This window comes from Acomys russatus, chromosome 14, assembly GCF_903995435.1.
Source record: "Acomys russatus chromosome 14, mAcoRus1.1, whole genome shotgun sequence".
In the NCBI taxonomy this organism is placed as follows: Eukaryota; Metazoa; Chordata; class Mammalia; order Rodentia; family Muridae; genus Acomys; species Acomys russatus.
This window is the reverse complement of record NC_067150.1, coordinates 45,962,433-46,032,920: the sequence shown is the minus strand read 5'-3', so window position 1 is coordinate 46,032,920 and position 70,488 is coordinate 45,962,433. Positions and strand designations below refer to the sequence as shown.

The following is a 70,488-nucleotide window of genomic DNA, read 5'->3' as shown; positions in this document are numbered from 1 at the left end:
TCCCTATCCCCTGCCCTCACCCCACCCCCTACCGCTGTTCTGGCCCTTGCCTTCAGGCAGACCCAATTCATGCTGAAAGAATGGGGGTCAGAGTTCAGTCCTAGGGGCTCTGGAGAGGGCCCAGGAGGAATCTTCAAGTCAGCTCTCCATAGTGGGGGCTGGGGCCACTGTGCTCTGCCCAGGACAGTTTGGAAGACAGCAGAAAAAAGACAAAGAGCCAAAGTCTAAGGGAAAGAGGCATACGGGCTGCACACCCTGCTTGGGTTAGTGGAGTGGAAGGGGCACTGGGCTAGGAATTTCCAGTCGACAGCATCAGGATGAAAGCGTCTGGGGACCACGGCATTTGCGTGTAGAATAGTATCCACAGCAGCACTTGACTGAGCTTTTACTTTGTTCCAGGCACCACAGCAAATGTTTAACATGTACTCACTCGTTTGTCCACGACAGGCCCAACACCCCTCAGCTAAGAGGCAGAGCTAAGAGGGAGAATGGAAAGTGACAGGGAGCTGGCCACAGATTCATGCTGGGTCACTGCGCAGAAGGGGTCCTGACGCCCAGGCGACCGTTCTCAGGTCACACAGCGGAGCAGGGGGCAGCCCTCACCCCTTCCCTGCCACCCATGATCTTGGGAATCATGGGAGATTTCTGGCCAGCTGAATGCTAAGGAGAACAACTCTACTTGGGATGAGAAGAGAGTATGGTATTTCTTTCTCTGGCTGGACCTTGCAAAGAAATTCACAACCGCTGGGAGCCCCTATTCCTTTGTCTAAAAGAGTAGTACCCAGTGGTACCCAGCCATCCATCCTGCCTGCTTCTGAAGGTGACTGGAACGGACAAACGTGTAAGCAGGTGGTTAACATCAGGCACTGTGACCCACACTGCTCTCAGTCCTACCATGTCCACCAGCGGGGAGGGGAGCCGCGGATCCTTCTTTGAGTTGTGTCACTGGCTCATCAAACATTTTTCTCCTGGAGGCTCTCTGATCCAAACCTGCCATCTTCAGCATTTAATATCCCTGTTTTATACGTTAAGAAACTGAGGGTTGGGCTGGAGAGATGATAGCTCAGAGGCTAAGAGTACTGACTGCTCTTCCACAGATCCTGAGTTCAATTCCCAGCAACCACATCCATGTCTCACAACCATCTATGATGAGATCCGGTGCCCTCTTCTGGCCTGCAGGTGTACATGCAGGCAGAACATTGTATACATAATAAATAAATAAATCTTTTTTAAAAAGAGAGAGAAATAAGAAACTGAGGGTTGAGAGGAATTGACTTACTCAAGAGCACAGAGGAATACTAGACAGAGCCAGGGCTTGAATCTCTAGTAGTCTCAAAGTAGAGTTCATAGGTCAGGCTGGGTCTAGTATCCACCATGACACAATCAGAGAGGAGGAAGGAAGGCAGAGCAGTCAGTGACAGAGAGGACACAAATGAGTGGGTGCAGTATGGGAGGAGGAGAGCTAGGAGACAACCTGTGGGGCAGCAAGGAGGAACCTGAGGGTGCACCACCCCTGCTGGAGGGTGCTGCCTTTCATTGTAAGGCATGACCACCTCTCGGGGGTGGAGGGAGTGGGGTGGGAGTGGCGGTGAGGATGTGTGTGCCAAACCACCCAGGTACAGACATGACATTGCATGATGCCTACACAGAGTTGCCCTAAAACAGCATACATTGATGATGTCACGATGTTAGATTTCAGGGCCTGTGGGCATAGCTCACATGTAGAGTGCCTGTCTTTCATACACAAGGTCTCGTCTCCTAGCTAATAAACTCTGATAGGTTGGATTCTGCCCTTGGATGCAGATGTTGCTGTCCTGAGGCCCTGGTTCTAGAGTGTGAGCTTAACTTAGAGAGACAGGCTCCTCCTTACAGGGAGGGGATCACAATCAGATGAGGTCTTCAGCATGGGTCCTGATGGAATACACTGTTGGTGTCCTTATGACATGGGAAAACTGGAGTCTAGGGAGATGGCTCAGTTGACAAAGTTTTCTCCATGCAAGTGTGAGGCCTGAGTTCAGACCTGTAGCACCTACATTAAAACAACAACAAAAACTGTACATGGTGCCACATGCTTGTAATCACAGTGCTTGGGAGTTGAAGACAGATGGGTCCTTGGAGCTTATTTGCTGACCATCCTAGCTGAATTGGTGAGATCCAAGTTCACTGACAGATCCTGTCTAAAAAAAAAAAAAAAAAAAAAAACCTAACACATGTGTGCCACGCATGTGCATGCAAACACACACACACACACACACACATGCATACACTTATGCATATACTGAGAGGAAGGAGGGAGGAAGAGAGAGAGAAGGAAGGAAAATGGGGGAAATCTGAACATAGAAACAGAAGAGAACGATGATACAAATAGAAACAGGGAGGAAACGGCCATCCGTAAAAGCCAGGTAGAGAGCCCGGCAACAGGTCCATCTCAGCAGGAGCCAGTCCTGCTGCTACCTTATCTCAGACTTCAGCCTCCAGAACCAAGTGTAAGCCGCTCAGGTCATGATATTTCTTTTTACAGCCCTAGCCAATCAATACACAGCCCTTAGCAAGCCATGTCTAGATGCCAGTCAAGGCAGCTCTCTAGACTTCCTCCTCACCCCTCCAGCTCTCCTTGTCCCTCCCCTAGCTGCTGCCCTTGTCAAGCTGTGGCACTGGAGACTGCCTTTTCACCCAGTGTAACTGGCCCACAGTGAAACAGGAACTCTGAAGCTATGCTTACTTAGAAAAACCTGGTTCACTGGAGCCACAGAAGGGATAGTAAGAATCCAAGTCACCTTGGTTGATGGCCTGGCCACAGGTCCGCCATGTTGGTGAGGTTTGGATTGTCTGCCATGCAAGGGGAGAGCAACTGCTCTTCAGTCTGAGCAGGGAAGGATTCCTGATGGCCTGTGCCCTCTGGTCTATAGCCAGATGGTGTGAGCATTACCTGAGGACCTGTTGGAAGCACAGAACCCCAGCGCTCAGCCTGAGCTGCTGTATGAGAGTTCACGTATACCCGCCTCCCCGGGGATACTTGGATCATGTTCAAAGGATCACATGGCTACACTGTAGAGTTGCAATGGGTTTACAATACCTAGGTGCCTCCCCCAGAAACTCTGCTGAAGTTATTCTAGGGTTTGACTTAGACACTAGATTTTGAAATGCTTTTCAATAGTTGTGAAGCCCAGCCACCTTGGAGAGTTTGCTCTGCTGTAGCCGTTTACAGCAGCTCTCTCTTCTCCCCTTGTTCCAAAGGGAGAATGGTCGTCCCAAGCAAACTCTCCTGCCCCTTGACACAGGCTGTCTGGGAGAGACCTCTGCATATAAGACCTGACTAGCAAAAGGTATGGACAGAACCCCTTCTGGCTGGGTTGAGAAAGTTCTAGTGCCTGACCCATATAGCACACAAGTCCTGGGATGAGGTACCCTGAAGTGAGTCAAAGCCCAAAGGCACTGATTTACCCAAGATCCCATACTCTTCTTGCCAGAGATGGGGCACATAGGTGGGTGCTTGGTTGCCCTATTACTGCTCAAAGTTTATTCTGTCTCCTGGGGTCTAGAAAATGCTTCATAGAAAGAGGAAGGGGTTTCTGACTTGAAAGCATCGAGCTGATTTGCATCCCTCTTGTGAAATCCAAGCTGTGCCAAGGAAGCTGGGAAAAGGCAAAGAGGCTGCAGCTGGTTCTGATGAGGCTGAAGGGAAACCATTCCTTCCCGGAAATCAGCAAGAGACCCAAGGATGATGCAGTGGGAGGACCCTGCTCCCAAGTTCGGGTCTTCCTCCTATGCTATGGTCATTGTGGGTCTTAGCTGTGACTTTCAGGACTCAGATGTTGCTGTCTACATATTTCTACCCACGCTTTTCACAGTAGCAGGGAAGGTGGGGCAAAGTAATTGTAAGGGAAAGGACATAAACCCTGGAGTTCTGGGAGTCCATGCTTGGGGCTCAGCTCCTCAGTAACTGGCTATGTGAACTTTGGGCTAGGTATAAAACTTCTCTGAGTCTGGGCTCCACATCTGTGAATTGGGGGTGCACTCATTCCCACAGATGCATAGGTCTGAGCTAGGCACATGAAAGAGTGTTTGCACAAGTACACCCCAGGGACATTGCCCATGTGGGGAGATGCTCCTGCTCTGTATACTGGTAAGGGTGGTGCCTGTGTGATACACACATCACTCACACACATGTAACCATACATCATTGGCCCATGAATGCATGTATGTACACATGTTGTCCATGGTTCCCCCGCTCAAGTCTCCCAGGGCCAGGTGTGTCTCAGAAATCTAAATGTTGCAGATTCTCCTAGCCAGCACGATACACTTTAATATTACAACAGAAAACCATGTGAATAGTCTCATGAGATTGGATGCAGAATAAATGACTCCATGTCAGTTCTGGTCTGATTTTTTGTTTTCATTTCACTTGGGACTTCAGAGTTTTAGAAAAGGGACAATATGCATGCTTATGATCACAATACTTGGGGAAGCTGAGGCAGGAGGATCACTGTTTAAGGCCAATCTGGTTTACATTACAAAACTCTGTCTCAAAATTTTTTTTTTTTAAAAATTAAATTAAAATTAAAAAGGGCTGGCATGCTGGCTCATCAGATAATGGTGCTTCCCGTCAACCTGATGATTTGACTTCAAGCCCCAGAACCTACCCGGTAGAAGAATTGCCTCTGCCCTCCACGTGAGCACTATGACATGACATGCATGTGCATGCACACATGCGTGCACACTCACACACAATTACGTAAACAGCTGTTAAGATAATAATAAGGAACTGGGCATGGTGGCGCACGCCTGTAATCCCAGCACTCGGGAGGCAAAGGCAGGCGAATCGCTGTGAGTTCGAGGCCAGCCTGGTCTACAAAGTGACTCTAGGAGAGCCAAGGCTAACACAGAGAGAACTTGTCTTGAAAAACAAAAAACAAACAAACAAAAGATAATAATAAGGGGTTGGGGAGATGGCTCAGCTGGTTCTGTGCTTGCCATGCCAGCATGAGGACCTGTGTCCCGCCCTTAGCATTCACCCTAAGCCTCATTCCTGGCCCACATGCCACTTTATATGTGTTTTGGAACTGGGTTAGAGTGCCCAGCTAGGAGTGAGAGTGGTCAGTTTGCCTGAGACTGGGGGAAATTCTGAGATATGGGATTTCAACCATAACATAGTAAGTCTTAGGTAAACGGGGGTAAAGGAATTGTCCTGTTTGTATCGTCAGTGTGACCATCTGGATGTGTTCCTTGAATCTCTTTGTGTGTATATACCTCCTCTGTGTACCCTGGTGTACACATCTGTGGGTATGTGCTGTTTACTGAGTGAGTCTGTATGTCAGTCTTGTGCCTGCCACATGCCTCTCCTTGTGTGTCATTATGGGGATCTGGTCTATCTATGTGTCCCAGGTTCCCTGCCTTAATTGTATGCCTCAGGCTATGCTTATTTATGCCTGTGTGTGTGTGTGTGTGTGTGTGTGTATGTGTGTGTGAGCTCACATGTGTACATGCACACGTGTATGTATGTGTGTGAGCGCATGTATGTGAGCGTGCACGCGTGCGCCTGTGTGTGTGTGTGAGCCCACATGTATGCATGCACACATGTGTGTGTATGTGTGTGTGTGTGTGTGTGTGTGTGTGTGTAGTGTTGAGGATACATCTTCTACTTCTGCCTGTGAGCCTGTATCTGGGTGGCAGAAGTTATCCGGAGCAGACCCAGGGCCTCTCTGATTAGATCTGTGCGGTTCAGTGTGTCCTTGTCTCCCAAGTCCACCTCTTTGTGAACCCAGGCCCTGCTCATCCCCAGGCCAGATCCTCTTCAGAGTACCTCTCGCTTCAGAACTCCACTACACCCTCCATTTACCTCAGACCTTTGCATAAGTGGACACCTCAGGTTCCTCCTCACTTCACACCTTTCCCTCTCAGCACCCTCCACAAGTGCTTGCCGGATCTGTCGTTCCAGTGTCCTTATCTTTTCCGGGGGTCACCTCAATCTCATGTACTATGCCAAACTCCACTCCCCGCCTCCCCACCCCACTGACTCCCACCCTGAGAATCAAGCATTCCCATCTCTGGCCTCCTGAAACCCCAGGGGGCTTCTTCCCACAGGTGGGCAGAGGCAGGAAAGAGAGGGGAGGCTCTGTTTGTTGAACCTCTGAGATACCAGGCACTACACTGTACTGTCATACCGTAGGTATTCTCATGGCTGCTTTTCAGATGAGAGAATGAAAGCTCAGAGAGGCCGAGAGACCAGCCCAAGGTCTTACAGCTAAGAGGTAATAGGACATCCTGTCATTTCCTCTGGTGGTGTCAGCCTGCCCCCTTGGACCTGTGGACATTTTGCAGTCTGAGACCACCTTCCTAGTGCTCGGTGCGGGCTTGGTACCTAGCAGGCACGCCATAAAGGGTTCCTGAGTGAATATGTGCTCTTGGAAACAACCTTAACTTTCATTACTGTGATTTACACAAGTGCTGGGATTCTCGAGGCTGCAACGCTGGAGATTGGGGTGGCTGTAATTTATCAGAAAACACGGCAGCGGCTGCAGCTCTCCTTTCAGGGCGAGAGAAGGTAAATTGATGGCCAGCAATCTGGCAAGAGCAAGCCTGTGACAGTGGGCGCCCACCCCAGCTAACAGCATTAAGCTCCAACAGGGAGACCTTCCAACCGCATCCCCCCCGCCCCCCGTGTGGCTCCGACCATGCAGCCCCTTCCACCTGCTGCCTAAGGGTGGCCACAGCGGGGTCAGCTGCCGCTCATCGATCCCACAGCTCAGGTCGACAAATGGTGCCTTTGAAAGTCCATAAAAAGAGAGAGAGAGACACTCAGTCGTCCCTGATCAATCACCTCTCGCTGTCCCCTGTGCGGCACGTGCGGCTATAGCACAATGCAAGCTTGTCACGGATTAATGGCTTTTCAGATGTGACTGCTGTCCACCTCCTTCCCCTCATCCTGAGCCAGGCATCTCCGGACAATACTAAGGGACTGAAGAAGCCCCAAGCTCCCCCGAGGCCCTCCTTAATCAAGATTGACGGATATGGGACAGATACCCGGGCTCCTAGAGAAGTCTGAGTCTACTCCTCCAGGGGCGGGCAGGCAGGGCAGCTGCCTCAGCCTTCCCAGATGTCCAGGGGAATTCATTCTCAGCTGGCAGAGGCCTAAGAGGCCTACCTGACCGGCCTTAGGCGGCATCAGACCAGGCTGTCAGATCAAAGGACTCGGCTCAGCAGGGCTTTTGAGCATGCGCCTGAGGACGCGGGGCTTGCCTTGTGTCTCTCTCTCCCTCTGGAGATAAGCTTGCCTTCTCCCTTCCCTGGCTGCCTCTGCCTGGGCTGTGAGCGATGAAGGAGGTTTTCTGGGCTATGACGATGATTGCATTAGCGCTGATAACTCCAAAATTAATCATCATAATAAGACCCTCCGGGCTGCTGATGGAGACTGATGGCTGCTTCACATTCTTGTGGCACAGTGCTTCCCACCGAGCCGCGGGATCATGTCCTCATCTTCACGACTCCCTGGGGCCCTGCAGGATGTGAATATTTAATTAGCATCCCTCTCTTACTCGCAGGAGCGTTTGTAAACATGATTCATGGGCTGGACCGTTACCTCAGCAGAACACCCCACAAACCCTTCTACCAGCCAGCAGCTCCAGGGCCTGGCAGCTAACCACCCTCTCTGTGACCCACCAGTGACCATCTGGGCTTCAGCTCATTCAGAGACACTGGGTGTGGGCACAGACCATGTTCCCTTCCGCAAAACCCAAAGTAGACCTCTGGGGCTATGCTGCTTTTACACCATAGGGCGGGAAGGCAGGGAAGGGTCATGGGGGGAGCGGGGGATGGGGGGCGGGGAACCGGCCCTAAGACAGATGCTGACTCAGCAGGTCTATAGTTCGCGGGGAGTAGGGGATGACACCAGGGGACATTCTCCTGAGTCCTCATCTAGAAAAAAAATGCACACAGCAAGGGGGCACCTTGCCCCCAGTGTGAACACGGCACATGCAAGGCTCTGAGGGAAAGGCATTAGAGTTGCGGGGCGGGGGTGGGGGGTGGGGTGGGGGGGTTTCAGAGCCAAGTTATTGTCCTTGCTGTGCTGTGTTACCATATTTGGGAAGGTGAGCTGGCGGTAGCTCTAACATCTACTTTGTGGAGATGACAAGGCCTCTTCTATCAAGTCCACAGGGGAATTAATGGAGAAACGCTGAGAGTCCGTTATGCTCTCTGAAGAATGCGCTAGCCTGAACCTGGGTCCAGTTGGAGGCCTGAGCTGAACTCTCACTGTACAGGTGAGGAGGCTGAGGCCCCAAATGAAAAGAAACCTTAGAAGCAATCTAGCAGTTGTCTTATCAAGAGATTTTTCTTCAACAGAAGTTGAAAATGAACTATTATAGGCTGGCAAGATGACTCAGTAGGTAAAAGCATTTGCCATCAAGCCTGACTTGATAAGTTCGAGTCCCATGACCCATAGTAGAAAGAGAGAACTGATTCCTGAAAGTTGTCTGTTGATTCCTGAAAGTTGTCTGTAGGCACATATGTGCGCTCTCTCTCTCTCTCTCTCTCTCTCTCTCTCTCTCTCTCTCTCTCTCTCAATTAACTAATTAATGTAATAAAATAATTTATAGAAAGTGACTTATTGGGGGGTGGTGGTGGTGCATGCCTTTAATCCCAGCACTTGGGAGACAGAGGTAGGCAGATCTCTATGAGTTTGAGGCCAGCCTGGTCTACAGGGTGAGTCTAGAACAGCCAGGGGTTTTGGGGTTTTTTTGAAAGACCAAAAAAAGAATATTAATATTTTTCTATTGCTCAGTGGTTATCATCACAGGGAACCAGGAGAAGGCTCTCCTCCCTCAGACAGAGTTAGAGTGGTTTCTGCCAGGGGCCTAGAGCTATGGTGTTGTCACTTGGTAGTCAAGCCCCTGGGCCATCTGAGCATCGTCTTCAACCCCTGGGAGACCATGTCCAGCTACCCTGCATCTCCCACAGAGCCCAGGCAAGGCTGGTCTTAGGAAGTATCCATCTAAAATCCACCACAGGCTCTGGGAGACCTCAGAGGGCTGCCCCCCACCCCACCCCCACCTCCGAAGTTCGACATCAGCCTGCATAAGGCTCCTCAAAGGCTTGACTGTGCCCCACCCTTCCCCACCAAGTGCTTGTGCAGAACCCCAGCATCAGGGTCACATCCTCTCTCCAGTTTCAAAGGTTGGGGTGTCTGTTGCACCCTGTCTTGTCCCATTTCCCATTCAGCTCCCTCCTTGTTTTGCTTGACACTGCTCTCCCCTGGGTGCCTGGAAAAGCTCCCACCCTATGGTCCAAAACCCCAACTCTGGAAGCTTCTCTTGTCTTCTTGTTGCCCTACCCCACAACACTCATTCTAGGTGTGTGTACATCCGCCACAAGTGCAGGGCTAGGTTACGATTCAAGTCTTGTGTATCTCTGTGTCCGGGGGTGGCACAGGCCGGGCACTGGTGAGGCCAGCAGCTAGGTGGCGAGTGGCGAGTAGATTTTCCAGACAGGCTTGCCAGCTGGCCTCACACAGCAGCTGCTCAAGGAGGAAGGCTACCCTCTTTCCTCCCGCCCCACCCCCCCGGGCCTTTGTCTGCACTGTTCCCAGGGACCAGGAGCCAGGGGTCCCTGGCAGATGGAGTAGATGGAGTAGTGGAAAGGAGAAGGGAGAGGTGGAGGCTGAAGGCAACATACATCTGTAGCCTATCTAATAAATGGAGTTCCTCAGGAGTCCAAAGGGGAGGGGGGAGGCCCTATGATCTGAACCAGCTTAGCAGGCCCTTTATCTCCTCCTCCCCTGGGGGTAGGGAAGGGGCTTTTGTCTGAAGTCTTTGATCAGACTGTGTGTCCTTCCCCCACCATGATCGGAAGCAAAAATAAGGTCCCATGAGGAAGCAGCTGGCTTTGGGGGTTGTGGGGGGGGGGGCGGCGTGAGGTAGATACTGAAGTGTGCCTGCTCTCACTGGAAGGTTCTTCTGGGCCTAGCTAAGTCCGTACCTGGCTGAGGCGACCTCTCCCTGTCCCCCTGTTCTTTACCTGTTTTGCAGTTTCACCGTTACTGACGGTGCCTTGACCTCACTGGAGAGGTTCTGAGGCCCTTCCTACCTGACATAGGCTCCTCACTATGGAAAGAATCAATTTTCCAAGGGAGTGGGGATTTCCCCACCATGCTCACCTGAGGGGCACAGATGAAGGGTAGCCATAGATGGGCTGCCAGTCTTCAGGGAGGCCAGACTCAGTGGTCATTAGAGCCATCCACCCCAGCCCACGAGGAAGGCTCAGGCTCTCTAACTCATTAACAAAGGTTCATTTGTCTTGATCTCTCTGCTGACACATCCATTGCCCCAGCATCTGACACGTCACCCTCTGTGGAGGGGTTGGGGGCTGGGGATTAGAAAGAGAAAAATCTGGAAATGTTCCTAATTGTTTCAACCACTTTGAAATCCCAGAATGCTGTGTATGAGCTGGGTTTGATGTGAACTGCGTCACCCCCCTGCTATTGGACTTTGGGCAAACCACTTCTCTCACAGGACGTCAGTTTCTGCCTGTGTACAATAGAGACACCAATCTTATGCCCCGATTGGGTGTTTCTGAGGCTAGGTAAGACAACAGCAGGGAACTGCCCACCTTCAAAGACACCAGGATTATTACTTGTATGTGTATATGGCATACGTGTGTCCATGTTTCTGTGTGTGTATATGTGGATCTAGATGTTTATGCACATATGTACACATCTGCAGAGGGCAGAGGTCTACGCTGGCTATCTTCCTCAGTTGCTGTTGGCTCTTCAGTACTGGGATTATAGGCTCACACAGCCACACTTGGCTTTTTATATGGCGGATAATAATATGACTCCAGGTCAGGCTGATCTGGAATTCCCGCCGTAGCCGTTCTGGCTTCAAACTCTCAGCAGTTCTGTCCCCCAACCTCCTGAGTACTGGGATGGTAGGTCTGAGCCATCATGCCCAGCATAAGCACATATTATTACTTTTTAAGTAAAAACATGTTGTAGATATGTTTGCTTGTTTGTATTTCCTTCTGGCTTCCTCTTCCACGTCTGTTCCAGACGGTCTCATGGCAACGCAGTTATGAACATTTCCCCGTAGTTCAAAAGCAGAAGCAGCTTCCGTGTTGCTGTATAATTGTTCACTTCGCTTTTTAAACAAAATTTCGAAACTCATACACCGGGGGTGGGTGTGGCACTATGAGGTCCCACTCCCAGCTGCTCTCCAACCGAAGAGGAAAAACCACGCGTCAGCCCAAGAGTCTGAAACAGCTTGGGCAACAATGGTGAGATTTCATTTGAATAATAATAACAACACATCAGGATAATTAAGAAAACTCACTATTGTGAAATTTCACATTCTCCTTCCTAAAACACTCTATTAATTCAATTCAAAACCAATCGAAATGCTAATAAGATTTTTCTATTTGGCAGATTGGCACTAAAATTTTTATGGGCAAATAAATGCCTAAGGAAAGCCAAGGCAATTATGAAAAGGAAGAAGAGAAGAAAATTGCCTCAAGATGTGGGAAACTTAATGCTTTAGTAGTTTGTTTGTTTGTTTGTTGAGTCAGGGTCTCTTTATAATGTAGTGCTGCTGTCTTGGAACTTAATATGTAGGCCAGGCTAGCCCTGAACTCAAACAGATACATCTCCTCTGCCTTTTAAGTGCTGTCATCAAAGGTCTGTGCCATCATGCCCAGCCATCATGCCTAGCCGCCTTAGTAGTTCAAAGTTGTAAGAATTGGCACAGGAGAAAATGGGCCAAAAGAATAAAGGGTTCGGAGACGTATTGTACAAGGACATGCAAAAATGAATTGTATAAAAAGATGCTTTTCAAAAATAAAGCATTTAGAGGCTAGAGAGATGGCTCGATGGATAAAATCATTGTTATGCAGACAACAAGGACCAGGGTTTGGATGTCCAGCACCCACATACAGGGTAGGCATATGGTCCACCTGTAATCCCAAGTGGAAATAGGATCCCTGGAGTAAGGTGGCTAGCTAGAGTAGCCAAGTCAGGACCTGACATCATGCGGGTGTCTTTGGTCTCCACATGTACATGCATGCTCATGTACCTTGTACTTATATGCAAACACGCATGTATGTATTCAACACCACACACACACACACACACACACACACACACACACACACACACACATATACAAAAATGAATAATGCATTTACATAATGGCCAAACATTCTAGACCTGCACTAGCCTCTCTCTCTCCCTTGCCAGTTTTGGTATGGACCATGACATCACATGCATTCAGAGGTCAGAGGCTAGCTTTGTAGAGCCAGTCAGTCGTCTCCTTCCCCTTTTCCATGTGTTCTGGGATCAAACTCCTCAGGTTTCAAGGCAAGTGCTTTGATCTGCTGAGCCATCTCACCAGCCCAATTTGCCTTAAAAACAAAATAACAACAACAACAACAACAACAAACCTATTAAAGGCCTTGCAAAGAGCTCCCCGATCCCTACCTATTTTTAGATTGTTTCCTTAAGAGTAGGATTGCTGGGCCAGAGGGTAGGGCAGTGAAAGGTTCTTAGCGAATAAAACCTGAATTGCTTTCCCCAGAGCAGTGCTGGTAGTTCCTCCTTCCATCTTCCCTTCTCCCCTCTTTTCCTCCTTGTACTGAGCTGCATCTCGGGACTGGGAATCTAAGTCAGTAATAGAATGTTAAAATTCATCAGAAGAGACTGAAATGACAGCAGGGTCTGGCCTGGTCCTTACCGTCAGAGTATGATGGGAACAGTTTGAATGCTGAGGAAGGCACCCTAGGGCCAGTGACATTTCAACTAGACCACCTTGCAGAGATGGGCAAATCCCAGAGGATCAGTCTTGGATGCCAGGCTGAGGAACTAGAGCTGTGCCCTGTGGCTCTCCATAGCCACAGGAGATTGAGTGAATTCTCAGCACATCACAGGATGCCAACTTGGGGCCCCTGCGAGCAGCTTCTCTTATTTGGGACCTGGCTGGCATGCGTGTGCGCTACTGTACCTGCCTGACGCTCTGAAACAAGGCACCCTCCTGCACCTAGAGGCCAGCTTAGCTCCAGGCTCAGCTCTCTAAGTCTAGAAAAGGACAAGAGCCCCATTTGGCCCTTTGTCATCTGCCTCCCAACAAAGGAACCAGCACCTTGTCTCAGAGCCCTTGCTGTGTTCAGTTGGATCTGTGCCAACAAAGCAGGGCCTCTAACGGTGGTTCCTCACATCAGCTCTCCCCCTGGCCCTGCCTCTAAGTCTAGAACTGACCCTGGGCACATTTCCAGCTTTCTTGGTTTCCTTACCATAGACAGAGTTTGAATGAACTCTTCTGAACACCATTAGCCTGCATTTATTTGCACAACGCAGATAGGCCTCCACCCTAAATCCAGCATCAACTTTAGCAGGCCAGGCTGAGGCTCACCTGACTTACATGACTTTCTGGGACTGTTCATCCCCAATGCTTCGCCTCAGCTGCTCTAGTTAAGCCTGTTTATTCTGGATCTATCTGCACAGGTGGGTACAGGCTCCTTTCTTCCCAACACCCGGCCCCAAGGTCTGTTCTGGGGCCCACATGTCCCCCCAGGCAGCAGGGGCCTAACAACAGGCCTCATTCATCTTTCCCACTCACCCCATAGACAAAAGGCCTGATGTGTGTGCAGATGGGCCTGCCCCTCCATCACCCCTCACAACTAGTAGCCGATAATGTGCCTTCAATGAGTCCCACGTGGCCACAGGCTGACCAAGGGTTGGCCAGGCAACGAGGCATGCAAATCCAGGGACCTGATGACAAAGCAAATCTCCAGGGGTGGGGAGGTAGAAGGGCAGCGTGATCACAGCCCCATGGCAAATCCCATAACTCATTTCTGACTTGGATACATTAGGCCTCTCAAACACCACTTGCCCCTGGACACTTAGCTGCCAAATTAATTGACAAGGGACCCTTGGAGGCAGCTCCTACAGAGTAGAAACCCCCATCCCCCAAGGCCTGGCTCAAGGAGCCATCATTTCCTGGGAAGACAAAATTGTGACTTGCTGGGCCAAAAGCCCAGTGCCCTCCTACACTGATTGAGACCATAATCACTGTGGGGGTGGGGGTGGGGGGCAAATGCACTGCATGATCAACAGAACTGGATCCTAGAGACTACAATACACTTCAAGCACATGGAACACAATGCACCTGAAGGCTTGCTCACCCACCCCCTGGTGGCCAAGTTGGCCACGCCTCTCCAGCCTCTAAGGATGCACCAGCATCTCCAGCCCATTTCTTCCCAAAACCCAGCAAGAGCCTGGTCTTAGTGCAGACATGGGGAGGCCTCTTAAAATGCGGATACAGGGAGGCTGGGTGTGCAAAACAACGGATGTGTGACCAGAGTTGTTAGGCTCAAAGCCTGGGCCCCAGTAACCTGTGGCTGGGCTGCCTGTCCTCAACAGTCCAATTAAAGAGATGCTGGCCAGTGGTGATGCACACCTTTAATCCCAGCACTCAGGAGAGGCAGAGGCAGGCTGATCTCAGTGAGGTTGAGGCCAGCCTGGTCTACTGAGTGAGTTCCAGGACAGCCAGGGCTATACAGAGGAATCAAAACAATTAAAGAGGTCTAGAGATTATTTTCACAGCCGATCTATCTTTGGAGTGCTGACGTGAGGGTTAGATTTAAATGGAGGGCAAGAGGTGTGCACAGCTAAACAGTCCTGGTCACGGTGTGGTCCCAAGCATGTTGACCCATCCCATCATCGGTGTCTGTGTTCCAGTCTTTGCTGCAGAGTGGTCAGAGCTGCATGACACCTCTCCCTGGGGGACAAGCACTTCCTCTGGCTGGCACTAAAGCTCTAGTTTCTTCCTTCTCTAGCATAAGATTCCTTGTGGGGGGTTGGGGATGAGGGGAGTGGCGAGGGATTCCAAGTCCTTGGAGTCCATTGTCTCAAAATCAGGAGCTGCAAAACAAAACCCCAGAGATGCAGGTATCTCTCTCTGGAGCATCTTCAATCCTGCCAGCAAGGTTATGGAGGGAGTGCAAACAACCAGGAAATCTTAGAGTGCAGGTCACTGAAACGGGGCGGGGGGGGGCCCTAGGCTGCAGAATGGAAGAAGGAAGGAGAGGTGACAAGCCACACTCCTGCTCGGTGGCTGGCAGGATCTCCTGTCAGCCACACCTTCTCATTAGAACTGGCTTTGCCTTTAGCAAAATGAAAGATTCAAAACAGGACCCAAAGACACCATCACTAAACATCTGTTCATGGAGCGCTTTGTGTGACACCACTGCAGATTCTGGGGGAACTGAGTCTTTCTAGCACCCGAGGAAAAATGCAATCTCCATTTTACGGTGGGGGAAACAGACTCAAAGAGGCAAAGTCACTTGTATGAGGCCAGGTTAGAAGGCAGCCTTTCTCCTGGCTCAAGGACAAAGCTAATAAGGGACAAGAAAAGAGAGGCCCAGGTCCAGTGGGAGAAGGAAGAGCCGTGCTGTGTTCCAGAGTCAGGGTGGTGCTATTTGGTCACCAGGCTGGAGAGAAATACAGTGCTGAGAGAAAGTTCGTAGCCTCACCAGTTCTGAACTGCCACGCCCACTGTCTGCTGGGTTAAGCTTACCCAGATAACCTCAACCTGGTTGCTGTAGAAAATTTAACAGAGCAAGACCCAGAGACCAGCCTTTTCTGGTCCAGCTTCACTTTCCCCATGAGGCCCTTTCTAGCTACATACCCTGGGTCCCTGTCATGAGGCTAGGTTGTCTGCCTTGGACCTTCTGCCCCCAGAGCATCACATGCAAGGTTGAGGGCTGGATCTTCCAGGGATTCCTGGCACTGCCTGACGGGAGAACGACCCAGATTTGGAGGCTCAGAAGGAGGATTGTGCATGGGGGGTGGGGTGGGGTGGGGTGGACTTTGAAGTTATGGGAACCCTGCCTGATCCAGAGAGAAGAGCCTCATTCCAGACTCTGAAATATTGTCCACTGAGCAAACATTATCACCTTCATAAGACCAGCTAGCACTACTTGCAAGACATCCTCAAGATCAGTTGGGCCTGTCGCCCTCTCCTCATAGAAGGCGGGGTCTGGGGAGGACCCAGCCCCTCTTTCCCATGCCTCTTACCAGGCTGTATGTAATTCTGGCCCAGCTACAAGTCTTGTGATCTCAGGAGGTACTGGAGTATATGAAATGTGGGAAGGTAACTGAGAGGAAACTCCATCTATGCAGCTATGGGAAAGTCCTCACCCATGCTAGAGTGTGACTTCCTGATGATCAGATGTTTTGGGGTCACCCACACTCCTGTGTGTAACCCCCTCTTCCATGCTGTCTTACGTAAGCCAAATAAACTCACCAAGCTTGACTGGGGTGAAATTGTTATTTTGGTGTGTCGTTGTTAGTGTCTTATTTGTGGGGGAAGAGGAGAGACATGAGTCTATGTTTCCCCCCCCCCAAAAGGAAGTGAATGTAATGGGTTTCAAGTACTGTGGATATCCTGCCTGATTTTTAACAGCTGTGCACATCAGGACCCCCCCCCCCCGACTCCTGCCAAGGTCTGGTTCCTGAGAGGGAAGGTTACAGGGGAGAGCCTGGTGTGTCTTGGGCAGTTGTTGGAAGATGGAGTCCAGTGCTCAGAGCCTGTCTGGTTCTGGGGCTTCTGCTGTCCCTCCTTTGCAGCCCTCTTGACAATAGCTCAGCAACAGGAATGATCTAGAAGTCACGGCAGGAGGCGGTGAGGGGTGGCTGGAAGGCCACTTGTGTTACTGTCCACCCTGCTGATCCTCTGCTTAGCTGTTCAGATGCAGTGTATACATTCCCCAGGACAAAAGTACCATCGAGGCAGCCCCAACCCTGGGGCTATATTCCTGTAAGCCAACAACCTTCTGTGGCTGGTCCCTTGGTTGTGCCCTGCTTTGAGGTCAGAGACCATATGCACTGCACCCCTCCAACTGCCATTGCTACCACTCTGTTGAGGAGGCTCAGTACCCACTCAGCTTTCCAGGTTCCTACAGGCAACGATACTATAGGGTTTTTGTTCTTTCAGGCATTTTTGGGGGCACAACTGTCTCACCTTAGTACCACCGCCTTTCTTCTGGGGCCTACATAGAACAGGTCCTTATCTCCCTCACTTAGTAGTCTGAGTAAATGCCTATAGGGTGGGTGTTGGCATACTTTTAATCTACTTTATTTGGGTTCTTATACCTCTACCTCCCTTCCAACCCCACAATACTAGGTAAAAGAAAACGAAGGTTAGAGGGGAAAAGGGATGCAGACCTCTTCAGACTTGGTTTCTTGCAGCTAATCTTAGCCAGGCTATCTAGCAGTCCAGCAAACCAGCAAACAGCAAAGGCAGCAGCAGGATGAACCTGGAGCAGTGGGGGGAGGCAGCAGGGAGAGCAGTGGCCACTTTCTTCCTTCAAGAGCCCCCTCTTCTCTCTCTGGGCGCTGATATTTATACCGTTCCTGATTCCTCAGAATTAATCTTTCTGCAGCTGGCAAAGATCACGCCTCTCTCAGCGCACGAGACAATCATAGTTAACAGCTGTGGACAAACTAAAGCAGCCACATATCCCACACCTGGGATTAAAACAAAACAAAACAAAGAAAAAAAAAAAAAAACCCAAAACAACAACAAAAACAAAACAAAAAACCCCCCATGTTTATATTTACGCAACATAACACTTTTTAAAGAAACCAAAATTTCCACTACAGGAGGGAGCCTCTTTCTCTTATTCCCTGGTCCCCCCAAACTCTACAGAGTTCTAGAACAAGGTCAGTGGAGGACCCAGGTCAGTCCTTTCATATCCAGCTCTATTCAAGACAACGTGTTCTTCAGGCCACAAGTGAAACCAGGGAAAACTAAGGCTAGCCTTCCCCACTTAACCTGCTGGCCTCGTACACAGAGATCCTCCTGCCTCTGCCTCTGCCTCTTGTGTGCTGGGATTGAAAGTGTGCACCACCACTGCCCAGCTCAGCTACTTTTCTTATATAAATAGCTAGTGGGCTGGGCACCTCCCTCACCCACATCCATCATCAATTAAGATAATTTCTCATAGATGTGGCCACAGGCTAATCTGATCTGAACAATTCTTCAACTGAGGTTCCCTCTTCGAAGATGGCTCTAGGCTAGGTAAAGTTGACAAAAAATAAATTAAAGCCAGATGGTGGTGGTGGTGGTGGTGGCGGCGGTGGCAGCGGCAGTGGCGGTGGCAGCGGTGGTGGCGGTGGCGCCGCAGCACACACCTTTAATCCAAGCACTCAGGAGGCAGAGGCAGGTGGATCTTTGTGAGTTTGAGGCCAGCCTGGTCTACAGAGCAAGCTCCAGGATGTCTAAGGCTACACAGAGAAACCCTGTCTCAAAAACAAAAACAAAACAAAAAAACCCACCCAATTAATAAAGATAGATAAATGAAATACTTAAAAAACTAACCAGAATAGTAATACCAATGGAAAGTACATTCCCCATGTACAGCTCAGAGAAATCAGGTGAAAATGAAAAAGAGCTCAGAGCCAAGGGCCTCTTGCTAGACAAAGAACTGAAGAAACAGGCCCAGAGAGGGCCCAGGCAGAAGCAGTCTGCATCTTTTCAAAGCCAAGGAGGGCCCATAGTTAGCAATCAGAAGTGATAACAGCTCTTACAGCAGACTGGCTGCTAGTCACTGAATAGCAAGGTCGCACAGGATTGACTCCCTTCAGGCCTGCAGCAGCCCAGCAGCAGGGGGGAGGGGCGTTTTCAGCTAGTGGCACCAGCTCACTCACCTGCTGCCAGCCTCCTGTGAGTTAGGGTGGGGTCGGGGGAAGTTTGCAGGGCAGCTCTTTAAATCCCCTTTGCCTTTCAGGAGTGCATTTGATATGGCACCGTGGAACTTTCCCAGGCTTATCGGCTTGGGGCTGGCCAGCCCTTCCTGGCAGCAGCCTCTTGTTTAAGTAGCATCAGGAAGGACTGCTCAAGGAGCTGGATTCTCAGAGCTTGCTTTGCCCATGGCTGCTTGTTCCAGATCCCTGCTACTCCACCACCCTTGCTGGCTGTGCACAGGCAGTTACTGCCACCCTCTGGCCAATGGTGACAAAGCCTCAGGCTGTGCTCCCCAGACTAGGTCCTGCAGTCCAGGGATCCGCTGCAGAGAAGGAAGCCAGTCCTAGGAAGCTCCCTTGAGAAGGAATCGATGTGTAGTTATGGGTTTGGATATGTACCCAGACCCCCTTCCCTCAGCCCATAACAGACCGGTGCTCATCGGTGTTCCATTCTTCCTATTTGTCACCTTCCTTGTCTCCAACACTGCAACAAGAAATGAGACAAGCTCGAAGACAAGAGATGGTGAATCCTCTTCTTATGACCCCAGGTAGATCAGCTGGAGGGCCCTCACACATCTGTAATCCCAGTGGTCCCGGCAGTGAGTTATAGAGAAGGCAAGCACAGAGGAGAGAGCGCGAGCCTCCCCTCCACTGCACACATCTCTCCTCTCTTATCAACAAGGAGTGAATATCCCTCCCCCCTTCCCCCATCATGTCACCTTATCCCATTAGTGACAAAAATAATACCAGTGCATCTCCAGGAACCATTTGCCCACTGACCTACACCTTGTGTTGAAAAATCCTCTTGGGCCAGCAGGAAGGTTAAGCAGGCAAAGGTGCCTGCCATATCTGAACTTGACACCCAGGACCCACAGAGTGGGAGGCTGTCCTGTATATCTCCTCTTGACTAGTAAGAGTGACAAGATTTCAGGTCACCTCAAGAACCTGATAAAATGCTAGTTCTTCTCTATCCCCTCCCCCCCCCCGCCACCCCAGCACAGAGCCAGAATCTCCTCCAATCAGTGATACCTCCTTTCTTTACCTGCTGTATCTTCCAAATTAAAACTTTTGTCTGAGAGTTTATGCTTTGTGTTCAGTGTTTTTTTTTTTTTTTCCTCCAGTCATGGAGACAAAATTCTCTTCCATGTGCTATCATCAGCTGTACGAGAAATAACGGCTCAGATTTTGGATGTTCTTTGTGCCCGACACTAGTCTAAGCCTTTCGTGTACACATTAGCTCTTTTTAGTTTTGTTGGCGAGGGTTGGCCTTTGTTTTTGAGAACAAGCTCTCATGTAACCTAGGTTGTCCTAGAATTTGCTATGTAGACAAGGATGACTTTGACCTCCTAATGCTCCTGCCTCTACCCCTGAGGTGCTAGGGTGATGGTCATGCACTGCCATCATAATCGGAAAATTTAAAAAAGTCTTCTATCAGCCCTAGTGAGAAAAGTCTATTACAATCCCTATTTTAAAGATGTCACCACAAGGAAACAAAAGTTACCTATCCAAAAATAAGCCTAGGCATTTTGGCTCTAGGGCCCAAGTCATTTAATGTGTCCCATCTGGAAAGAGAAGAGGCCCATCCCTAGGGCTGTGGAGAAGCAAAGGAAGGGCTACCTATCTAGAGGAATGGCATCCACAGAAGGCAAAAGACATCATGGGAAATGCTGCAGCCCACAGGAAATGGTGTGTGTGTGTGTGTGTGTGTGTGTGTGTGTGTGTAGGAGAAGGGCAGAGAAAAGCACCTGGAACAAACATCAGAAAGGTGGGCTGGAATCCCAGACATGAGGCTTTACAACAAAGGGTTCTGAGAGCACCACAGACAGTTCACACTCCAGGACCTTGAGCTCCTTCTACAGGACACATGTGACCCATGGAGTTTCCCTCTCTTCAGTTCCTGAGTAGAAAGCAGGACCTTCCCCTGTATCCTTGGACTGGTGACTTAGGTCTTCTCTAGGACGTCACTTACACATGTCCAACTTTTTGGCTGAGCAGAGGCAGCCCTTTTTCCTCAGGACATGGTCATCCCCCTGTCCTTGGAAGTGTGTAAGCCGAGGCTGTGACTCCATGGTGAGGGTGTGAGAGGGAGTCAGGTGTGGCCTAAGCCTGAAATACTTCGACATGTGATTCTGGGGTGCATGACACCAGTGATGGGACACCGCGGTCCTGTGTCACATATTTTCTCTGCCTAGGCTTGTTGGGAAGAAGGGAAGTCATTCTTTAGAAAAAAGCATAGCCATGGGGTCCATGACCTTCCAAAGGAAGGCTAGGCATGGTTTCAGAGCCTTTCAGACCAGGCCACACAGATCTGTCACACCAGTTTCTTCAGCCTTGCCCAATTTTTATTGTGAAATCATTTCATTGTCTCCTGAGCTGCACGATCACAACTCTTCCTATAGGTGTCACAGTGACACACTGTTACTATCTCCCAGATTTGCTGTACAGCACACTCATAGGGGATCTAGGAACTTTGATAGAAAGATAATTATGCTTTTTATTTCTCTTAGCTCCTGGCAGAAATGCAATGTTTTTCTTGATCGCGTGTGTGCACAATAAATCAGGCAGGATGCATTAGCAGTAACTGTGACTTGGTCACTAATACAAAACACGTTTTTTTTTTTTTTTCCCTATCCCATGACAGTCACTGAAGATCATTTAAAACACTGTGTATGCTGATTGCTGCTTTGAAGTCACAGAAGGTTATTAGCTCTGCTGAGTTCATGAAGGTGTGTGCACTATTGTTTCATAGCTTCCTATGCATAGTGTGATGGAATGCTTTTCCTTTAACCCTATGTGAGTTTTGAGTCATTTACAACTACTACTCTGAGGCAGGACTCATACTCTCATTGACATGTCAAAGACATTCATTGTACATAAAAGGCCAGTTATTCTTGCCTCACAGTCCCCATGCTAGAACATGGAACGACCTCATGTGCTTGGTGCTCTTGACAGTGCAGATCTGGAGTTCTTATCATAATTGTTTGGGGCCTTGCCTCTCAGGCAGTCACTGAAGAACACATGAGTAATTGAATGGCCAAACTCCACTGGAATTCTCTGAGTTCTTTCTTTGGCATCCTGAAACAGTGCTCTGAGGTGTTTGTTTTTGTTTTGTTTTTTTTTTTGAAGCAGTGTTTCTCTGTGTAGCCTTGGCTGTCCTGGACTCACTTTGTAGACCAGGCTGGACTCAAACTGACAAGAGATCGCCCTGCCTCTGCCCCCCTGAGTGCTGAGGTTACAGGCATGCATCACCCACCCAGCTGCTCTGATAGCTTTATGTTTGAATAACAGAGCTATAGCCAGGCCTGGCAGTGCAGGTCTGCCACTTTAGTTGCTTGGGGACTGAGGCAACAGAAGCAGGGATTCAGGGACTGCCTATGCCGCAGAGTTAAGTTAAAGGCCAGCCAGCCTAGGCAGCTCAACGAGAGCTTGTTTCTAAATACATAAACAGATGGCTGGGATGTAGCATGCTCTCCTAGCATATGCAAGGCCCTGGATTTTAATTTCTACATCATAAAAAAAATTATAGGGAATGGCTCAGCAGATAATAGTGGCTGCCTTCAAGCTTGATGGCCTGGGTTCCATTCCTGGGTCCCACATGATAGAAAGAAAGAACTAAGGCCCACCCCCCTCGTGAGTTATCTTCCCACACCATGGTTTGTGCGTACACTTCTATATATGCACATGCTTTTAAAAAATTAAAACATAGTATTTAAAAATATAGAGAGCTAGAAAATTTTTAGAAAACCTTTATTGTAATGATTTTCAAACTTTTGGCCACGACTCATAGCAGGAAACAGATTTTTTTTTCTTTTGTGGCCAATATCTACATAGGTTAAACACAATTTTCACAAAATGTGCTATAATTTACCATGCACAATGCATACTTACCTATTTTTTTTTTATGCCTTTCTGAATTCAGTCTATTCCTTTTTTATTTTTAGATGGTGAAATTAGTTTTTATCCCACATTTAAAATTTGGAAATTAAAAAAAGCAGACTTGGAGCAAGAACATGGGAGGAGAAAGACTTAGCATTCCAGTAAGGACACCAAAAGTCACGAAAGAGGTCACTGTGGTGAAACTTGGCCCGATGGCTCACGCTGGCAATCCCAGCGCTTGCGAGACTGAGGCAGGTGGGTTGCATTGAGTTCCAGGCAAAGCTGTGGTCCCAGCGCTCTGGAGGTGAAGGCAGAAGAGTTAGAAGGTGCTAGGATGTGACTCAGTATGCAGGTGAAACTACAATGAAGGGAGTTAGTCTTGCTGTCACTCTAAAGCCATCTTAGAAAGAACGCGTTTCCATTAGCTTACCTGAAGCACTTCCAGTTTATGGACACCCTGTACTCATGGAAAAACAAGATCAGGACAGTGTAGAAACTCAGTAGTTCAAGTACTCCCTTGTATCTCATGCATAAACAGTGTTGGTCCCAACCCAGTAGGTTAGTACTGAACTCACTCGTAAATCCTAAATTGCGGTTTAAGGATGGCCTGTAATCCCAGCGCTTGGGAGGGTGAGGCAGAACTAAGGCCAGTTTGAGGCTACATAGTAAGATCTGGTCTCAAAAAAGTTCAGGAGGAGGGTGGGGGAGAAAGGGAGATGAGAGGGGCGGGGCGGGAAGGGAGAAGAAAAGAAAAAGAGGAAGAAGAAAGGAAAAAAGCAGTAAAAGGAAAAAACAAACAAACAAACAAACAAACAAACAAAAAAAAACCGAGCCCATGAAGTCATCAGAGCAGCTATCGGAAGCAGGTTAGCAGGAGGCTGTCCTGTGTACTCCCCGCCCACTCTCCAGGGCTCCGCCTCCCCACCCCGCCTCCGTGCGCCAAGGCAGCAGAGGGCGCTGTGCCTGCTCGGATCAGAGGAGAGGCCCCGCCCCGTCGTTAGCTCATCTAGAAGCGCCGTGGTCGCTCCCCATTGACGTTAGACGTGCTGTTGAGCCGGCTGTACGGTGGTGAGTTGGTGTGCTGGGTGTTTGGGATGGTGGTCGTTGGTGCTGCGGCCTGCTGGGGCAGGAAAGCGGGTAAACAAGGGAGGGTTGGGGCCTGCCAAGGCAGGTTTGTTCACGGAGGCTTCAGGGGCCCAAGGGTGGCTTTCGTGACTCTATTTACCCTGGCTAATCGGCGAGGCAGGAGTCCCGATTGTAGACAGAAGGCCCGTAGGTGGACTTCTTTTTGATCCCAGATAGTTTTGCGCATCCCGGAAGTGAGGACTGGCTTCTTTTCGGGGAAGGTAGTTTTCCTGTAGTTAAGAGAACTGTCTTAACACAAGTTCTCCAGTAGTTAGCCACGCTGTTAGACAGCAAGCCTCGCGCCACTGCACACTTCGAAGCAGAGACTTAGTTCCTTTGATTTCAAGTGCCATGTGCTATTGCGAGTCCCCGACGTGCCTGAGAAACTCTCATAGAGGCGTAAGTTAGTCTCTAGGAACACTGAAGAAGGAGCATGGAATTCTACCTGGAAAAGTGGAAGTTTTCCTAAAGAGAGGAAGTGACATAAGAGGCCTCATGGGGTCTCATAGCTCTGAAATTACCCGTCATGAGATGTGTCTTAGTAGCACATATACACTCTATTGACCTTATGAGGCTTCTCTCAACCTCTAAGCCTTTCTTACCTGGCCAGAAGGATGGAGCTGGTACGGATGCCTAGTAAGCGATGTTAAGGAAGGTTCAGTGAGCAAATCTTTATAATAGTCTTGAGGGTAGCTTTTTGAAAGTTGGCCCCCTATAAGCCTTGCGACTCTTAAAATTGCTTTCTCCGTTGCCACATGTGAGGTCCAGATTGGCAGAGAGAAGGTTGTGTCGCTAAAAGGGCAGAGGTGCTTAGGCAGAGTCTGTGTGGCACTTGTTTCAATCAAATTGGCTTGAGTTCTTTAAAGTCTGGGCGAGGGCCTGTTCTTGAATCACAAATCAGTAAAAGTCAGCCACAAATCAGCCCACCTGATTAAGACCTCTTAGGCCAGGGCTATTTAGGAATCATGTGTCTGTTTGACTTCCTGTTCTTGGAAAACTTTTGGTACCCTTTTTGGGTTGCATTTTTGAAGCAGGTAGCATGAGCCTGGATGCCTGAGCACTGCGGCTTGCTAAGCTGAGGGGCTGTGAACTTGGATTAGAAGAAAATTTATACCCCTGTATTTCTTAACTATTAATTCAAATTTAACATGTTCTCGGTGCACACAACAGAGATACAGTCTTAAGTATGACTTTGTTAATAGCTTTAGAGATCACAGATATTTTCATGTGGGGATGTTATGGGGTTTATTGTTGTTTCTTTTGAAACAGGGTCTAGCCACAAAGCCAGGATTAGTATCTCCAAAGTACTAGGATTCCAGTACACCTGGCAAGATATTGTTTGAATTGGTCGCCTTCCGACGTTGTGGCATCTCTTAGACTTGCTGCTAATTCTTATTATGTAATGTGTTGATAAAAAGCCATGTGTGTTTTGCTGTCATAAGTTTAGTTTTCATGTTTTGACGGAATTTTTTCCACATATAGCCTATGCCTGGATTCTGTCTGAATTTTCATGCTCCCTGTTTATTTGTACTCTTTAGGAGACATGTGCAGGGTGTTGAATCTTTTGAGTCACTTGACGCCAAATTCTAAGTCCACACCCTGCCTTGTTTCTGCTCTCATACTACAAGAAAATGTCCTTTCCATGGGCTTTGGTGCGATTCCTTCTCTGTTCTGTGGTGCTTTGTTTGTTGCTATGGTTGTTAGTGGTCCTGTGGTGAAGGTAGCCCTCTGGTATGGTGTGTGGTGTGGGAGAGTTATCCTGTGTTCTTACCCAGTACAAGAAAGCTGTGAGGAGTCTTGGGAAATAAATATTTTAGATAAGCGTTGTTTGGGCTGAGTTCAGTATTGTGAATTACTAGTGTGTAGTCATTCAAACAGAATCTCACATAAAACACGGTTACATATTGAGCAGTTGACAAAAATGCGCCCCAGAGGCTTCCGTGGCCTACCTCTGTGTCTAGAGGAGTGGTTCGGTGCTGCTCACCTAGTGTTTGTCAGCAGTGGCCGTGATCTTAGAGAAATAGCTACCATGGAGAGTGAGAACATACATGTGAGGTGCTCTTTCTAATGCTATGTACTTTATCTATGTGAAAACAACCAGAGAGAGGGTTTATAGGTTTTACAAGTCTGCTAGCCATGGTGCAAAATAAATAAATAAATAAGTAAGTAAATAAATAAATAAATAAATAAAATTAAGACCTTGGGTAGGTAAAGGCACTTACTGCCAAGCCTGACACCTGAGCTCAATCCCTGGGAAAGGACTGGTTTCCACAGATTGTCCCCTGGTCTGTACAGGCGGATGTGCATGACATATACATACCCAGACGCAATGTATATGTTTACAAATCCGTAAAAATTAAGTACTTTAATGAAATTAAATCTGCCTATAACGTAAGTTAGGCCTGTGCTTTTTCATTTTTTGAGACAAGGTTTCTCTGTGTGGCCTGGGCTGTCCAGGTCTTTGTAGACCAGGCTAGCCTCGAACTCACAGAGATGTGCCTGCCTCTGCCTCCTTCAGTGCTAGGATTACAGGCATGTGCCAGGCAGTTAGACCTGTGTTTAACTAAGTCTTTGAAAACTTTGTAGGCTCTTAAAAGCAGTTTTGGTGCCAGGCATGGTGGCGTATACCTTTAATCCCAGCACTTGGGAGACAGAGGCAGGTGGATCTTTGTGAGTTCAAGGCCAGCTTGGTCTACAAAGAGAGTTCCAGGACAGCCAGGGCTATTACACAAGAAACCTTGTCTGGAAAAAAACAAAACAAAACAAAAAATAGCTCATTTTTGGTTGAGACTACTGTGTACTTCCATGCATATAAGAATGTTGCTGTCTTTGGAATCCTATGTTTGCTTTCTACATTGAACAACATGAAGAGAGTCTATAAATTCTGTCTCTGAGAAGCCAAAAGGAACATGCTGGTCACCCTCTTCAGTCAGATTTGGGGGAAAAAATCCATAAGTGGAGGCAGTGTGCATTACTTGGCTCCCTGGGAGAAAGATCACATACCACATGGTAGGCTTGTGATGGGACCCCAGGGCCTAGTCTATAGAAACTATTACGACCTGATAACAAAGTGTTGCCTTGGCAAAGAGGGATCTCTATAACCTCCTTGTGCTGCTGACATCATCTTATTGAAACCCTGGTGTTGTTTTCACAGAGCTGTCTGGCCGTTAGCTCTTCATCCTTGGTTAAGGAAATGACCAACCAGGTAAGGACTGCACTGAGAGAAAAAACTTCACTTAGTTGCTGTCAAGTTCAAGCCCAGTAGATTGCCTGGGTGCATGGTTAATTTTTGCCCTGTTTCTAGATCCCTGGGTGACTTTGGGAACCTGCTCATCACAGTGTTAGGTGGCATTAGTAAATGCACCACTGCTAAGATTACTTCAGGCTTTTGCCATAGTTTAGAGCAGCACTGAGGAAGTTTAAAAGAGTGTATACATAAAAGTAAAGTCAGAGCAGGAGTGGACCGGTCAATAAGCACCTGGAGGATTAGGGACAAAGGTACATGTGTGACCTGGATGGTCTCATACAGCTGCAGAAATCAGGCAGCAAGCAGGACTCAGCGTCCTCCTGATCAGAGGTGAAGTCATTGTAACTTACTGGTCTTACATTGGGGTGAGGTTGGGGGTGTTGTGGTCAGGTGTGATGCTGCACACCTGGAGCGGCAAAGCTTAGGAGGGTGAAGCAGGAAGATCGCTGAAGTTCAGTGCAAGCCTTGGCCAAGTAGAGTTTGAAGCCAACCCTGGCTACCTAGAAAGCCTCCCACTCAGAAAACAAGTGAAGAACTGATTATTCTCTGGTGTAGCTCTCAAGTCTTTCATGAGCAGGGACTGAGGGTTGTGTGGGGTGGTCAGGGAAGTGCGTAGGGAGTAGCTGCTGCTGCGACGACTGTCACCTCGCTTGGAGTGCTGGGTGGAGGGGTACAGGATGACTGACACCGGACTACCACTGAGTGTGGCTCTGCTCTCTTGTAGTACAGTATTCTCTTCAAGCAAGAGCAAGGTAAGGCGCCCGCTTCTGTGTCCTCCCTGATTTCTTTTAAGATTTTTATCACACCAACCACACACACAGATCCTAGGTACACTAACTTTGTAGAATTGGCCATAGCAGCCAAAAACAAATAACACTCAATGAAAAAGTAAATGGCTCTTTGGGGTCTCATGGAACAGGCCTATAACACCAGCTGCTTAGGAGGTCAGATAGGATTGTGAGTTCAAGGCCAGTCTAGACAATATAATGAGACCTTGTCTTAATATAAAAAAGTGAAAAGAGGGCTGGCAATAAGGCTTGTTGGTAAGCACTTGCCTCATATGTACAAGGACAATCCCAGTATTGCAGAATAAATAAGCAAACACGAAAAATAACTACAAAGAAAAGTAGGCGTCAGATGCTGTAATGAAGAACTCTAGGATGAGGAAAAGTCTTTCACCTGAGGAAGATGTAATGCTGAGCTTTCCTTGTGCCAGGGTAGGAGGCAATCCGATGAGCCTCAGCCTTGTTGATGTCTACACCGCTATGGAGATGTGCTTAAACTGGTCCTAACTCACTATTGACTGTAAAGTCTGTACATAGCATCCTCCACAGGTACAACTATTAGAGAACATTTGTCCCTCATAAGAGCAGAGGGGAAGCAGAGAGAATTCTGTTGAGGCACGTGAATGCAGAGCAGGCTGTAGCACTGCCGTGATGGGAATGGCAGCAGGAAGCAGGTCTGAGGCAGCCTAAGGACTAACTCCCTGGAGAGACAGACCTGCAGAGGAGCAGCATTTGTGCATGGACTAGGTAACCGTGTCCAGTGTCTTCTCTGTAGTACGCATGGGTTAGAGACAGGCTTGGGAGTTTGTAAGGTATCTAAAAGAGCTCTTCCACTCCAAATAAGTGACATTTAGGTAGTCTGAAGTTTAAGCCCAAAGCATTCTCCTTAGTTAACTAGTAGGCTGCTCAGTGTGCCAGGCAACAGCTCTGCATGAAGCTAACACCATCCAGGTGGCAAGCTGAGCTTGAGTCTGAAGATTATAAGGAAGCTGTGACAACATGTGTAACTCAACAGCCGTTTAAGGTTAACCCCTTTAGAGTCCTGTTTTAGAAAGGTAGCTTTGGAGGATTGTAACCAGGTATAGATAGAGCTTCTGTGTGTAGTTTAATAGCTGCATACCAGCCTGCAGATTCCACAATGTAGCTCACAAATACGTAGCTCCCAGAATTAGACTGAATGTGGACTTCAGTTAATATCTTAAGTTTGAATCCTGGCTCTACCCCTTCTTAGCTTTGTGCCTTTGGGAGAGCTACAAGGCATCTCCAAGCCTCCTGTCCCACACTTGTGAAATGAGAATGATCCCTGGGGATGAGTGAAATTCAACACTAGAGGTCAAGTCCAGGGACTTGCCCATTCGAGGCAAGTACTCCACCATTGTGCTGCATCCCCGCTCTTGGTTCTTTGAAAAAGGACTTCACTTGTAGCTCAGGCTTGCCTTGAACTCACCACCTAGCCTCATGGCTCCTGCCTCTATCTCCTCAGTGCTGCAGTCACAAGCTTATGCTACCACATCTGCAGATGTGCTTGTGCTAAGATTTATTTTATAAGGCAACTGTGATTAAGACAGCACTGAGGCAAGGATTAATGTAATAAGTGGTCCATTAAGCATAATAAAGATATTTGTAGTAAATGGCACTTCATACAGTTTTAGACCAGTACTGTTTATAGAACTGTCTCCTGGGTTCTAAAGGCCTCTGAGGTATTAGTTCCAGTCAAGTTGAGCTTCTTGGAAAGGGGAGATTGCCCACTCATTTAGTCATTGTAGTCAGCTGATGACTGCTGTAGTCTGATTGTCTGATGGATGCCAGATTAACAGATCAGCCGCCGTATTTGGAGTCTGGAGACTTGCCTTATTCTGCTTCTGCTTCCCTCCTTATAATTCTGTGTTTAGGGCTGGTGAGCCTCGAGTTTCCATATGTACCACAGTCCAGTAAACACTAGGAGGGAGTGTCCAGTGGTACCGTGAGGAGATACAGAGACCTGGACATCACTTCAGAGTTGTCAGCTTGTATTTCAGCCTTGCTTTATCACATTAATTTAGGAATTGTGTGTATAGAAACTTTAAATGAAGCACTTTCCATTCTAGCCCATGATGATGCCATTTGGTCAGTTGCCTGGGGGACAAACAAAAAGGAAAACATTGAAACGGTTGTCACAGGATCCCTGGATGACCTGGTGAAGGTTTGGAAATGGTGAGCACCTCTTCCCTTTCAAAACCATGGAAATTTGGGGCAAGAGTTTTGCTTCTGGGCTCCTGATTGCTATAAGGAAAACATTGATTTTTACCCCCGTGGGCAAGAAAGCAATAACAACATAGTAGCCTTAAAATAACAGCTGGGCCTGGGCGTGGTGGCATGTGCCTTTAATCCCAGCACTCGGGAGGCAGAGGCAGGCAGATCGCTGTGAGTTTGAGGCCAGCCTGGTCTACAAAGCAAGTCCAGGACAGCCAAGGCTACACAGAGAAACCCTGTCTTGAAAAACAAACAAACAAACAAACAAACAAAAAACCAAACCAGCTCATTTTTTCTCCTTTGGTTTCCTGTTATTTGGAATTAAAGGTCTGTGTGGTAGGGAGCCCCAGAGTTAAATGGCTACATTCTGTGTTCAGTTCTGTGGTTTCTGCATTTCATTGGCCAAGGATGAAGATGTTCTGATGCCAGTACAGTATCTTGTGTAAAGTCGTTTCTCTGTCCTCCACTGTAGGCATGATGAGAGGCTGGAGCTGCAGTGGAGCCTGGAGGGCCATCAGCTAGGCGTGGTGTCTGTGGACATCAGCCACACCCTTCCCATTGCTGCATCCAGCTCTCTTGATGCTCATATTCGTCTCTGGGACTTGGAAAATGGCAAACAGATAAAGTCCATAGATGCAGGACCTGGTAAGAACTTTACATTTGGGGGAGTTGATAGAAACCCAGTCCCTCTTGAGACCTTTTGGGGATAGAGTGTTTCTAGTTCAGAACTGTTGTCACTCCAGGTGTTGCACTGAGTGATAAGCATATGCCAAAAACAACCTTACACTGTTTCAGGCCACGCTTTGCTGCTGAATGGATGGTAGTGCTGCCCTTATGGGAAAGCCAAACCAAACCAGTTTTTGCACTTGAGAATTGACAGGTGGGATTGTGGAGCTGTGCTGGCTATGCCAGTGGTTCTCCACCTGACGCAGTCTGAGGAGATACACTGCCTTACAGCAGCCTCAGGTCTGAATAGTGGTGATCTATTACTTGTGGTCAGAGTGCCTGGGTTCTAGTGTGTAGTACAGAGAAAGAAAAACAAGGTCATGGCCCTTTTTCTTTTAAGTACTGTGGAGAAGTGCTCTTGCTCCTCGGCCTCATTGGATATTATCTGAGATAGTAAGGAACAATTTTCCTGAACTAGATTAATGTAGAACAAACTGTATGACATTTCAGGATTCTTTTTAGCCTCCTGTTGACATGAAATGCCCACATGGTTCTCAGTAGCTTGGTTTGTTCTGCCTTAGTGGGCAGTGATCTCTAGAGAGGCAGGTAGCTTGGCATCGCTGCACACACTCCTCTGTGGGTGGATTATGGAAGAGATGCTCAGGTGCCTGGTGGAGCTTTCGCCCCAAGGACTTGCCTCCCTCCAGTTATGTGCACAGCTTCTGTGGGCTCCCTCATAGAGCATAGAATGATGGTTCCAGGCTGTGGAAGGAGCCTGAGTAGTCCAAGAACTGAGTGCCTCTCTCCTTAGAAGCAGTATTCCTTGGCTTCCTGCCAGAGTTTTTGTCCGGAAACTTCATGTCCAGGCCCTGTTTGCATCCTCTAAATTATTTAAGAGAGTGAGGCAGAATTGTGATTCTGGAAAAAGCTACTTGGATACTTTGTGACTCCCCAGATGTTGTCTGTGCCCACGTGCTTCTTTGTTTGCATTATCCATGGAGAACAGGGGTCTCCAGCCATTCTGCAAAGCCTCTTAGCACCCCAGCATGAGGAGCATCTAGAAAGAGAAGCTTATCTGTTGCTGCTTTTAAAGAACTTTAAAAAAAAAACAAAAAAACATGTTATTTATTGTGTGTGTGAGTGAATGTGTGTTTGGAAGTCAGAGGACAACATGTGTGAGTCGGGTCTTCCACATGGGCATGCCTGGGACTTGAGCCCAGGCCATCAGGTTTGGTGGCAGGTGCCTTTGCCTGCTGAGGCATCTCTCGGGCCCTGTTTTCTTCTTGGGTACTTGCACCCCACAAGACAGTGATACTGGCTACTGTGTAGTTGTGGCCTTGTCTACATTACATATGAAGAGATGAGTGCTGCATTGGTTGCAAGTAAAAGGGTTCTGTATCTGTCTCTTCTCCTGGGTTGTAAAGGTTACTGGGTTGTTTCTGTTATGTTTTTTAGGAGTTGGTTTGTTTATAGGTCTTGGTGTTTTTTTCTTACAATATAGCTCAGGCTGGCCTCAAAGCCATAGCTGCTTCTTCTGCTTAGCCTCCCAAGTGCCAGTGTCACAGGCATAAGGTGACTGTTATGACAGGTATTGCAAAGCATCATGTGGTTGGGTGTGCTCTGGGGAGGGGCGGGATCCATTCAAAACCAGATCAAGTCTTGGTCAAATAACTGAAGCTGGTCTTGCTGCCAACGGCTAATTAGCTGCGCACCTTAGCTGCGTCCAGGCTCAATGAAGCTGGGGGAAGCAGGCTTACCTTGAACATGCACCAGCACACCAGGAACAGAGTGGAGAGAGCCCTGGTCGTGAAGAAGAAAGTGAAATGAAAAAAAGTAAAGCTGGAGGAATGGGCCCGTTATCGGCACTCCACCAGGCTGGGCTGTGCATCCACTGACCACGCAGGAGCAAAGATGCACTTCACATCTGAAATGGCCAAGCTGGGCGTGGTGGCACATGCCTGTAATCCCAGCACTCGAGGAGGCAGAGGCAGGTGGATCTCTGTGAGTTCGAGGCCAGCCTGGTCTACAAAGTTAGTCCAGGATAGCCAAGGCTACACAGAGAAACCCTGTCTCAAAAAACCAACCAAACAAACATCTGAAATGGCCACAGGAAGAGAAAAGCAGCCCTAAGGAAGGAGCAGAGACCTAGAGTTTGGAAGAAACATTTGCCAGCGCTAAGTCTTCAGGTGCAGGTTGTGTTGAGACATAAGCATGGTTCCTGTTTTGTGACTGAAGAGGTCTGGTTATAAAGGGTCTGTATTGTGCAGAATAGGGATGTGTTCAGATAATTTAGAAGAATCATTTTATTAAGCTTTGAGAAATAAAAGTTAGGTTTTCTATTAGCCTCTTTCTCTGAAAATAGCTAATTATAACAGTTTTAAAAACATACTCTCTTTTGGACCTGACATACAGGAGCTGGCAAAAGCTTGTGTGTCAGAGTTCTCTAAAGGAGCAGAGCTGATACAATGTATCATGTATATAATTTCATATATACTGAAGAGGGGCTTACATGATGCCGCTCAGGTAGCCCAGCCATTCCTTCCTCACTGGAGCCCGGAGAATCCAGCAGGTGCTCAGTCTAGGAGGATGCATGTCTCAGTAGCCCAGCCTGACACTGACGGCCTGGGGGGTTCCTGAGGGCTGCTGGTCTGCAGTGTGTCCTAAGGAAGTAAGTTCTAATTCGTTGCAGGAAGCAAGGTAGATCCATGGGGAGAGAGAGAGAGGGCAAGTGGGCAGAAAGCAGAGCTTCCTTCTTCCATGCCCTTTTGCCTGAGCTGCCACCGGAAGGTCGCGCCACGTTCCTACATCAAATAATGTGATGAAGAACATTTTCATTTGTTTGTTTTTGTTTTGTTTTTTGAGACGGGGTCTCTCTGTGTTAGCCTTGGTTGTCCTGGACTTGCTTTGTAGACCAGGCTGGCCTTGAACTCACAGAAATCCACCTGCCTCTGCCTTACGAGTGCTAGGATTAAAGGTGTGAGCCACCATACCTGGCCCTATGATGAAGGACATTTTCACAGGAGTGCTCAGCCACTTGTGTTTTAGCTGATTTCAGATATGGTCAAGATTGACCATCAGAGCTGATGACAACAATCCCCCAGGCCTTTCATGCCTCGGAGATTGTTCCCTATCAGGGGAAAAGAAAGAAAACTGCCCTCTGTCATTCAATGTTACAGATGTTAGAAAGCCAAGGCCTGGGGAATTAGCTCAGTGAGGAGAAGCACTGCCACCCAGGCACGAGGACACGAATGCAGATCTCCAGAACGCACTGCCACCCAGGCATGAGAACATGAATACAGATCTCTAGAACGCATGGGAAGCACTAGCGAGGTGGAGTCCAGCAGGGAAATCCTCTCATCACACAGCCTGTAGCATGATCACGTGCTGTGATGTGTGCACACACCACAGAAAAACCTTAGAAGCAGTTTAAAAGATCTTACTGGTTGAGAACTTTTAAAGTAAAGTTTACTTTTGAAACAAACATTTTATAAGTGATCAAGTTGAATGGCACTACAAGGAGTGGGGTATGTATGACATTTTTAAAGTTTTATTTTGAAAGACTAGGGATGGGTGGTGGCTCGTCTGTGCTCCAGCCCCTGCCTCCCACGGGTCGAGCTCACAGGCTGCCTCTCCTTCACTGTCTCATAAGCTAAGAAGGGTAAGGAAGAGCCGTGGTTGGCGTCCCTGAGCCTGCCTGAAGAGTGAGGAGGGGACTTGGAAGAGAGCCCCTTCTTCATAGCTCTGTTCTGGGGTGGGGCAAGTGCTCTACAAGACTGGGCTTAGGAAAGTGACCCGGCATGCTGTGAAAACGGCTTCTTGACTTGGCTCCTGAAGCTGCTAAAGACTTCGCTGAAAGGCAGGTTCCCAGGTAGCTGAGAAAAGAGGTGCTAAAGCACCATTGGCAGTCCAGATGTGCAGCCAGGGACACTGGTGCTTCAGTCCCTATGCACTGAAGTGACTCAACTGAGAAATGTAGTGTCACTTCACACCTGAAGTTTTGGTGACTCTTCATTGCCTGTGAGTTTGTAGTGTGCTCTGTTGTAGTTTTGTAAGACTGTTTTTGGCTAGGCAGCTAGGCGTGGTGGCGCACACCTTTAATCCCAGCCCTCAGGGAGGCAGAGGCAGGTGGATCACTGTGAGTTTGAGTCCAGCCTGGTCTACAAAGCGAGTCCAGGACAGCCAAGACTACATAGAGAATCCGTCTCAAAAAACCACAAAAGAAAATAAGAAAGAAAGAAAAAAGAAGAAGAAACCGACTTTTTGATAATTTTCATTTATAGCTTACTTGAGGTAAAATTTCATCTATGTAATTACTCTGAAATTCACCACTTTAAGAGTATGGTTTATTGAATGCATTTCTGTGGTTGGGCAACTATCACTCCAGTACAGTTATGGAAGCTCCAGGCCCGGAGGATTTCCTCATGCCCACTTACGCTTCCTTTCTGTCCTGCCGTCAGCCTTTGACAGACACTACCACACCTCTGGCTTTTACCTTAATGACTGTTTTCATCCAAGTGGATATTTAGTGTCTTACACATCTTGTTTTTTCAGTTGTTTTGAGTTTCATCCATTTTGTGGCACAGATTGGTCATATTCTCATAAGGGTGGATCATCCTGCCCTCATTTGAAGGCCTTCGGACTCTGCATCTGAGCTCTTTGTGAGTAGGACTGCTGTGCATGGCTGTGCGAGTCCATGTCCGTGTTCTTGGTCCTCCTGAGTCCTCCCAGGAGTGGACTTGCTCAGCATTATGGTCTTTGTTTTCACCCAAGAAACTGTCAAACTGGGTTTCAGAGTGCCTTTCCCGTTTTACATTGCCACCAAAGTGTGAAGGCTCCGATTTCTTGTGTCCTTGTTAGCCATGGGTGTTGTTTAGCCAGTTGTTTTGTTTTTGTTTTTGTTTTTTTAATTTTAGAATCTCTCAGACAAAATTTAAACTTGGTATAAAATCTTTATGACATTGTTTCCTGAATTAGAAAACCTTTTCTCTGAGTTTAAAAATTGTAGAGCCTTGTCCTGAATCAGGACACTGTTTCTCTAACTAGAAAGACTGCACATTTAATCAAACTATAGTTTACATTTCAGGTCAAATCTTCTCTCACTGACACTTTCCTTCTGTTTTGTTTTTTTGTTTTTTGTTTCCAGTGGACGCCTGGACTTTGGCATTTTCTCCTGACTCTCAGTATCTCGCCACCGGAACTCACGTGGGGAAAGTGAACATTTTTGGTGTAGAAAGTGGGAAAAAAGAATATTCTCTGGACACTAGAGGAAAATTCATCCTTAGTATTGCCTACGTAAGGAACCTCGCTGTCAATCCTCTAGCTGTGGCCCTCTGCTCAGGTCCTGCTGTCTAGTGGGTGGTGTGCTGGCAGCCAGGTAGACCTGAAGCCAGCAGGAAGGCGTGTGTCAGAAGAGACAGGTTAACCATACATCTCAAATCACCCATCTCTCTCTCAACAGAGTCCTGATGGAAAATACCTGGCCAGCGGAGCTATAGACGGAATCATCAATATTTTTGATATTGCAACTGGAAAGCTGCTGCACACGCTGGAAGGTATCCTCAGCTCCTCATCCTGTTTTGTGCTCACTGGGTGCATCATCAGGTCTTGAAGCAAGAATGCTTCTTTTGTTAAAATGTTACAATCTAAATTGTTTTCATCTCTGTTGCAAAACTAAAGTACCACTTTGCTTTAGAACTGTGGTTTTAACCCAGAAAAAACCTTTTTTGTGCTAATTTGATGTCAGATGAAAACATTTGTGCTCACTCTCCACACTAGTAGCCTTGGGAAGACAGAAGAGAGATTATTCCTCTTATATATGCCTTTGAGTTCTAACCAAACGCATGTATTATCTCAATTTACCTTTCACAAAAGACAAAAAAAAGGTAGAAAAATAACATGTTGTTTGTCTAATCTTACAAATCAGAAGTAGCCTGTATTTCGATATTTGGTCATATTTTTAGTAGAGGGTTTATGTGTATATGACTGTATGTGCGAATGTGTGTCTCTGTGTGTGTTTATGTGTGATTGTATGTGTGTGTCTGTGCGTAAGAGTGTCTGTGTGTGTGTCTGTATCTGTGTTTGCATGTATGTGCACGAAGGCCTACAGAGGCCAGATTTTGGGTCCCTTGGAGCCAGACTTTCAGATGGTTGTGAGCTTCTGGTTGTGGCACTGGGAACTGAACTTGGATTCTCTGAGACGGCAGTACATGCTGAGACATCTCTCCAGCCCCAGGAGGTGTTTTTAATTATTTTTTATTTTTTTATTTTCGTAATATATACTAAGGCCCAGCTTATTAGAGAAGGTGACTAAGAAGATGGCCCCTTAAAAGAGTCATGTGGGAACAGGAGGAAGGGTCTAGTCAGTGCTTCCTTCTCTGGCTGCAGCCCCAGAGCTGTTACAGTTCATTGACTAGTGGTCACTAAAGGGCATGGTTAGCAGGAAGTGTGTGCAGCAGAGCTACCAACTTAACAGCTTTTCTGAATTTTAGGCCATGCAATGCCCATTCGCTCCTTGACCTTTTCCCCTGACTCCCAGCTCCTCGTCACGGCTTCAGATGATGGCTACATCAAGATCTACGATGTGTGAGTTATCTTCTCAAGAGTAAAGGTCTCAGCATCAGTAGGAACTTTGGCTCCTTACTGTGTGTGAGGAACTGCTCTGGGAATTTGCTGTCTGATCATGGCCAGCTCTGCTTTGCTCCCCCAGCCAGCCCCTCGTGCTGGAGCTTAGAGTGTGTCCCCAAGGCCTGTGTGGAGTAGCTGTACATCTGTCCAGCCTTAGTACGGTTAGAGACTGCTGCTGTGTCTCAGGCAGCCAGGGGTTTTGGCTGGTGTACAGTTCTTTTGGTAGATAACGTGATATGTAGTATACAGCTGAGGAAATGGAGCTCTGGGCTATAGCTGGCCTAAGGTGACAGTGACAACCTATAGCATCTATTCCAGGGTCCTGCTGCTTCAGCAGATACACAGGCTAGCATCTGATTGGGAACCCTCAGTTGGTAGCCTGCCCCTAGGTCTAGGTGGGGAGCCTTTCAAGATACATGCTAGAGTTAAGGCGTAGGAGTGAGCAGATTGCTCCCATAGCCTGCACTGCTCTCCCTTCTGAGGTGTCCCTCCCACATTCTCATCCCCACCGCCGTTGCCAGTACATGCCTTGGACTGCCCTGGGTTTCATAACTAGTCTCTCTGCGAAGTGAGCCACTGACTTCTTGCTTCCCAATTCTTTTCTAATCTGTTGCACATATTTTCACTCCAGCTTGTGTATTGTCCTTGACTGCATGTGTCTGTGTCCTTTTCTGGGCCTTTATGAGCTGTTTGAGGGTGGTAACTCTATAACCAGAGAGCGTGCTGCCTCAGACATGAGTGGTGATAGAATGCTGGGGCCTAGAGAGTTGCATGTATGTGTTAGTAATAGAATCAGCTTACGTGTGGCAGTTTTGGGTATCTGCCTTTGTTAGCTTTCAGTGCTGCTCTTTTGTTGACCTCCCAAGAGCTGTTAAGGCAGCATGACTTAGTGCCTCGTCTGTGCCAAGGAGCACCTCAACTGAGGTGTCGATTGTCCTGGCAATAATGAACCTCAGGACGTCTTACCCTCTTGGGGCTCATGGCATCCTGAGGGCTGCCCCTGCTCTCTCTAAATGAGGCTTGTTTCTGGGGGCAAAACTGCTGACATCAGGCCCAGGGTGCTTCTGTAGGCATTTGGTTCCCCAGAAGAGATGGATGACTCAGCAGGTAAGAGCACTGGCCACTCCTCCAGACTTTAGTTCTCAGCATCCCGCTGGTGGCTCATGTCTGCCTGCAGCTGTAGCTCGAGGGCATTTGAAGGCCTCTTTTGGACTCCATGAGCACCTCCACACAGATGGAACACATACATCAAATAGAAATCTTTTTCAAAATAAAAGAAACATGATACTGGTTGCAGGAATTGGGCCTAGCTTTTTTGGTTTTGTTTTGTTTTGGCAGGGTCTCACTATGTAGCCCTAGCTAGCCTGGGACTCAGAGATTTACCTGCTTCTGCCTCCCAAATGCTGGGACTAAAGGCCTGCACCACTATGCCCAGCTATCTGCCCTGTTCTTGACTAGATTACAGATGGCTTCTCTGCATCGCAGAAGCTGTGAAGGGCAGATCTTGCTGCTTTCCGTCACTGTGGGAAAGGTCCAGCAAGAGGGTCTGGCTGGCCTGCTCACCTCTGCTGCTCAGGGCCCTCGTCTTGGAGTTGGCTGAGCCATCTCTTCAGCCCCCAAGTGTTTGATATTTTTAACTTAATGTTGCTATAAAAATGTCTCTGGTGCTTGATACTGCTTCACGGAAAATGGGATGTATGGCGTATGGTCATTGTGATGGCACGCCTGCCATGTGAGCAGAGCTATAGGTCAGTGACCAGTTCAGCAATGAGAGCGCCCCAAATTAGCATCTCCGCTGCTTGAATCTTTCCTCTTTCAGACAACATGCCAACTTGGCTGGCACGCTGAGTGGCCACGCGTCCTGGGTGCTGAATGTTGCGTTCTGTCCTGATGATACTCACTTTGTCTCCAGGTACGTGGGAGTCTTACATCCCTAAAATGCTTTGTAGGGGAAGGCAGGCTTCCGGTAATGTGCTTTAAAGTTGAAAGACTACATTTGTAGCATCTATTTTTAATCTACTTCATTAGGTTCGTATGTCTCTACCTCCCTTCCAACACTCCAATATTAGGTAGGAGAGAAAGAAGGTTAGAGGGGAGAGGGGCATCGTTTGTCTGTTTACTACTTCCTGCTGGTTAGGCACGTAGTTCCTTGGCAAGTCCAATCTTTGTAGTCAGGATATCCAGCTGTCCAGCAAACCCAGAAGCAGCAGCGGGCTGCAGCAGGGAGAGTGGCGGCCGCCCTCCTCCTTCAAGCGCCTACTCAGTTCTATCTTGGCTCTGGCATTGATACCCTCTCAGTCCTCCCAATTAATCTATCTGCAGCTGGCAAAGACCACGCTCCTCTCAGAGCATGAGACAATCATAGTTACAGCTGTGGGCAAACTAGAGCAGCTCCATATCCCACACCTGAGATTAAAACTAAAGCATGTTCACATAACATTACTGAGTTTTCAAAGAAGCTAAAACTTTTGCTACAGACATAGCATGACTTTTAAAATTCTGGGTTAGAGAATGGGGGCTACTTGTGTACTTCCAGCACCCACAGGGATCCCATGACCTGTTCCGGCCCTCTGATAGAGGTTCAGACAAAACACTCATACACATAAATAAAACTAAAAACTTTAATAAAATTTTCAAGTTTCCCAGGTCAGGCATGGTGGCAAATCCCTTAATCCGAACCTGGGAGAGATAGAGATAGGTAGATCTCTGTAATTTCAAGGCCAAACTAGTCTACATAGTGAGTTTAGGGCCAGCTAGGATTATGTAGTGAGACCCTATCCAAAAAAGGAAAATTCAAGTTGCCTGTTTACTCTAGCTTTTAAAGGGTTTTGTTTTGAAGTAATAAAGTTGATCTTAGCGTGATATAAACTATTGAAATCTTAGTTTTCTTTAAAAGTTCAGGTTCCCCTTGGTGTGACTCTGACATAGCCCTGTGTTCCAGCAGGACGCCCTCCCTTTTGTGCAGAGTGGGTAGATAGGCTTAGGTCTCGATGGTGGCACTTGGCAAGCAGACCAAGCTGAGGAGGAGAATCTTGGCTGCCCTGTGAGGCGACAGTCATTTGGGACACCTGTTCCCCAGTTCTGTCCCTCTAGAGGTGTGTAAGTCTGCAGAGATGCATAGGACAAGTCAGTGTTCTGATCCTAAAATTGGCTTTCCACACAGTTCATCTGACAAAAGTGTAAAGGTTTGGGACGTTGGAACAAGGACCTGTGTTCACACCTTCTTCGACCACCAGGATCAGGTATGGAGTGATAAGCATTTAAATTCCTGTGTTTTGCTTGCTGGCCACTTTCCTTTGTGTTGGAGTTAAGAGTGGTAGAACCTTGAGGCACGTCAGCCTTGTGACTACAAGGCATATCCTCTGCACATGCCAAAACACACTAGCCACACCCCTTCTCTGAAGTTACACATCTGTGCCTGGGACCCTTTCTGGGTCCTTCCTCTTTGGGTGGTTCCATTGCTTAACATAGTCATCTACATTTTTAAAAATTATCCAGGGTGTGCATTCTTTAATGTAGAGGTTGGGAAATGTTAGAGGTTGCTCTCTAGCAATGATAGTGCTAAGCCTGGCTTCCATCTTAGAAGACTGTCCATCTTTGTCAGGGGAGCAGGAAATGGTAACATCATGGTAGACCAAGAGGGCTTGGTCCTTACTGTTCGTAAGCGTCCACTGGGGAATCCTAGAATGCCGCTTCTGCACTGGGGCAGTGGTACGTGCCTGTAATCCCAGCACTCTGGAGGCTGAGGCTAGAGGATCTACAGTGGCCACACAAAAGAAAGTGGATGCTGATTCAGTCGATGCCACATGGGCCTGAGGCTCCTTTTTTCCTTTCTTGATCAAGGGAAGGGGGTTTTTAAAACAGGCGTGCACTGAGCCGAGACTAGTCTTGAACTTTCTGCAGTCCTCCTGCCTTTGCCTAACAGGTGTGAACCACCTTGCCCTGCTGAGACGACTCTTGAGACTCTGCTGCATGTTGCTATCATTGCTGGTCCCAGCCACTCCACGTAGCAAGAGTCAGTAGATCAGTGGCTCTGTCTGTGGGTGGAGACCTCTGCAGGGGTCAAGCAGTCCTTTCACGGGGATTACAGCTCAGGCATTTCCGTTACGATTCATAACAGTAGCACAGTTACAGTTATGAAGTAGTAACAAAAACAATTTTGTGGTTGAAGGTCTCAACATGAGGACTGTTTTAAGGGTCACAGCATTAGGAAGGTTGAGAACCACTGGCCCAGAGGAACTAGGAAGCATAAAAATTAAAATGTTCACTGGACACATGCCTTTAATCCCAGGAGGCAGAGGCAAGTGGATCTCTGAGTTCGAGGCCAGCCTGGTCTACAAAGCGAATCCAGGACAGCCAGGGCTATAAGAGAAACCCTGTCTTAACAAAAAACAAAAAATTAAAATGCTAAGGGCAACAACAACAACAAAATGACCATTAATATATTTGAATGCTTTCAGAGACCTTACACATGTTTTTTTGAGTGCATTTAGCAGTTAACTAACATACTGCTGTGTATTTATCTTAAGTTATTGTAATACAGTGAAGAGTTGGATCCTGGTAGTCCATTATTGAGCTTAAGCCTTTTCTTAGTGAGTCCTAGCTGTGTGGTGTATTGTGCGGGTTTGTTGCGATGGTGTCTCAGAGAAAGATGTTTGGAAGTGAGGCCCTCCTATGGCCTGAAACCAAGGCTAGCCATCAGCCTCAAGGTGAGGGCGACAGCCTGACCATGCAGAATTCCTAGAAGTCACCAAGTTAATTCCGCCGGTCATTCTGAGAGGAAGTATGAAGTTGCTAATTCATGTACAGCCAAGAAAAGCAGTGGTGCTCAGTACCATGTTTGCTAGCTCCTAGGTCTTGGAGAAAGGGATAGTGACCATGTGGGGGTGGGGTGGGCACAGCAGGTCGGTGTGAGTCGTTGGCATTGCAGTTTTGCTTGCAGGCATCTCCTGCTGGGAGCATAGTGCTGGTCCCAGGCAGGAATCCACTGGATTCTAAACTTGTGAAAGGGTAGTAGGTTGTCATATTTTAGAGAGGGAAGAGCTGTTCCACACAGCCAGAGGAAGTGGCCCAGTTAGGGTGGGCCCCACCCTTGCTGGCCTGGTGCTAGCCTAGATCCAGGAGAAGGAAGGAGTGCTCATTCCTTACGTAGTCCTTACCAAAAATACAGGATTTAGAATGGATTTTTGTTTTTGTTTCTTTAATTTGCAGGTTTGGGGAGTAAAATATAATGGAAATGGATCAAAAATTGTGTCTGTTGGAGATGACCAGGAAATTCATGTCTATGACTGCCCGATGTAAACACCAGCATCTTCGGGACCAGTGCCAGATTTGCAGGGTTGGCCATGACATCCCTTCGCTCCTTAGGCACACTTAAAGTATAGCATATGTTGTAGAAATTTTGTAGATACAGTATAAGAATTTTCCTGTTTTATTGGAAATGTTCCTCATATTTTAATGTAAATAAAGCATTCTTAATGCAAGCCCCTGCGATTGTGAACCCACTGTTCTTTTCCTTGACACTGTCACTGGAGAGCAGTGTGAACTGGCATCTGGCGTGAAGGAGAACTCCTGCCTGAGAGCAGAGATCCAGGCGCTCACTGGGGCAGAGAGGCAGCTCTGTTCCCAGGTGACTTGTCCCTCACACACCAGCCTATTTGAGAGTGGAGCTCTGAGGGAATGAATGTTCTGTCGTCCCAGCACCTTAGGCCTCTTCTGCAGTTGCCTCAGGACGCTAGATAACCTCCTGGCGCTTGTTGCTTCATACCGAAACAGTGTGCCTGTCCTCAGGCCCAGGTTCTTACGACAGGCCTGCCTGGCTTTTCCACTTCCCTTGCTCACCCCCTGTAGCCACAGTCCTGTTTCCTCTGCCTCAGGGTGGTTGCCTCAAACTGGTCTACACACCCTCCCAGTTCAGAGCTCTCTCAGCGTCCTTGTCTCCTGTTCCCTTCTGCTCCCCAGTCTTCAGGTTTCCCCTTCACCACTGCACTCTTCCAACCCCCCAAGTCAAAGTCCCCCAAGAGAAAGCTTATTCCTTCTGCCAGCCAGTGTGAGAGAGTCTGGCACCTAACACTGTTGAGTGCTTAAGAAAAGACAAGGTAAAGCCATTTGTGTCTCATCCCAGCTCAAGTTTAATTTTAAAGTGACAGATACACAGGTGGCAGGGTTCAACAGCACCTGCAGACTCATAACAGGGAGGAGATGAGATAGTTTTGTCCCAGCACAGGCTGAACAGCAGCTCCCCAGCAGTGCTTTATCAGGAGGCCACAGCACAGAAACCACACCCTGGAGTGGTGGTCCATTTACTAATGCCTTAGTTGGAGGAAGCAGTTTCAAGTCTGCCCTGGCCAGTGGTCGAGGTGAGCATAGGTGCACTTTCCGTATGTGGAGCAAGTTATGTTCCCCTAACCGGCAGTGCTCTTGGGGAGCCTGGTCCCGCCAGCTGGCTTACCCACCAAGCCATGGTCTGCCCTCTGACCCTCGTAGGGGACAGGTTCCTGGTCTGTGTCAAACTCTCTCATACCATAAAAACCAAATAAGGGTGGACCTGACAGGTTAGCCCAGCAGCTTAAGCAGCAGTGTGTTAAACTTCATTTGTAGAAAAGAGAGTAGTAACGGCTAGAGGCTGAGGTAGCCTTTACTTAAAGTGCATTCTACTTGGCAGGAGGGAAATAGTAACTAGTAGCCGTTCCAAGCAGCTACTCGGGGCTATTCATGCCAGTTAATTAGAAGAACATGGTTACTTTAGTTCTCAGCAAACATGTCGAGCAGAAAGCCCTTTGTAGTCTGGCTGCAGTCAGGAACAGCTGTCTGGAAATGAGGGTGGAAACACTGAGGGGTGCTGTGCCATCACATATCCTTAAGTCACCCTGAGACACTAGGCTGGCTGTGCAGGGCCTGAGCCACCACCATTCTTCTTCGGTTGCCTCTGCAGCTGCACAGGCACTGCCAGCTCCATGGTAGGGGTTAGCCTTCTTTAGGTAAGCACTTTGGTGGGACAACATCGCACAGGTCGTCAACAGATAACCATTAACATCACAAAGAACAAGGTAGGGGGTCACAGGCAAATAAATGGCTTTATTGGCTTATCGTTTAAAATGGATTTGTCATCACAAGACTTGGAAAGTTCAGAAAACTTCCAAGAGAGATGGTCAAACAAACCCCTTTCTAACCACCTGAGGGGACAGAACAGTAGCGAGCTAGACTGGCCCTGCAGCTTTTTCCGTACAGCCAACTCGTGTGAGCCAGGCGTGCTGGGCCAAGTGCAAGCCATACATGTGCTTTTATTGTCTAAGAGATCCAGAGTCTAGATTCAGAAATGTTATTAGCAGACCTGAGCTCATACCCTCGGTGACTCTGCCAAGGGAGGAAGGAGAGAAAAACCACAAACTGGAGATGGGCCAGACACCTACTTTCTCGGCCTTTGTTAGGGGCTGAGTGTGGCTCTCTGGGCCTGTTGTGGAAAGGAACCACGGAGAAGCCACGAAGAAGCACAAGGGTCAGTGTGGTGCTGGCATCTCCAAAATATGTCCTGAAAGTACAAATGAGCAGATTCTATATGCAGACTAAAGGTGACTGAACTTAAAACACATTTAAATATAAATCAAACTATAACTTAAGTTACAACCAGAAGAGAAACAAGAAAACCCAAAAGATAACAGCAATGGAGACTGCTGCACACATACACAGGACACCCTAAACACGAGGCTATTAAAGCGATGCCATTTTCATTGTGCCAAGTTTACATTCATCGTGTACTAGTCCGGCCAGGCCGTGCTGCGCTGCGCCATCACGCCGTCTGGCATTGCACGCCAGTGCGGGGCCCATCGTCGTCCTCCTCATAGGCCTCCCTGTGCTGGCGCCAGTTCTGCTCGTTGGGATTGAACTCCTTCAGCTCCACCTGATCCATGTCATCTGTGACCCTCACCTTCTGCCGAGGGGGAAGCAGCGCCTCCAGCTGAGGAAGCTTCTCCTGAGAAAGCCAGTGTTTTTCAGGGAAGACTACCTGCGGAGGTGAGCACACAGGGAGATGGGGTTTCTTTGCTTTCTGTCAAGGTAGTTAATGGTGTGTCTCGTGAAGAGTATCAGTGCACTTACTAAGAACTGTATGATCAGCACCCCCTTCTCCAGAGGGGCTTTGTAGATGGGCATTCCCTCGTTCCGCACACACTTCAGGTCGCCATGCTTTATCACCTCACCTGCCAGAGAAGCTTCAGTTAGGAAACAGGAAGACAAAGGGAGCCTGGAGAGGGTGGTCCCCCTCTAAGAAGAGCTAGGGGTGGGCTCTAATGGCCCTTCGGTAACGGGCAGAAGATAGAGCGCTATTCCTGTTGGACACTAAGCAGGGCCTGGGACAGGACTCTCTGGCCTGCTTCAGGAAGGGGCGAACACACAGACGTCTACCATAATGTAGAACGGTTTAATGTACAAGTGGCCTCCAATGGGGCCAGTACCTGCCCACCTGTCTCTTCTACTGGTTATGGATGTCTGTAGCACAACCATGGTGACTGTGCTGCTCACAGACACAGGCAGAGCTTGGAAAGGGATTCATGGGAATCTCAGCTCCCTTTCTGCTCAGGAAACAGCTTCCTGAGGACAGGAGTGCCAGGTGGCCCATTCCTGCTTACCACACACTTGCTCTACTTAAGCTGGTGAGCTGGGATATCCCCGTACCACATACTCTGCCTGGTCCATATTGGTAAGATCTCCAAAGGCATCCTTGGAGGTTAGTGCTTGGGGCACTTAAGAATCTCCTCCAAAGCTTAAAGGGGTTCTCTCTTGATAGGCTTGTAAGAGATCAGGGACAAGGAAGTGTCTCGGAAATATTCCCTTCAGTCAAAAAAATTGGGTGGTCCAGAGGCTCTCAAGTACACACAAGATCCTGTGTTCAGTCGGCAGCACCACAAAACATAGGAAGATGAAAATAGACAAGAAGCAAAGAAATGTGCAGAAAATGGGGACAGGATAGAGGAAGTTAGGACCAACTTAGTAGTTCCTCCCGGGGGAGAGCACGCTATACAGAAAGTGACCTGTCTCTTACATAAGTCCACCAGGAGTTTAAGATTCAGTGCCAGTGCACTGTCGCCTACAGTCAGCACTCATCGCTGTAGGACACTGAGGTGACTGTTAACTGGACAGGCCCAGGCCACCGGGCTTTTTGTGCTATTTGTGGGGTTGTTTGGAAACACTTTCTGTCTTTGGTTCATCAGGTGCTACTTCCTGCTGTACCCCAGCCAGGCTCCCCCAGCTACCTCAGACTTGCTGGGAGATGGGAACCCAGGGCCAAGAGTGGAAACTAGAGGGAGAAAGGGAAGGATGCTAGCCCCTCTACCAGAGACAGCTCCCTGCCTTCAATACCCACAAGTCCTAGAGTCAAGTGGTTCTGGAAAGGCAGGTGGCTCAACAGTGAAGGAAAGGGAGGAAAAATGAAAGAGAACCAATAGAACCAATAGAAAAGGAGGAAAGGAGAGAGGAAGTGTGCATGCACACACACACACAAACACACAGGAGCGCACAAAAGACCTAAAAGAAATCCCCAGCAGGCTTTCTAGATGCCCTGCCCTTTCTCCCACCTAACCAAGGAAAAGGTTTCCTTCCTTTTGGGGCTCCCTTCTCATGAACCCCACTTCTGTCCTTGACTCCCAGGTTCCCCAGGCTGGAGGTCAGGGAAGGTAGCAGGAGTAAACCTGTGCAACAGCACCCTGCCTCAGGGGATTCTGCCAGGACAACCTGACTTTATATTATCCACCCTTGGCCAGAGATAGACTTTTCCAAATAAGTCACACAAATGCTGCCAGCCATGGCTCACACAAAGGCTACAGTCTGGGTTGTGACAACGTTTGGGGTCTGAAACATACCACCAGGCCCAGTCCATAAGAGATGATCTAAGGCCTTGTGTGAAGAGCAAACCTTCAACTTTATGCCTCAGGTGGACACGAGGGACTGGGTACCTGGGAGGGTTGTGGAGTGGAGCCTAAAGAAAGGCATCTCTGGCTTTAAAAACCTGACAGACTGTCACAGTGCAGGGCCACCCATTAATCCTTGATTATATAAGCACATGTGCATGCGTACCACAGATGGGATAAAAGGTGGCAAATCTCTTAGTGGTGGACCTTGTATATTTTTATCCCTACAACTTTTTGTAACATTGAAACATGTTTTTCTGAGACAGTCTCTTTCTTGTGTCTATTTGAATGTTTGGCCCTGTTGCTCAGGTTCCACATGCAGGCCCGCACCAGCACACCCAGTATGTGGTGCTGGGTATTGAACCGAAACTTCCTGAGTGCTAAGCTAACAGTCTACCAACTGAGCTACATCCCCAACACTCACACTCTCACTCTCACTCTCCCCCGCCCCCTGCCCCGTCCCCAACTGAAACAGTGTCTTGCTATGTAGACTAGGCTGGCTTCAGTCTTTGCCTTCAGCCCTCTAACTGCTGAGATGGCATGCTTATGCCATTCATGTACAGACAGCTCTAAGTTTGAAACACAGATTAAAAAACACCATAACTGATCAGTTGAGAAATGCAATCTCATCTGTGATCATCTCCAGCAAAGGAGGAGGGAGACCGACAGAGAAGACTGCAAAGAGCAGAGTAACAGGAAGGGTAATGGCAGGGGCAGGGAGGTCCTGGTACTCCTCACCTGACCCGCAGGACTTCAGTCTTATCGCCAGGACCCAAGACTTGTGCTGCAAGCTTTACCACCCAGTCACTGGCCCCCAGCCTCCCACCATAGGAGAACTCTGCGGACACTGTGTGGATGTCTTGGCTGTGCACAACCGCCTTAGTCACTAGCCCAGCCTTGGGCCTCAGTGTCTTCTAGACAGGTGCTCTAGAACCCACATGAATCCTTAAGTTGTGAGGCTGAGAACGCGGCATCTATGCAAGTACTGGAAGGCTGGGCCCAGGGTCCTGGGACCCTTTTCAGAGGCAGCTCCCATGGGGTGGGGGGTGTTCCTGTGGAAGCCTCTGAAGATATGCTCACAGCTAATGTCTTTTTTTTTTTTTTTTTTTTTTTTTTTAGGAAAATCCTATTTGAAAATGTTCTCATACGTGACAGATAGTCCAGAAACCAGGGAACACACGAAGTACCAGCACAGGCATCACTTGAGAGAAAAGGCCTTGCCAGCTGTGTTCCGCTACTCAGATGTTTAAAGTGTAAACTTAGCTGGAGACGTCCAGATGGTATTCCAGGCTCCCAAGATTCTTACCTAAGAGTCCTCTTCCTACCCTAGAAAATATTAAAGAAGGGCACCGCAGTCTCCATGGGCGCTAACTTCAGAGCAGGCTAATGAGATGGAGCAGCAGGTAGCAGCTCCTGCTGTGCAAACTGACGACCCACCTGAGTGTGATCCCTAGCATCTGAGGCAGAGAGCAGACTCGGCTCTCTAAAGCTGTCATGTGACCTCACACACACATACAGCACAATACATTGTAAGAAGTTAAATTTAGGGGCTGAAGAGATGGTTTAGCGGTTCAGACTAGGTTCTGTTCCTGCAGTTCAGGACCAGAGTTTGGTTCCTACTGCCCATGTCAGGTGAGTCATAACTGCCTGTAACTCCAGCTCCAGGAACAGCCACTGTTTGCACAGGTACACATACCCACAGAAGGACACATGCACATAGGCATAATTAAAAGTAAAATATATCCTTAAAGGAATAAGATTACTTCATTAGAGAGTACCGGTTGAGATTGTGGAGTGAGGCCACTGAGCGCGAACTGTTAGACCAGCAAGCAGACGTGGGGAACGTGCTCACCTGACTTGGACGTAATAACAAGGACGCGGTCATCCAGCGTTTTTATTGTCTTCTTGAAGCCACAGAGAGCTTCAGAAAGCTGAATTTTCATTTTCATGATCAAATCATGGCCTCGTCTCTGAAAGACACTATGATCCTTCTGATCAAGCACAATTATGACATCACCAGGCTCCAGCTCAGGCTCCTGATCTCCTTCTCCATGAAACAGTATCTTTTGCCCATCCTTCATACCTAGGGAACAGCACGCTTCCGGTTAGCTGCTTCTCCCAGCCGGAGCTCAGAGCTTCTGACGGGACAGGAATCTCTGGGGTTCTTAGCTCATTAACCCTCCCTCCCCCCGCCCTCCCCAGCCTCCCGCGGGCATTGTTGGAAGCCTAGCTGGAACAGTCACCAAGCAAAGGCTCTGCTGCCTCCACCACAGGCCCTGGGTCACGGATGCAGAAGGGAGAGGGCAAGTAAGATTCCACATCTGATCCCGTTGCACTTGGTGCTGCGTGCTACACTAAGGGCACACACACTGGGAGGTCACCACCCACTTCCTGGTATGCACAGGCACGCACTGTGGCCTGAAGGGGAGACTTGAGAAAGTGCCTAGCCTTTTCAGATGTTGGCATGCAGACACAAGGTGAAGGCATTTTTAGGGAAGTCTTTGAGCAGCCGATGGTTTGATTTTTGGTCTCATCTGATGTATGATATATTTGCTGGATCAAAAAGTCATCGGATCAGGACTTTTAGAAAAACAGATGGGACTGAAATGGGCCTTAGGATGATGGAACCAGATGAGCTAGCAAGGGAAGGCCCTGGTTCTGGGAGAATCTGGAGAGGGGTAGCAAACAGCTCCAGAAACCTTTTAAAGCCCTGGCAGCCAATGGGCAATAAAAGCTCTTGGGACAAATACTTCAAAAGATTCATTCCTAAGGGATGCTTTGAGGAGGACAGGTAAGGGCAGTTGAACAGACCCGAGGTCAAGGGTTTTCCTGTGACCTCACTGGTCCTTCCTCAGTCCAGGAGAGGTCATAGGAGGATGACCTAAAAAGGGTCTTGGTTTTGTATACATGCTGCCACCCAGAGCCACATCCCTGACACCTACCCTGCTTGTGCCATGATTAGAGAGTGGGCCCCCACAGCACTAAGTGGCCAGCCTCACCTTTCTCCACGTGTACCTCGATAATTTTCTTCTCTCGGACAACCTTGGCGCCGCTGCAGCTGTCACAGCGGTCCTTGGGGTTGATGCGCTCGCCCTGGCCCTTGCACTCAATGCACACAGTCTGGATCTGCTGCACCATGCCAGGCCCGATCTGCTGGATGTGGATCTGCATCCCCCGCCCCTTGCACAGAGGACACTTCTCTACAGATCCTTTTTTCCCTCCAATACCTGTGGAGGAGGGAGACAGGCACACCTTTCTGTGCGTTCCTTTCAGCAGGGAGCTGCCCATCGCACTGGGCATTGTGCTTAGAATCCTATACTTGGGCTGGAGACATGGCTCAGCAGTTAAGAGCACTAACTGCTCTTCTAGAGGTCCTGAGTTCAATTCCCATCAACCACTTGGTGGCTCACAACCATCTGTAATGTGACTAGATGCCCTCTTCTGATCTGCGAGTGTGCATACAGGCAAAACACTGTATACATAATAAATAAGTAAATACATCTTAAAAAAAAAAAAAAAGAATCCTATACTTAGGAAAGCAACATGGAGGTGTTTGGAAGAGAAGAGTCAAACAGATCTAGATGTTAACATCTAACCTCCAGGGTGCTAACACCCCTGCCTCAGGTGCACGACAGCGGGGCTGCAGGGAACTACAGAACATAAGCCTCGTCAGTGCAGGCCATCTCACAGCTCAGCTAGTTCTCTGTGGGATAACATGGGTCTCAGAGTCACCAGGTTTTACTTTTCTTGAACAATCACATTTTAGCCAGGTGGTGGTAGTGCATGCCTTTAATCCCAGCACTCGGGAGGCAGAGGCAGGTGGATCGATGTGAGTTCGAGGCCAGCCTGGTCTACAAAGTGAGTCCAGGACGGCCAAGGCTACACAGAGAAACTCTATCTCAAAAAAAGAACCCCCCCCCAAATTCAAATTTTAAACATTCCGGTGAACTAGTATAAATACGGCTTTACTGGGACACAGGCACATTCACTCGAGCACTATGAGAGCAGGACAAAGTCTATGCTGTCTCACCCTTCACAAGAAAGCACATTAGGAGAATGTCCAGATTTTGAAACTTTTAGAATAAATGCCAACACACTGAATACATGTTCATCCCAGAAAAATAAAAACATTTAGACAAACAGATGTGCCTTGAGGGTTCTCTGTTCACAAACCCCGTTCGACTCCCACATTTGACAAGATCAATTATTATTCTCTCAGCTAGGAAACGGGATCTGAACGGGGATAGTCATTCTGGTATTGGTTTTACCTTCACATTTCTCACAGATTATATTTTTCTGGAGGGCCAGTTTCTTAGTGACTCCATTGTATAAGTCTTCCAGAGTTACTGACAGCTGGTGTACAACATTTTTGCCTACCAAGGGAGAAAGAGCCAGTTAGTGGACTAAGCAGGCCTTACACTACACAACATGACCTTTATGGAGGCCCCAACACTCAGAGCTGGGTCAGAGCCCTCCCCACCCTACAGGAAGTAATACTTCTTCATTTAACCAACCCTTGGTCCCTGCCAAGATGGAGAAGTAAATCCTGTCTAGCTATTAGCTGATCATCCAGTCATTCAGAGAGGTCTGCCCATCTCTGGGACAAAAAGACTGCCCAGCTTCATTTTCTGAGCACATCTGAGGACAGGGAGAAATGAAAGGTTTTTAAGCGACAAAACCTAGTCCTCCACAGGGCACAGCCCTTTCCTCAGAGATAAAGATGTGACAGTTTCCAGCCCCTTCACCGAAACTCCTGCTTGGGAACCGGATTCTTACTTCCAAGCCTTCTACAGTGTGTTGGCCAGACAGGAAGTGTTTTCCTCTGAACAAACCTTTTATCTGCATTCAGAATTGGGGCACTGGGGGAAGGGAGTAGAAGGTTTAGCCCTCAGGGTACAGTTTGGCTGCATTGGCACTATGCCTACTCTAGCCAGGGGACCAACACAGCAACGCTGTCCTTGCTGGCCAGGCGCTCCAGCGGTCACTGAGACAAGGTGTCCTGGGTTTTTGGCTGTTATGTTTAAGAGATGACTTAATTAAGGGTGTGAAGCTTTTCATTTCAGGAGAGCTACAGAGCTGGGCAAGACACTGTCCAAAGTTTTAATCACGTCCACACAGTCAAGTACATGAGCAGGCCCCACCAGGAGTGGGGGAGGGATTTTTCCCTCATCAACACTTTGTGGTTTTCAGCACACTGCGTGCACAGAATTGACACCCGTGCTTTTTAAAGCTCAAAGCCAATTATAATGTGAGAACAAATACATTTGTCCAAGGTTTCTCACCGACCAAAGTTACACTTCTTAAAACCAGTGCAGAGTGTATTTTCTCCCAAGTAACTAGCAGTGCAGCAAGCTTGGCCATCTGTATGGTTTTAGGATCTGAAGTGGGTTATCAGCAGTGAGCTGGCAGGGGAGGGCTATCAGCAGAGAATGTTCAAGAACAGAGCAGCCAGCCAGCAGGCCAGCTGGCAGGAGGGGAGGAGACCTGAGGGTGAGGATGGAGCTGGTTTCAGGTGCTCTCCTCCATAGCATGCACGAAGCGGGGAGGTAGAAACAGGAGGACCACAAGTTCCGTTCCCTCAGCTACACAGGGAAATTGGAGGCAGCCTGGAATACATTAAACCCCAACCCCAAAGAGGAGGAAGGGAGAAGGAAGAGGGTTAGGGGAACCCCAGGCAGTAGGAGAGAGAGTTCCCTCATCTCTGGGACTAAAGCTGCTTCCAGAGTGAATTCTGATAAAGTCATTTACTTTACAAATATTTTAAAACAGGTCAACTAACTCTGTCTCTCCCCGCACCCGCCTCCCTGAAAAACTGATGTCGGCTGGGGATGAGGCTGCCCTGGACAGGGCAGTGTCCTGACCAGAATAATGAAAAAGCCTACAGGCCCTGGTCCAAATTGGGGCCCAAGAGTTGGTGAGGGGGGTGGGTGGGTCGAGAGGGGAGAGGAGACAGGCACTTGATAGAAGATTTGCTAAGCACTGAAGTGTCATTTATGTCCCTTTGGACACATTGATGCCTGACCCCACAACAGAGGATAAACTTGACCTTACTCATTTGCTACGCAGCTCAGGCTGGCCTAGAGCTCAGTAGTACTCCTGGATGTTAGGATTGCACGTGTCCTTCTATCTTTAATCCCTCTTTTTTATATGAGGCATTGGAAAGGTGTCAGATAATTAGATATACAAGAGCAGCCTGCATACTAAATAAAATTCAAAACTATTTAACGATCCTCCAATACAACACAGCCTTTTAAAGCACGACCCATCTGGATTCCAGCAACATGTACAATATAAAGCTTGCTTACGTTTCTTTATAAGCTTGTACAGGCTGGAAGGATGGATCAGAGGGTAAAGGGAATTTACCACCAGCCCTGACAGCCTGAGTGCAAGCTATAGAGTCCACATGATAGATGGCGAGAACCAACTCTTTGCAAGTTGTCTTCTGTCCTACACACCTACACATACACACACAAACTACACACACCCCTATACCTACACACCTACACACATGCACAACTACACACACACATCCCTACACATACACACCTACACACCTACACAAACACACAACTACACACACGCACGCACAACTACACACACACCCCTACACATACACACCTACACACCTATACACACACACATACACACACCTACCATACATGGGGGAAAAATTAGTTAAAACCATTTACCTCTTCTCTCTCTAGCCATCCGTCCTCCACCACCAAAGAACATGTCAAAGATATCCATGGGTGATGAGAAGCTGGGGCTACCCGAGCCCCCTTCTTTAATTGCCTGTTCTCCACCTTGGTCATAGATGTCTCGTTTCTTTGGATCTGAAAGTACTTCATATGCCTGGGATATAAGTTTAAACTTTGGAGAAAGAGAGAGAAGAGAGGGAGAGATTTACAATGAGTCCCAGAGAGGTTTGAAGTGTTTGCCTCTGGCAAGCCCACCTTCATACGTAATCACCACAAACCACTCCTCCAGCTTTCAGCTGTGTATGTGCTGCCCCTTGTTAAAATGGGACACAAGGGGAAAACATCATAAGGAACTTGCTATGGGGGATACTCCAGGAACAGGGTGGGGAGTGGAAGGGAGAGTGAGCTCGTCTCCACCTGGCAGCACCAGCCAGAAGACACAGTCCAGCTGGAGACGGAAGACCCGCGAGGCTTTGTGTATAAACGGCTGCAGCCCAGGGCTCCAGGTGCTACCATGGTTTCCAGCCACCGGAATCACTTTACTAGTTTACAAGTGTGAAATTCAACCACAGCTGCCTGTGGGCACCTGCTGGCATGCCGGATACTGTGTGTAGACCTGTTCTGCCCCTCCCAGCTCTGCCTGACTAGCCTAGCATCTCCCTGATCTCAGTTATGGCAACAGAGTGTCACCTGTCAGCAAGTCCTGCAGGCAGGACTCTCCATCTATATCTCTTGAACTCTGACAGACACAAGACCCCATGTGTGGCATGCTTGCCAAGAACCTATCATCACAGTCCAACTGTAACAAAAGAACTAGAAAGCCCAAACTGAAAGAGGCTTTCTGTAAGTCTGGAAGACAGGAAAACTAAAACAGAGGCTCGCCCTGGAGTGGTTATAAAGGGTGTTATTGGAACAAATGGGGAAATGTTAAATGTCTCCAATTGAAAGTCCTACACCTTTGCCATGATTGCTGTAAGGATGTCTTTGTTCCTGAGGAGAGCCCACTACAGTATTTAACTGCATATTACTCGCAAAAGCTCTAGCAAATAGGAAAACTTTGTGACAACTTATTTGCAATTGGCAAGGCTGAGTGGAGAATGTTTCTTGTCACATTCTTAAGTATATGGACCTTTCTGAAGTAAAGCGAAACACTAAGTCCTGTGGTTCTGTCCTTTGCTCCCTGTGGCCCAATCCTCCCCAGTAAGCTTCTTGCTCCACTTTTTAGCCTGTTCGCCACAAGCCTGTGCACTGTGACCCTCCCAAGCCACCATCTTGTTGTCACCTACAACCCAACTCTGCCCTCCTCTCCTCTCTGGCCCCAGTATTTTTGTTTTGGAAAGGTCTCACTTTGTAGCACAGAGGCTGGCCTAAAACATACTATGTTATCCAGGTTGCTCTCAAACTCACAACAATCTCCTGCCTCTCTCTTTCTGAACATTGTAACATGTGGCCCAGGGGTCCCTATGGCAGACACAGGCCTTCAAGCCTCTGCTTAAAGCCTCCATTTCCAGAGAGCCCAAACCCCACATGTCCCAGGCTTGGAACTGATCTTTACTGGGTTTGTCCTGCATAGCCCTTCCAAGGGCATTACTTTTTGCTATGCTATACTACTGTCGTCATCATCATCATCACCATCACCATCATCACCATCAATGCTTTGGCCCACTGCAGGACAAACCCAGTAAAGATCAGCATTCTGTCAGTCAGTTTGGAATGCCGAGGGCATCCTCGAGCCTACAACTATGTCTGCCACATGGGTGACATTCGGCAAATATGAAATGAACAGCTCAATTCTGGAAGTTTAGATATGAATAAGTGAGGCTGGCTGTTGGCCCTCCCAAGGCTAATCTTTACTCAGAAAGGACAAAAGGATAAACTATCCTACGTGACTCTTTAGGGCCTTACAGGGTCACAAAGTCACAAATACACAAGTGGAGAGAGATGTTAAATCACCCCTTGTTTCAGATTCCAGACCAAGACCTAATAAGCAGTAAGAGCTAATAAGCATTAACAGCAATAACAAAAAAAGAGGATTAAAAAGTTTTAATTGTTTTATTTATGTTTACATGTGTGTGTGCACACATGTACATGTATGCTGGAGAGGATATAAGGACCCCTGGCCCTGGAGTTACAGGGGGTTGCGAGCCACCTGACATGGGTCCAGGAACTGACCTTTGGTCCTCTGTAAGAGCAGACAGTGCTCTGAGCTCTGAGCCGGCTCCACAGCCCAGGAGCGAGTCTTACAACGCCTTCCCAGGGCAGGGAGGAGATGACTCAGGAGGCCAAGTTCTCGCCATGCTGACCCAAGTTCAGATCGCCAGAACCCAGGAAAAAACTGATGTGTCATGAGCGTTTCCAGAGCCGGGGACTGCCTGGAGTAGCAGGCACAGTGACAAACAAAAGAGGCCCTGCAGCAGCAGCAAGACAGAAGGCAAGCCCTACTTCCAGAAGTAGCCTCCACCCCACGCTGATGCCATGGCATGCCGCGTGCTGACACACACAAGCCACACACGAAGTTAGGTGTTTTGAGTTAGTTGCTGTGAGGAACTGAGCATCACACACCTATCATTGCTTTGTTCTGCAAAACAGAAACATAAAAACACCAATCAGAAGTAGAGGTGTTAAATACCCAGTTTGGAAGGTCAGAAAGTAAATAGGTGAGGCTGCCCCCAGGGGTTTCTGGGTTCTCTGAGGGTAAGTATACCCCAGGAGAGGGCCCAGGAAAACCAAAAGAGGCTTGGACTTAACAAATGAACTGAAGAATAGGGAAAAATGCCCTGTCACTTGAGGGGTTCAGTTATAGATCAGACCTGATGGGACAGGGGCTCTAAATGACGCTAACAGGTCTTCCTGCATCTACGGACCCAGCACTCTAGGGTCTAATTCAGCTCCTGCAAAGACCCTCTTTCCTCCACATTGGGATTAGGGTTCTGTGACTTTGTCACCGACTTCCATTGAATGACTGCTCAGCTGACAAATGGCTGAGAACCACATAGTAGCCTGAACAAGAAGAAATGAAGAGGAGGAGGAGGAGGAAATGGAGGGGGAGGAGGAGGAGAGGAAGAAGGGGGTGAGGCCAGGTATATAGCTCCTTAATATAATCCCTGCACCCAAGGAAGCTGAGGCAGGGGGGTTGCCGTGAAGTCTGTCTGGACTACTGGATGAGACTTTGCAACAAAGCAAAAACAAAAGCAGGAAGGAAGGAAGGAAAGAAGGAAGGAAGGAAGGAAGGATGGATGGATGAGTGCCCAGAGAGACACATGCTTGGGCCAGATGTGCTCCTAATGGCTTTTCCTCTGTATTCTGAAATGTCACTTTTCCTTTTCTTTGAGCAGGGTCTCACAAATCCCAGGCTGCCCATGAACTTACAACGTAGCCACAAATAGCTTTGAACTTCAGATTCAGTTTTTTTTTTTTTTAATCTCCCAAGTGCTCTAAGTAAGACTGCAGGTGTGCCATTACACCTGGCTTATGTGGCCCTGGGGACCAAACCCAGGAAGGACACTGAGCATGTGGGGTACGCTCTATCTACCGAGCTATATCTATCCCAGGCCATATCCTAAAACCCCGCACTGTCACAGTCTGCTAAAATGGTTATCTTGAAAATCTGTTATTCAAACTAAAATTTGCAGTGAAACTGGCCAAAGCCCAGACACATCTCAATAAGTGATCTCTCATCACCCCTGAAAGGGCCTGCTCTGCTGACCTACCGCCCTGTGTCTTGCAGAAAACCAACTGCAGCAAGAACAAGCACAGACTTCATGCAGGGCAGAATGGCTGACAACAAACACAGGCTGGCCACTGCTTAGCAACACAGGACAACAGAGCTGAAAACAAAGAGCACCACTCTGACGGCTTCTCAGCTGTCCCAGGACACTGTGGGAAAGGACCAACTCAATCTAGTTTTGAAGAAGGCATTAGTAATACAGGAGCAGACTTAGGTTTAAAAAAAAAAAGACAAATTCCCACCTGTGGCATACAAAGTAGCCCCAAACTCCATACAAATGCTCACAAAAACCTGGAAAAGCCTGCATAGTGTGCCCAGCACATGGCAAGAGCAGAAGAGAAGGCTTTTGGTGAGTGAATGAATGAGTGAGCCCTTTGGGGAATTCTATAGCACTTTTCACAAATCGCGTCTCCAGTCGCTTCACCCCCTCTGATTTGTAATCCCCGTTCAACCAACCCCGAGTCGCTCTTCACTGTGCCCTCCCCCACACTTATGACAGCTCTCCTGCTTATACGTCGAATTAAAGAATTAAAGTCTGTTTCTCCTCCTGACCTCGATACTCAGCCAGCTAACAAACACTTTAGCATTTATATGACACAGCTAGACTCACCACCCCCCCCCCATTAAGTAAACAGGCATTCGACTAATAAGGACCATCTTAATAAGATACGGATGAAGGCTGCAGCCTCTGCCAAGATGTCTTAGTAAAGAAAGAAAGAAAGTGAGCTACCCCATCCTGGAAAGTAGGGAGGGAAATGTATTTCCAACACTGGGTACACACTGCCCTTCTCCCAGAAAAAAAAAAAAAAGAGGGATCTGCAACATCTTACTGTGTAAAAGAATTATTTATGTACTATACTACCTTGGGTACCTGGCTATAAATATTAGTTTAAAACAAGGGCAAATGCTGCCCAGGCAGGTATATAGGCATTATGTGAAGAGGGCAAATATTTGTTTTTAAAGCTTGACCACACCAAAAGCACTCTCATCTCAAATGGTAAGCAAACAGCAAACTGCCCCTTGGTGACTGGGGCTAGAGTGGGAGGCTTTCCCCCAAGCTGCCTGCTGAAACATGAAGTCAGAAGCCTTGCAGCTCTCCTTAAAGGATGTCAGACTGGGGCTGGAGAGATGGCTCAGCAGGTAAGAGCAGTGGCTGCTCTTCCAAAGGTCCCAAATTCGATTCCCAGCACCAACACCTTCTGGCCTCCAAGGGCACCAGGCAGGTGTGTGGTACACAAATATACATTCAGGCAAAACACCCATAAACACAAAAATATCAAAAATAAAATGCCAGTGACAGACGACAGTGAACTGAGACAACGCGTCTGTGAATCACCAACACGCCGCAGAAAGCTAGTGACTCTAAAAGCTACAGTAAGCCACCTAAATATAGCCGAGAAAAAACACAAACGGGTATAATGGTCTTACAGGGAGGCATTTTAAACTTGTGACAGCCACATTCGGCACATGTGGCTAAATATAAAAAATTCTATCATTGCTGCCACCACAGCCAACCTTCCTTAAGTAGCTTGCCTGCTCCAGCTTGGAATTACTAATGCAGACAGGTATTTTGATCCAAGTGTCACTTCCACCGGTCTAAAGGTTAGACGGGGTGATCAGTGGCTCCAACAGTGGTCCAGGTGCGACTGAAATCAGCTACTACCATGACAGGGGCTCCCCAGACTCATCTGGGACATCCCAGGTTTATTTTATTATACTTTTTGGTTTTGGGGTTTGTTTTCTTGTTATTTTGTTTTAAACAGCAAGGAAGGAAGGGAGAAATGGGATAGCTAGTCAGCTCTCCTTGCAATGGCTGGTACTCTGAGTCACCTATTCAGGTGGGTCATGTCCTCTTTGGGAACCAAATGAAGAATGCCTTATTTCTGTAAACAGGATGGAAAGGTTTAAATTAGGACACTAATATGCAGAGCATTTCAGCCTATTATCTGTCTGTACTTATGGTCAACTGTGGGTCATTTGTCACAGGAGACCTGGCGTTCTCACTATAAACAGAGCAGGAAGTGGCCTCACAGTTCAAATTCACTCAGTCCCACTCAAGAGGGACACTAGCTTTGTCTAAGGTATAACTCAGATCACAGAAACTCATCCCTAGGGCGTATGCATCAAACGGAATATAAACACAATAGTTCGCTGCCGGGGTGCCCACCAAACACACAGCTTCTGTTCAACCGTGCCAGGGTTTCTGGTTTGCCTGCTGTCCTCTCCCACAGGAATGCAAGCTTTACCTCTGAGAGCTCTGCTCTCACAGGTCAGTCCAGGAGCCCGTCAGGGTCGTCACAGCCAGGTGGTAGGGGCAGAAACACTTGTATGGAGGCATCCGTGAATGGAGGCACGGATGGCTGCTGGGACTCCAGACCCGCACCAGTCGCACCTTTGCTATGTGCCCCCCACTGACTGCGCCCCTGAGGCCTCTCTCGGGCTGGCGCGGCGCCTGGAGACAGCCTCCGCGCAGCCTTCAATAATTCACAGCCCGGGTCCTCCCGTGACCCCGACGCCCCCCCGCGCAGCCCCGCACCTTCTCGCCCTCATCCGGGTTCTTGTCCGGGTGGTACTTGAGCGCCAGCTTCCGATAGGCCTTCTTGATCTCCTCCGGGGACGCGCTGGGTTTCACCCCCAGGATGTCATAGTACTGGGTCTCCTTCACCATCTTGTCTCTGCGGGGTGGGGCGGGCGAGGCGGGTCAGAGCGTCCCCGACGCCCCTGGAGCCCCCGGCCCGCGCCCCCGACGCCGGCCTGCGCGTCACCGTTTCGGTCGCGGCCGCTCCCGGGGCTCCGGGCCGAGCGTACGCTCGGGACCCACTTGCGCGCCCGGCACCGCCGCACTCGAGCCGCCGGCGCCTCCGCCGCGGGTTTTTATTCGGCGCCGGCGGAAGGTTCCGCCAGGAGGCGTGACGCCACAAAGGCCCAGAACCTTCGCGGGGGTTCCGGCGGCTCCTGGGCTCGGTTCGCGGACCCGCCAGGCTTGCGTGCTCACCCGCTCTCCTCGGAAGCCTGCTCCTCTGGCTGGCCGTCCGATTCCCCGGAGCTCCAGCTCTGACTGCCGCCCCGGGCCATGTTAGGGTGTTCAGGCGTGGAGGGCTCTGGCTTCGGGGTGGAGGGCGCCTGCTGCCGACTGTCACGCCTCCCTGAGGCCGGCTGCTTGCCCTTCCGTGGGTCCGCGGGGTTGGCTCGGTCTGAGACCCGCTGGGCTGCAGAAGGGCCTCGTGTGCGGGAACCCTGGGCAGAGAGCTTGGACTGGGAGGACTCCCCGCGCACCGCCTGCCCCACCCGGCCTCTACCCCGGGGTGTGGCTGCCTTCTGTTCGGTCACTGCAGGAGGATGCTCTGGGGCCTGCCTCGGATTGTTGCATTTTTGAGGGGTTTGGAGTGGATGGCTGCCCTCCGTGGTGGTGTTGAGATCCTGCGGTTTCTGGTTCCCCCTAGGCATCTTGAAGGCTGGGTGACCTTTAGCCTTTGCTGTTGTGAATGGTGGTCTTCAGGTGGCCTGAGTTTGGACGCCGGCCTCTCTACTGCCCACAGCTGGAAACCTCATAAGTACCCCACCGGGTAAGGAGTGACGTCTTCCAGCTGTGAGCAGTGATGATGTCTGTCACATGTGAACAATGGCATATCCCAAGTTTCCCAAAGATGGGCAAGTGATCCCTCTTTTCTCGCGATTGGGAACCCCCGCCACCCTCACCCCACCCCACACACACATCAGTGCACAGGTCAACTAAAGCAGAACAACAGGTCCAGTTCTGCAGCTCTAACGGGTGCTCAAGTGGACAAGGCATCCAATCTTCAACTTCTCTAGGCTGCTCTCACCGGGTGCTATGATCAAGACTGCTGAAAAACTGTGGGCGTGGACCAGCTGGGGCAGCGCTATCAGAATGCCGCAGACCCTTCTGGCTTACTTCGGCTTCTGTTGGTGCAACACTACCCGGGAGAGGAAACCATCCTGCTCCCTGGGATCCCCTGACCTGAGCTTTGGTGGCTGAAGCTTCTCTCTCGTGCGTGCGCTAGAGATACAAACGACCTATGAGAAATGGAGCCACGCCTCCAGCTAGCTTCTGTTCCTGGGAGGCATGGGTGTTCTCCCTCAGGGTCTTGCTTCTGTAGAGCAGTTACCCAGGGGCAGATTCAGAACTGGAGGTCAGGAATTCGTAATCCCGGATCTTTCTCACCCACATGAATCTCTGCCTCGGGGCTTATTTCTCCACTACTGGGACATGGTCACTGTCAGGTGTCCATATATCTCACAGGACATAGGATCACACGGGATGTGTGGCTTTAGCTATAAAGCCACCTAAGACGACCCTGACTTGCTCACAGGGATCTCTTGGGAACTTGTTTTCTTCCTTCCTTCCTTCCTTCCTTATTTTTTCTTCTTGGTTTTTTTGTTTGTTTGTTTTGTTTTTGTTTTTCGAGGCACGGTTTCTCTGTGTAGCCTTGACTGTCCTGGACTCACGTTGTAGACCAGGCTGGCCTCGAACTCACAGCTATCTGCCTGCCTCTGTCTCTCAAGTGCTGGGATCAAAGGCGCGCGCCACCACTGCCCGGCTCTTCCTGCTTTTTGTTAATGCTGTCACTTTTGAGACAAGCCCTTGCAGCACAGCCTAGACTGCCCTTAAACTCAGCATCCTCTTGCCTCTGGCTTCCAAATGCTGGGATTATTATAGACTTGAGGCCTTACACTCAGCTCAGCTGAAAACTAAAACTTCAGGCTACATCCCAGTTACTGTAGAGCTTCCAGGTGGAGCGCAGGCACCGTCAAGTGGGCCCAGCATTAGAGCCAAGAAGATGCTCAGCTCAGCTTCAGTTCTTTTCCAGATTTGGTTCTGTGGACCAGTGGCCTTGGTAGGATGGCCATGGGTGAAAGATGGCTTCTAGCTTCCATGTGGTCAGAACCAAGACATGGCGAGGCCTCAGTTTACAGTCCAGAATGGCCACACACTTGAGTTCTTAACCTTCCAAGTGTTGGGATTACAGGTGTGCACTGCCATGCCAGTTACCCAGCACATTATTTCTGACTGTGACCTTTGTGTCAGATGATTCTTCATCAACCAAGTAACACACTTTGTATATAGTCTCAATACTTGCTGATGGTTTTTTGTTGTTTTTGTTTTATTTACAAGCTTTTTTTTCTGTATCTTTGACTGTCCTAGAATTCACTAAGTAGACCAGGCTGGCCTTGAACTCACAGAGATCCACCTGTCTTTGCTTCTCAGGAACTATGGTTTGTTTTTTCAAGTATTATGTTTAAATGCTTGGATTTAAAACAAAACAAAAAACCCTTTCATGTAAGCTAAACACAGATAAAAATTCTTTACCAGCCTCTAAACTGTTTGCTCTGAGCATTCTCCAGCCTAGATCTGTAAAGTCTGTATCTCTAAGATGACCCTAGCCTCCTTTTAAGACTCCTGCCTAAAAAAATCAGGGCTGCCAAAGAGCTGGCTGTTGTAGCCCACGTCAGAGACTAGGGCCCCTGGCTCCTCATCACCATTAGCTAGTAGAATCCTAACTGATCACTGCTCACTCACAGTGTACACAGTGGCCCCATTTGTTTACACCAACCATCCCTTTAAGATTTTCTTACTTCCCTCCCTCTGCCTGCATCCTTTCTGTAGAAGTTCAGGTACTTTTATGTAAGAAGTTGAAATGTATTCATGTGGAACACTTGGCAAAATTTGTGACTGACCAAAATCTGTCCTCAACACACTTCTGCATTAGCTTTGTTTATCTTGTTTATGTTTTTGTTTTGTTGTTGTTGTTTTTGTTTTGTGTGTGTGTGTGTGTGTGTGTGTGTGTGTGTTTGGCTTTTGAAACAAGGTCTTACAGAGTCCAGCCTAAACTAGTCATGATGCCAAGAATGACACTGGACATCCTAACCCTTCTGCCTCCAACCTCTTTCTTTGACAAAGATTTTGATGATCAGAATCTAGAATGTTCTCTAGAATTCTACCTATGAGAATATGAGACTGACTGCACATTTTATTAGTTACATGCTTATCTTCATGGGCGCCACCCTTCCCCCAAATCTTTATTGCAAATGGCATTGGTTTTTCAGTCTAGTTTCCTTAGAGATAACAAACATGATAGTACTGGCTTGCCAGAATAAAAGTGAGCCTGGTGGTACTTAAAGGAGTGCAATTTGAGAAACGAGGGCCCATTCTACCACTTTCTTTTCCAGATAGGGAAACCTTTAAGTGACAGATACAAGCACAAGGTACAGTCCCCACTCCTGGTGTGAGACTCTGACTGCACCAGGAGGAGAGTCAAAGCAAGTATGGTAGTAGCTTTTGCCCAGGGAATCTGTCTTGGGTTCTCCACAGAGTCGCCTGGCCAGGAAGAGCCACATCTGGTAGGGAAGGGGGTGTGGGGGGGTGCCGGTGGGCCAAGAAGGACCTCATGGAGAAAGGGCAAGGGGTCAGACACTGAGGAGTTGGAAGTACCTTGAGTAGAGATGGGAGGGAGAGGAGCTATGCTGGACAAAGGTAGAGAGCCTAGAGCTCAGAGAAAGGCTGGGAGGTAATAACAGATCCTGGGGTGCCCTGGAGAGGACATTGCTTCTCTTCTGATGGGCACTGGGAGAAGTAAGAAGTGGCCATGGGAGATGGGTGTGCCCCTTCATGGAGAGGGCTGAGCTGGACAAACAGGTTTGAGTGGTTGGCCCAGAGAAAGTGTGGAGAGAGGGCCAAGAAGAGGCCTTGGGGGACACTTGCCTGGAGATGATGAAAAAGAAAACACGCATTGGAGACACAATTCTTTTTTTTTTTTTTTTTTTTAAAGATTGATTTATTTATTACATACAATCTTCTACCTGCATGTGTGCCTGCACACCAGAAGAGGGCACCAGATCTCATTCTATATGTTTATGAGCCACCATGTGGTTGCTGGGAATTGAACTTAGGACATCTGGAAGAGCAGACAGTGCTCTTAACCACTGAGCCATCTCTCCAGCACCAGGACCCATGCAGCTTTTATTACTATTGTTATTCCTCACAGGGGGGGAGAATGCCCTCAGTCCTCATGTGACTTGATGGGGTAGGGTGGAGGGACTCCCCCTTTTCTGAGAATAGGGGAGGGAGAAGAGAGGAAGGCTAGGGCTGGGAGGAGAGGAGGGAGGGGACTACGATTTAGCATGTAAAGTGGAAAAAAAAGAGAGATCTTCTAGAAAATGGAAAGGAGCTGAAGCCACAGAGCATTGGAGCAGCAGGAAGAGGCAGAGAGGACTGTGCTGGTCCTCCAGGCCCTAGGATGGCAGGGGAAGAGTCAGGGCCTTTCCAGTGAAATTTATCACAAGGAACTTCTGCTTGGAGAAGCCCTGCCTCTCACTGGCTGTGTGACTCTGGGCAAGTAATTCTCTCTCTCTCTCTCTCTCTCTCTCTCTCTCTCTCTCTCTCTCTCTCTCTCTCCTCGCCTCTCCTCTCCTCTCCTCTCTCCTCTCTTTTCTCTCTCTTCTCTCTTCTTCTCTTCTCTCTCTCCCTCCTCCTCTCCTCTCTCTCTTTCTCTCTCCCCCCCTCTCTCCTCTCTCTCTCTCTCTCTCTCTCTCTCTCTCTCTCTCACTCACTCACTCCATTCTCTCCTTTACAAAATGAGAACAGTTAGTTCATCCAGGCCTGGCAGCAGACACCTACCTATAATCCCAGCTTCTCAAGTGGCCAAGAAACCTGGACAACTTAGTGCATCCCTATCTCCAAAAGAAAGACGAGGGCTTGGGCTATAACATCCTTCTTTGCAAGCATGAGGACCTGAGTTCAAGTCCCAGTACCCACATAAAAGCTGGGTATGTCAACACCAGCCTAGTAATCCTCGCACTAGGAGGCAGAGACAGGAAGATCCCTGGTGCATGCTGGCCAGAAAGTCTAATCAGCAAACTTCCAGGTTCAAATGAGACCTTGTCTCAAGAAATCAGATGGAGGGTGATTGTGGAAGACACTTTACCAACCTCTGGCACACAAGTCCATCACCACCAACAACATAAAAAGACCGAAAGGGGTGGCAAAGCAGTAGTGTTCATGATACCCTAGGTTCAACCTTCAGCATTAACTATGGAAGGAAGAGAAAGAAGGGGGGGGATATAAGAAGAGAAAAGGAAAGGAAGACAGGGTGGAGGGAAAGACAGGAGGAGTCGTTTCTAATGCTGTTGTGAATTGAATGTAATATATGTAAGGCTCACCAAACACAGCAGGCAGCGCAGGGGACCACACCACAGTTTGTGTGCGCTTGCTCCGTGGTGTTGCCTGTCGTCTTAAGATGCTCACAGACCAGCAACGCCTGAGCATCTGGGTGACACATGGAGCCCCACACCATAGGGATTTTAAAGAACCCACTGAAAGAACATATCACCCACTGTCATTTTGCTTGAACAGGCTGTAGCCCATGCTTCCTCTGATGGTTCTGTGGGTTACAGATCCTGGACTCTGAGAGGCCATTTCCTTCTGGAAGTTGGCCTTCACCCAGAGTTGATGTCATCTTTATTTGGGGACACAGACGTATGAAAGCGATGATGTTGGCATTCAAGTATTTCTAACATGTTTGTGTCCCAGCTCCAGAAGTGTGGACACAGACCCTCACAGAGGGCAAGAATAAGTTGGAGGTGAAGATTCGACTGTGTGCTGAGACAAGGGTAGGGAAGGAAGAGGGTTGTGTTCTGGGTGGTCAAGAGGTGCCCTGGCATTAAAGACGGATCCTGCAGAGATGGGGAGGAAAGTGTCAGAAGAGTGAAGGCCCTAGGTGGGAAGACCTTGGCTCGAAGGAACAGAAAGGGACCATTGTCTCTGGAACACAGATGAAGTGAGACTATAATAAACGTTTGTTGGGGGGGGGGGGTTGTATCTTTTGAGGGACTGACAAGCCGCTAAAAGTCTTTAAGGATGAAATTGTTTCATATCTAGCCCATATGTTTTACTTTATTTTTGGAGACAGGGTCTCACCATGTGGCTATGGCTGTCCTGGAACTCACTATGTAGATCAAACTTGCCTTGAATTCACAGAGATCCTCCTGCCTCTGTCTCCTAAAGTATTGGGTTTAAAGGTGTGTGCCACTGTGTCACTTACGGCAGGCTTAAAAATCTAACTTCAGCACACCCACCATGTTGTCATAAGCAACATCTTTGCATCCTTCGATCTATTTTTAATAGTGTAGGATTATAAATCAGTTCTTGAGTCACTGTATCTTTTCCTTTCTAATTTGGAGACGTTTTTGTTGTTCTGAAGCATAGCAAGAGTCTCAATTGTCAAAGCACCATGAGATTCAACATGGCCGTGAATCTTAACTTTCAAAATGGCCTGCCCAAACTTGCAACAGCAGGCAGCTGAGCTGGGGCCACACCCCCTCCCACCCCCCCCCCCACACCCCCCACACCCCCCCGTTTTTACTCTTTGCAAAATAAACCCATCAGTACCTGGGGTGTGATATTGACTCTGGCAGTTCCTGGCTGTGTAACCAAATTGCTTCATTGCTTCAGTTGTTTTGATCTGTAAAAAAGTATCCGGCCTCACAGGGTTTTAAGCCTATAATAAGAAGCCCCAGGTGGTGTCAGTCAATGTTAGCCACTGTTAGGATACAAAGTGTTCTGCCACATGCGGGGAGGGGGTGTGAGGTAGTTCAGCCGGAAAAGTTTTTGCTGCACAAATGTAAACATCTGAGTTCAAATCCCCAGACCCTCCTAAAAGCCAGAGGTGTGGCAGGAGCATCTGTAGTCCTAGAACATTCATGGGAAGATGAGAGGCAGACCGGGGTCTCCCTGGAAGCCTGGCATAAAACATAAAAACATCAGAAACCCTGCTTCAAGGTGGAAGGTAAGGGGAAGGCGGGTGTGGTGGCTCACGCCTTTAATCCCAGCACTCACACTCAGGAGGCAAATGCAGGCCGCTCTCTGAGTTCTGGGCCAGCCTGTTCTAAAGAGCAAGTTCCAGGACAGCCAGGGGTACTCAGAGAAACCCTGTCTTGAACAAACAAAGGTGGAAGAACCAAGACACAAGTTGTCTGCTGACCTCTACACACATGTTGTGACATGTGGACAACCCACATTGACCCATAGGAATGTGTGTGCATACACATACATGTACACTCACACAGAGCCAGATGGGACAGAAGTTTGGAGAAGAAAAAAAATCACTCCGTTCTCCAGGGATTGGAGCTGGCTCATTCATTCCCCTCCATTGTACCCCTGTTCTGGGCTGGTAATGTGTATGTCCAGATCTTCCCATAACCTTGGTCAGTCCTAACCCACCAGTGCTGTTTCATGATTAGTGGAGTTCCCAGTACACTCTATACTACTCAGGGCAGGAGTGTGGAGCTCACTTCACCCTCCAACACTTGGGCTCAGCCCACACGCAGCCTCATTCTCATTCTCATTCTCTCACATTTCCCCGCCCCCTCTCTCCTCTCTGCAACGCTTGGATGTTCCTTGGACTCCCCCAGCCATGGTCTCTATTTTAAAGCAAGCTCTTTCTTCAGCCTTGGCCCCTCAGTCCCTAGCCCCTCCAAGCACTCTCCTCTTATTGCCACCGAGTGGCAGCCAGATTATAACATTTCCAGGATCCCAGTAACAAAATGTATTCCAGGCATGCAGGTTTTCTGTGCCTTGTACCCCAAGAGCCACTCTGAGTCATTGAAACTGTCAACAGCACAGAGCTGGCCTCAGCCCTGGAGTTCACTAAGAAGCAGAGAGACACATCGAAGTCCTGCTAGCAAAAAGGTGAGGGAACATTTTTAAGTGTGCACCAGGGCTAGAAAGATGGCTCAGTAAATAAAGGAGGCCTGCTGCCGAGCTTAGTGACCGGAGTCCAAGCCCCAGGACAAAACATGATGAAAAGAGAAAAATTGACACCTGCAAAGTTGTCCTCTGCCTCTATGCTTACACTGTGACATGTAACCCCTCCTACACACACACACACACACACACACACACACACACACACACACACACACCACACAGAAATGCAATTTTTAAAATGTGAGTCGAAGTAACTGTCTTTGAATTGTAGAAGCTCCAGTTGGCAAAACAAACTGATAAGCTATTTAGAGAAGAGTTTGAGGTTCTAAAGGCCAGGCCTGAAGAAACAGAGAGCTGAGCCTGTTGCCACATTTCTATAATCTCAACACTCAGGAGGCCAAGACAGGGAGATTGCCTCAAGTTTGAGGCCATCCTATGCTAAATAACGAGTAAGCCAGCCAGCCATATAGCTATATAGCCAGAGCTAGATAGCAACACACTGTCTCAAAATAACTAAAAGGTGTGGGGAGGAGGGATAGTTTGTCGTCATTGTCCACTTGACTGGGTTGGAAATCAGGAGACACATCTGCAGAGGGCTGTGGGGGGGCGGCGGTTTCTTGAGAAGCGTAACCAAAGAGGAAAGGCTCAACCTGTGTATGACATCATCCCATGACCTGGAACCCCGGGCTGAATGAAGGAAAAGGAGAAAGCCAGTGGAGTACTTTTGCTCCCCTCCTTTACACTTCCTGACAGTGAACCGTTTGAGCATCCGTTGACCTCATGCTCCCCACTGACCTGCTTTCCTGACCCATGCTGGATCTGTAACCAACTCAGGAGCCAAAATAAACCCTTTCCCCTTGAAGTTGCTTTTTATTATAGCAGTGACAAAAGTAACACATTTTCCCTCCTGATGGGCTGGCTGGCATAGTCCTAGAGCACGTCAGGCACTGGACAAAGACAGCGAAAAGGCTCCTAACTGTAGCCTAGCAGTTCAGCCTTATGACCCACTAGGGAAACAGAAACTAAGTGATGAGACATATATATTTTATGTATTACATATTTATTTGATATATTATATACACATACATATAAAAGGTCTCAGCATTAGATTACAGCACAATAGTAACCCACACAAACTCAGTCCCTTTTTGCCATGTATACACCTACCTGGCCACCTGGGTTCGATGTATCAGATATAGAGCAATTCTGTCACCCTGTAAGTTTGCTCATTATTCTGTGTTCCATCACTCAGAGTTTGTCTGCTCTCAACCTCCATCTAAATGCAATACTGTTTCTTTCAGTTTGCAAGTGTTTGCTCACCATAAGTTTTTGACATTTTGGGGGGGGGTGTTTTGTTTTGTTTTGTTTTGTTTTGAGACAGGGCCTCTCTGTGTAGCCTTGACTGTCCTGGACTTACTTTGTAGATCAGGCTGGCCTCGAACTCACAGCGATCCGCCTGCCTCTGCCTCCTGAGTGCTGGGATTAAAGGCGTGCGCCACCACGCCCCCGGCAACATTTTTTTTTTCCTCTGATGTTACGGATCAAAGCCAGGACTTCATGTCTGCTGAGCAAACACTCTATGTCTGAGCAATGGTCTCCCTACATTGTCCAGGCTGGCCTTGACATTTGAGTCTCCAGCCTCACCCTCTGGAGTAGCTGGGATTACAGGCCTGAGTTCCCAAGTCCTCAGCCTGGCAGTGAACTTAATGGTTCTTAGGATAGGCTGAATACTCATTTACTGTTATTGTCCGGGCGGGGTGTTTTTCCTATGAACAGCCTAACAAGCAGTTCTACTGCCCAGTGTCCTCTGTTAAACGCTGCTCAGACCTGTCCCACTTGGAGATAACTGAGACACCACAGGAGAAAGGCTCAGTGAGAGTGCCCCACACTTCAGCTGCCGGGCATGGCTTTGTGGCCAGTGCCTCTGACCCACTGGCTATAAACAGAGGTTGTCTGACACTTTGCTTGGGTTTGGTGAACTCTGAGAGCATCTCATGGAACCCAGTTCAATAAGAAAAGAGATTGCAAAGGACACAGCTGAATTGACAGGTGAAAGACACATGGCACTCGGCACCTGGGAAAGAGCAATGTGCTGTGGAGCTCTGTCTGGGAGCATCACCTTCCAGGCACTTCACAGGCGTGGCTCTCCAGGAACA

General features: G+C 48.4%; 2 protein-coding genes across 2 annotated transcripts; one reads left to right on the top strand and one right to left on the bottom strand.

The window, feature by feature from the left end:
• The first annotated feature begins 23,712 nt into the window (after window positions 1–23,712).
• On the top strand, window positions 23,713–42,755 carry Skic8 (SKI8 subunit of superkiller complex). Its single transcript, XM_051156476.1, has 11 exons — window positions 23,713–23,737; window positions 26,880–26,930; window positions 27,697–27,724; window positions 29,845–29,950; window positions 30,462–30,634; window positions 35,799–35,947; window positions 36,114–36,207; window positions 37,144–37,237; window positions 39,099–39,191; window positions 40,443–40,521; window positions 42,491–42,755. Exons 2-11 carry the CDS (start codon window positions 26,919–26,921, stop codon window positions 42,578–42,580), a joined length of 918 nt encoding a protein of 305 aa, XP_051012433.1. The 5' UTR covers window positions 23,713–23,737; window positions 26,880–26,918; the 3' UTR covers window positions 42,581–42,755.
• Window positions 42,756–43,374: 619 nt separating this feature from the next.
• Window positions 43,375–60,814, bottom strand: Dnaja4 (DnaJ heat shock protein family (Hsp40) member A4). The gene is made up of 8 exons (XM_051156475.1): window positions 60,605–60,814; window positions 60,146–60,284; window positions 53,874–54,054; window positions 51,453–51,557; window positions 50,184–50,411; window positions 49,037–49,267; window positions 45,377–45,477; window positions 43,375–45,284 (listed from the first exon to the last, which is right to left on the bottom strand). The coding sequence occupies exons 1-8, from the start codon at window positions 60,682–60,684 to the stop codon at window positions 45,069–45,071; spliced, it is 1,281 nt and encodes a 426-aa protein (XP_051012432.1). The 5' UTR covers window positions 60,685–60,814; the 3' UTR covers window positions 43,375–45,068.
• Between the last annotated feature and the right edge of the window lie 9,674 nt (window positions 60,815–70,488).

What these genes read in the sequence shown, in the direction of transcription:
- Skic8 (XM_051156476.1), top strand. An exon ending in TCTCTTCAAGCAAGAGCAAG is followed by an intron (nt 27,725 to 29,844) that starts GTAAGGCGCCCG and finishes TTTCCATTCTAG; the next exon opens with CCCATGATGATGCCATTTGG. An exon ending in TCATCCTTAGTATTGCCTAC is followed by an intron (nt 35,948 to 36,113) that starts GTAAGGAACCTC and finishes CTCTCTCAACAG; the next exon opens with AGTCCTGATGGAAAATACCT.
- Dnaja4 (XM_051156475.1), bottom strand. Translation starts at nt 60,684, where the DNA reads ATGGCCCGGGGCGGCAGTCAGAGCTGGAGCTCCGGGGAATCGGACGGC. An exon ending in CAGGCTTCCGAGGAGAGCGG is followed by an intron (nt 60,285 to 60,604) that starts GTGAGCACGCAA and finishes CCCACCCCGCAG; the next exon opens with AGACAAGATGGTGAAGGAGA. An exon ending in TGCTGATCATACAGTTCTTA is followed by an intron (nt 45,285 to 45,376) that starts GTAAGTGCACTG and finishes TCACCTCCGCAG; the next exon opens with GTAGTCTTCCCTGAAAAACA.